Source organism: Diadema antillarum, unplaced genomic scaffold, assembly GCF_040938485.1.
Source record: "Diadema antillarum isolate AM-2024a unplaced genomic scaffold, OU_Dant_1.0 scf00000014, whole genome shotgun sequence".
Lineage (NCBI taxonomy): Eukaryota > Metazoa > Echinodermata > Echinoidea > Diadematoida > Diadematidae > Diadema > Diadema antillarum.
In genome coordinates, this window is record NW_027270903.1 from 2876637 (window position 1) to 2948725 (window position 72089).

A 72089-nucleotide genomic window follows, 5' to 3' on the forward strand; every position below is an offset into this window, starting at 1 on the left:
TATTGAATGAAAATGAGAATTAGAATATGAGGTGATGATGTCATGATGATGTTAAAGGCGTTATTTGCCTTTTGCAGATGAACCCCCCCCCCCCCAGATTGAGTGTTTCAAAGTAGTTCTAAAATGTGAGTTAGGGATAGAAACAACCAATGTAAAGATTTGAATCAGTATAATTAATGTTAAGTATTGTTAAAATGTGAACAATAGTTATAACAGAAATGTTTCTAGACCAAATCGTCTACGGTTATGGTTTAGTAGGAAAATTGTATCTCCTTGTATTTTAGGCTTTATTACCATTTTTTAATTTGGTGATACAACTCACCTACACATATTTACACAATGTGATATCTTGAACACTTTTAAATCACTGCTCTCAATGGCAAACAGTACCTCTAGTGAACATAAAAAGAAAGTTTGAAATTTGTGTCCTAACCTTATTTCTTAGAGTTTTGTTTCCAACTCTTCTACAACTCGTCAAGAAATACAATGCTACTGTTCATTTCAAGGCAATTATTTTTTTTTCAAGGCTGCATTCATCACAGAATATTGTACAATGCAAGGCTTGCACTTTACCCCTCGTCTTCCTTGATCATCTTCTTGGCTGTATTTTCATGCTATAGGACAATGAAACATTTATCAACATCATGTTTGCTTTTATCGTTCATCAGAGTGATTTAGAACGAATTATGAGGTGATCATAATCATGATGTTAATCGATTCATGCCCAAACAGCTGTGGTAATTTTATATTTTGAAACAAAATCAAAAGAACAGATTATAACATCGGAGTCAAATAGCTGAAATGATAAAAGAGTTATGGTGAATTATTATTTAAGTTCGTTATTCCGAAGATTAGTGTTTTCCGAAGGTTCGTCATTTCGACGATTCCTTAATCCAAATATTCATAATTCCAAAAGTTTGTCGTTCCGAATGTGGAAAAACAAAGGTTCGTTATTCCAAAGGTTGGTTACAGAATAATTCGAAAACGAAATAAAATTCGTAATCCCGAAGGTTCGTTATCAAGATGCACCTTTTATTTATTCTCTGATTAACGAACCTCAACTTACAGGCGTTAAGGTCGTATGCTGAACGCCTGTTGTATGATACATAGCATACACTATATCATTTTTAAGCGTAGATTCATAAATTTTGGAGTGGTGATATCGTAATCCATCTTGAAGGACCGCATAACATATACTTTGAGCCGGAAAGGTGGAGGGGAGGAGACGAAGGCCTTGAAATTTTCAGCACGGAAGTGAACAAGATTGTTCTACATGTACTTATTATATGAAACATGAAAGACTCTGAATACGTATTTCATATATTGATTTAGAGATCAAACAGAAATGTGATGTATAATATACGAGTGGATAATGTGTGTTTATGGGACCAGGGAGGTCTCCCTGATGGGACCGACACCGAAGTTACTTTATATTGGATATAGATGGCGCTATTGAATTTCTCATTGAACACAACATTGCGTTGATACTAACTTGTCACTCACTCACTTCGAGTGACGAGTTTTGGTCATCCCTCAACTTTATTGGAAATAATAATATACATATAGACTGCTTTTATGACATCAACGTCCTATTCTTCCTTGTTAAGATGACAAGATAGCTGTCGTGTAATATAACAGCCACACATCCACGCGCTAACTCGTACACCGGGCGCGATGTTACATAGAATACACCGCATCAACAGGCCAAAGAGATTCTCTATACTTTGCAATATGCATGCCTTTCTGGAAGTGTTACATAATGTACTAACATAATTTCACACGTAGTCAATGATTACAACGATTCCATCTACAGCTACCAAACACTTGGTACAAGGTTGACATAAGCATGAAAAAGAAAATACCATCGCACCATTTCCTCCTTTCCTTTTTTACTGTAGGCCTACTAGTACGTTTATTATATATACGGTGTGTTAAAAGTAAGCACTGTCTGTTGTTGATCATCAGTCTGTTTGGGCCCCATGCACCTTAGTCTGGGTGCCAAAGGCTGAACCTTGTTTTACCGTCCACCCAATGTTTTTTGATGGTTTTACCCTATTTCGGGGGTGCTGAATCCGAATCTGGATGATGCAACTATTGCATCCTTGAGGGTTTTGAGATATTCAAGATGGCCGCCAAAATGGCCGCCAAAACCGGAAATTCCCATATATTTCCTTCTAAATGGTGAGAAATTGAAAACAATCGATGATTTTACCCTATTTCGAGGGTGCTGAATCCAAATCTGTATAGTGCAACTCTTGCATCGTTGAGGATTTTGAGATATTCAAGATGGCCGCCAAAATGGCCGCCAAGACCGGAAATTCTCATGTAATTCCTTCTAAATGGTGAGAAATTGAAAACAAATGATGGTTTTACCCTATTTCGAGTGTGCTGAATCCAAATCTGGATGATGCAACTCTTGCATCCTTGAGGATTTTGAGATATTTAAGATGGCCGCCAAAATGGCCGCCAAGACCGGAAATTCCCATGTATTTCCTTCTAAATGGAGAGAAATTTAAAAAAAAGATAGTTCTACGCTATTTCAACGGTGCTAAATCCGAATCTGGATGATGCAACTCTTGCATCGTTAAGGGTTCTGAGATATTCAAGATGGCCACCAAAATGGCCGCCAAAACCGAAAATTCTCATGTATTTCCTTCTAAATGGTGAGAAATTGAAAACTATTGCTGGTTTTACCCTAGTTCGAGGGTGCTGGCTCAGAATCTTGATAAAACTCTTGTATTCTGAAGGGTTTTGAGATAATAAAGATGGCCACCAAAATGACCGCCAGAAAGGGAAACTCACAATGAGACCCCCTTTTTCCTTCTAAATGGTGTAAAGTTGAAAACAATTGATGGTCTTACCCTATTTTGAGTTTGCTGAATTTGAAGCTGCAGGATACAGCTCTTGCATCCCTAATTATTTTGAGCCCCTGATGTTAAAGATGGTGTAATGATGTAAAATTGAAAACAATTGGTGGTTTTACCCTATTTTGAGGGTGCTGAATCCGAACCTGGTTAATGCAACTCTTGTGTTTTGGAGGGTTTTGAGAATTCCAAGATGACCGCCAAAATAACTGTTAATATTGGAATTTTTTAGACCCTATTCAGCACCCTCGACATTTTGTTGTTGCAATTTTTGCATTCTTTATAGGGTTTTGAGATGTCCAAGATGACCGCCAAAATAATTAGCAGAAATTGAAATCCTAATATTAATATTTTTTTCTAAATGGTGAAAATTTGAAAATAAATTGATGGTCTTACCCCATTTCGAGGGTGCTGAAGGTTTTGAGATATTTACAATGTCCTGTATAAACGGAAATTCCATAATATTTTCCCATAAATTGTGAAATATTACGCCATAACTTGAAGCGAGGGATTAAACCCAAGGTGAAAAGCAATAATCCGTATTCTTGAATTCTACTCGGTTGAGCAAATTTGTCAAATCAGCCAACAACTAATGGAATCCAAAATGATTGTCACAATGGTATTGTAATACTGAGATATTCCGATATGTCTCAAACGGAACTTTAACACGTAATGGAAAAAAAAAAACTTTATGCACAATTGATATAAAGTAATGCCTGTGGTAGCCAATAAGGGCTCCACAGACTGATGTGAAGCTAATCTTTTTTGGCTATAAGAGTAATATCATATTATGGCCTGCTGGCATTTGGTGTTGAAATTTGTCTTGTATTATTATGAGTCTCGCCGCGTACTCTTATGAAACTTGTGGCATAATCTGATTACGTCACTAAAAATGGTTGCATCCATGACCACTACAGTAGATATCAATGTATCAGGGCAATTTCAAAAGCACTCTGCGTGATTATGATATTCGTAAGTACTGGACTATCAACTATTACCTTACATGTTGTCGTTTGTTTGTTTGTTGTTGTTGTTGTTTTTTTTTTTTTTACCGCGCGTTCCCTGTGATTTTTCCATCCTCTCGTGTGTGTATGTGATATTGTCTCTTGGGCGACAAGACCCTGTATCTGAAATTTTGGTGAAAATGATTTTTTTTTAATAAACAGTCAGATAATCAGTTAATGATGTCCTGTCCAAACCTTAGCTGTCTTACCCCAAAAATGAAGCTACCATGGCATGTCAAAGGGAAGGTTCTCTCATTTGTGATAGTGCTTTGGCTGCCATGTTTGTTTGCTTTTAGTTTTAATTTTTGTTTTTCTCTCCTGAACATGTGACATTTTGTAGATGCGAGATTTCTCGCCCCATATATATATATATACATATATATACAGTACATATATATATATATATATATATATATACAGTACATAAATTATATATATATATATATATATAATATTACATCATATTGAAGAAAAATATGAAGCATAACTATAAAAATGTCCAACTCGTGTCTACAACAATGTCATCAAGACCACCAATATAAACCAATATAAACCAATGTGAGTGTTCATGGATGAAACGATTAGAACTGTTCATAGATTAAGACAGGTAATGTTGGGAATCTCAGTAAACTTCTCTACATCACTATCACAATATGATCGAGATGGGCACGTCTTGTCCACTGATTGTTAGTGTTCAAAACATATCCATGATATGTAGATGAAAGTGTAATCTTTCAAAATATTCAACCGCATCTGTAGTCTTGCAGGATTCATTGCTGGCACACAGCTGTATCGTTCCAACTCCAAGACATCCGGTAGAGCTGGTTTCACTGTAAAGCAAGTTCAAACTGGGATAAAAGAACTACAATATGCGTTCGTGTATCAGCAGAGTATAGTTGGGTTTAGATTTTGCCATTGAGGAAAACCTGAAATAGGGTAAAACCAACAATTGTTATCAATTTTTCATGGCGAGCATTTTGGCGGCTATCTTGAATATCTCCAAACTCTCAATGATGCAATGGTTGCATCGTCCAGATTCGCATTCAGCACAGTGATCGAAATAGGGTAGAATCATCAATAAAATTGTTCTCAATTTCGAACTATTAAAATTGAAATACGTGGAAATTTCCGATTTTGGCGGCCATTTTGGAATAGGATAAAACCATCAATTGTTCTCAATTTTGAACCATTGAGAATGAAATACGTGGGAATTTCCGATTTTGGCGGCCGTTTTGGCGGCCATCTTGAATATCTCAAAATCTTCAAGGATGCAGGAGTTGCATCATCCAGATTCGGATTCAGCACCCTCCAAACAGGGTGAACCATCAATTGTTTTCAATTTCTCACCACTTAGAAGGAAATACATAGGAATTTCCGGTTTGGGCGGCCATTTTGGTGGCCATCTTGAATATCTCAAAACCCTCAAGGATCAAGAGTTGCATCATCCAGATTCGGATTCCGCACCCTCCAAACAGGGTAAAACCATCAATTGTTTTCAATTTCTCATCATTTAGAAGGAAATTCATCAGAATTTCTAGTTTTAATCGGCGGCCATTTTGGCGGCCATCTTGGCGGCCATCTTGAATATCTCGAAACCCTCAAGGATGCAAGAGTTGCATCATCCAGAATCGAATTCAGCACCCTTGAAATAGGGTAAATGAATCAATAGCTTTCACTTACTCACCATTTAGAAGGAAATACATGGGAATTTCCGCATTGGGCGGTCAGTTTGGCGGCCATCTTGAATATCTCAAAACCCTCAAGGATGCAAGAGTTGCATCATCCAGATTCGGATTCAGCACCCTCAAAACAGGGTAAAATCATCAATTGTTTTCAATTTCTCATCAATTGGAAGGAAATACATCAGAATTTCTAGTTTTAATTGGCGGCCATTTCGGCGGCCATTTTGGCGGCCATCTCGAATATCTCAAAACCTTCAAGGATGCAAGAGTTGCATCATCCAGAATCGAATTCAGCACCCTTGAAATATGGTAGATGAATCAATAGCTTTCATTTACTCACCTTTTAGAAGGAAATACGTGGGAATTTCCGGTCTTGGCGGCCATTTTGGCGGCCATCTTGAATATCTCAAAATCCTCAAGAATGCAAGAGTTGCATCATTTAGATTTGGATTCAGCACCCTCGAAATAAGGTAAGACCATCAATTGTTTTCAATTTCTCACCTTTTAGAAGGAAATGCATGGGAATTTCCGGTTTCGGCGGCCATTTTGGCGGCCATCTTGAATATCTCAAAATCCTCAAGGATGCAAGAGTTGCATCATCCAGATTCGGATTCAGCACCCCCGAAATAGGGTAAAACCATCAAAAAAACATTGGGTGGACGGTAAAACAAGGTTAGGCCCAAAATGTGGCTTTGGCACCCAGACTACCTGGAATGGCAAGCATTGCTTATAAGGGTGGTCGTCTGTTGTTGTTGGTTTGTTTTTTTATCCCCCTCGTATTATACTTTTGATAGTACAGTAATTGCTTGGACATTATGAGGGACAGTGTTGCCAGTGGTGACTGGTATTAAAGAGTTGAAATTCATATTTTGATACATTATAGGCATCTTCATACTCTTTCTGTTTTGCACACATGCATACAGCTATCATTGGAGTATGGAAACATACCGAGATCAAATCAAAGCAAATCAGAAATTCTTTTTTTAGCAGTGTACGGATGTTAGACGTCCCCCGGGAAATTATGCTTGTTTATTAACAATAGTATATATGCGACCTATAGTCTTTTTGAGAAAGCTTGCTGAATTTTACAAAATGAGATCTAAAAATGACACTAAGTAAGGATGCATGTGTGACTCGAGGAGCTATCTTTTTCTCACCAACAGGTATAAGTTATTATCAAATGATGGTGGTGACATTATTTGCTCCTATTTTCTCCAAGGACTTATACGGCAATAGGGTTATGGTTGTGATAGAGCTTTAGGTTTACCGTTTAGTTTGATGTGGGGATTAGGATTAGGGCTTGGGTTATGTTTGTGGGTATGCTTGGCTTTATAGCGTACAGAGATTTCATTGGAGCAAATGTCGGTAACTTCATCCGTTGTTTTATAGAGTGATATTGAACCAACATCCATTCACTAAATATTACCAGTGGTACCTTGTTGAATCCATTATTCTTTCTTCTTCTTCTTCTTCTTCTTTGTCAAGTATATACACAGGCTCATATGAATAGGTCTATACAGAATGGATGATGATCTCAACACATCGACCATGATCAAGACCTTAGGTCAAATTGTTGCGCCTTGACCTCGGTCAGATCGGAACGTCTCTGACTTTTATTGTACGAAGAAGTCACATGGTCATGATCAGTGGTCTCAAAATCCAGACTCCCTTTTTAAAGGGGCTGCAACCTGTTAGTTTCATTAGGCCTACGCCTCATCAGTGAAAGTTTTGTGGATCAAAAGGATATTTATTTTTTGTTTCGTAAGAGAAACAACAAACGAAAATAACACATGTATTATTGGGTATGGAATATATGCCAGATATAAATATATACCGGTAGTTTTCTTTGTCTGTTGTGAACATCACTGGCCGTCGGCAATCACCACTGATCACTGATGTCTCATTATAGTATAGGCCTACTTAGTAATCTTTTTTCAGCTTCCCTCTGTCGTCGCACTTAGAATGGAATTATATTCAATGCTAGGAGGAGCCTACTACTAGCATTAAGTAGGCCTACTTTTTTGCTTTATAGTACGATACAGTACTGTTATAGTCACACAACCCATATCTACTACTCAGTACTTGAGAAAGTTGAACACGAATAGTGGTAATTAATCGCCAGATGTTTTACGGACACCATAGATAAGTTGTGTTTCCATTCCCACCAGTGCAGTAGTGGACGCGCACAGCTGGCGTAGTTCTTATCCGCACACCCGTCGCCACGATTCGCCGCCGGGTACCTGCCCGTAGCCGCCAGCAAGCTGTACGTTTCGATACACATACGAGATCGAGCTAGAGACGGACGTTTTATACACTGGCGTTATGGCAAAGGCGATTACTGTATAACCCTGTATGGGGGTTGGACAACTCGACCGCGGGATAAGTCGTCCCTGGACAAGTCGTCCCTACCCCTGGACAGCTCGACCGGGTCGAGTTGTCCAGGGTCAGGTTTGCGATTGGACAACTCGACCCAACTTTATTTGTGCCAGATTTTTGCAGAATGAAACACATTTTAGTCATTAAAATGGCATAGGTTAGTGGAATGATGTATGAAAAAATGTTTTATCGCATTTTTAAGGCAATTCCTATTTATTTTCTGATGCTGCGAAGCAATATTTCACGGTATCTTCCCTGCTCTGAGAATCTCGGTGACTGAGCTTTTTCTTGTGACGACAGCCTGTATGGTAAGGTGACATTTGTTGAGAAATTTCCATTAAATGCTTATAACCAGCAATAAAATATAGTATTTTACATAGTTATACGTGTTTTCTATCCTTAGTGACATTTTCATGAGCAGAGGAATCATTTCAGTATGAAAAATGAAACAAATGTCTACAGTATGTCGATTCGTCTTCGTTCGTACTTGTTCGGTTTCCATATCGTGGGACGCGCGCTGCTAGCTAGCTGCTAGCTGAGAGGCTAGGCTGAGCGTGGCGCTCGCTCGCTCCCTGGCCACCAGACCCCCTCCCACCGATACCAGCCCAACTTGTGACGACATCCTGTTTGGTAAGGTGAAATTTGTTGAGAAATTTCCCTAAGATGCTCATAACCAACAATAAAATATAGTATTTCATATAGGTGCATGTGTTTTCTATCCTTGGTGACATTTTATGGGCAAAGGAATAATTTCAGTAAGAAAAATGAAACAAATATATCTATGTCGAATCGTCTTCGTTCGATATTTTTCCACACCGCGGCACGCTGCTGAGAGTGGCTCACGCTACCACCGATACCAGCAGAACGGGATACCGGCCCGCGGGCCCCGCGGGCCGTAGGGCTGGCAGTCGTGGTGCTCGCTCGATGGGTGGAGCGAGCTGTGTCGCTGCGTAGCTACGAAGTCGACCGTGATCTTTTCTTCGACATTTGGACTAAATTCCAGTCAATGAAACTATTTCATACCTTTCTCTTAACTTTGAACGATGTTATACTGACTAAATGGTTTGAAAAGTGTCTGGAATTCACCGGCACTGTATTGATTCATAAGTAAGTCATCAACAACATGACGACCAGTCTTATCTTGCAATCCCAAATTCTCTGTACTACCACACTACCCACAAGCTAGTATGGAGAACCCGACTCCATATTGATACACTTATTGTTTTACTGTACTGTCAACAAATAATGGGGAAAAAATATAGTGACAAATAAAGGAAATAAAATTTCTCACTCTTTTTCTTTTACTTTTTTGTGGTTGGTTTGTTTATGTTTTTGCCAAAAAAAAGGAGAGTTGTTCTGCATGTCCTGCATGAAATTCATAAAAAAAAGAAAAAAAAAACGGGTGTAGGACCTACTGTAAAAGTGGATATTTTCGCGCGACTAATTTTTCGCGTTTGGCCGGGTCAGAAGAGTTTCGCCTGTTTTTAATTCCGCGGAATCCAGACATCATGCACAATAACATATGGCAAGCAAAAATATTTGCATGCTTTTATTTTCGCGCTAGTTTCTGGTTGCGCGAAATGCACGAAAATTTCAACACCACGAAAATTTCCACGTTTACAAATATTGTCTGAAAACTCTTTTCTTTTTCTTTTTTTCTATGCACTTCTCTCCCGGTCTTTGCCGAAGATATTTTGAAAAAAAGAAAATGCCTACCGGTAAATACTTACACTTGAACACTTGTAACTTATATTTACTGGTGATTTCTGACAGTACTTTTCTGAAGTTGATGATATGATCTGAACTAACCCTTTTTAAGAAAAAAAAAAAAAAGGGATGAAAGGGGGGGGGGGGGCATCCCAGGCCTGCGTAGAACATCATTCTAATACCCTGGACAGAGTTGTGTTAGAAAAACAGAAATGTATAATTCTTAATTTCATTTTGTTACGTATGCATCATACAGGTTACAATGTCTCTCTCTGTCAAACTCAAAGGTATTTTTTTTTCTTAAAATAGAATGATGGCCATAATAAAAAAAAAATCTGTATGGTACGGTATATACTTAAACATCTGTCTTTGCCAAAGATATAACTTGCGAAAACTGTTTGACGTTACAGACACTTCACTACACATTAGTTACAGTGTAACATTATCCTAAATTCCTAAGGCCACGTTAAAGTCCATCAAACCATCCAGATCTCTCTAAACCTTAGTTTCATCACAGAAAACAATGTCACACCTTTGTAGCAGCACGTACCCCGTTAGTTTGACAGTAAGTCACTGGCCGAGAGAGGGAGCCATTTCAATCGGTAGTATAGTCATGTTACTCTCTCCGGACGCTCCCTGATGGCAAAAAGAAACAAAAGAGCTCATTTTCGCTGACCAGTCCTTTGACCACGGTTACGTAAAAAGGTACACGTAGGCTTATCCCATAATACTTGCCACGTAGCCCCTTTTTCCTAACATTAACCGTGGACAAAGCTCTTTTTCTCACTCTGGCTCCTTAACCTCCAAAGGAGATGGACATACAGTAGACCATAGCTCTCCTGCGTCCAATACAAAAAGGAGATGCAATATTACTTTCCAGAGTCACGTCCTTTCCTTATTGAGACGGTTTTGATAAATTCTCTAAGTTCATACATGTCTATTTTACACCACATCGGTGAGGTGCTTGGTTCCAGCAACATTGATTTGAAATAGTTTTGGAACAATTATTACGGAAGAGGAGTTGCCTTCCTGTCACACTTGCGGATGCTGCATGAGGCTATTGCATCAGAGCTCGTCTCGCATCTCCTCTCATTGTCAACCCTGTCATCAATGACTGAGGATGAACTTCATCCATTTCCAGCTCACGACGAATTAGCGCAAATGTGAATCTCCAAGCTGGGATCGCATCATTGACAATCGCATTAGTGTCAGCGCTAAGTGATGTGAGTGCCAGGCGACGACCAGGCGGCGAACACCCGTTCCAAACAGTGTACACGTCAGCATCTCGACCCGGAGCTCATCGTGGCAGTGCGCACTGCAGTTCGCGATCGCGATCGAGATCCTCTTGGAGAGTGACGTGGCCATATTTCACCCTTGACGCGACCTGGGACTCTGCTCGGACTGTCACGGTGGTTCTATGAATAAAGGGAGAGTAAAATAGTCCTATTTGGACAAGTCAGCCATTTACGAAAGGGGAAGGGTACATTAAGGGAAACAAAAAGAATACTACCTTGGTCAAGTCAGCACATTGCTGCTACTAACTTTTGTTTTGTCTCGATTCCACACAAAGACATAACATGGAAAATAACTCCTGACCAATCACACCACTATCCCTTCTTACATAACTTATGTTACTTCTTGTCTGGAGTGAGAAATAAAGAGTTGTATAGCATCTACACTTCTGACCAATCATAAAGAAGGTCATTCTTACATAACTTATGTTATTCATTGTCTGAAAATCTATTCAAAGAAACACAAAAGAAAATTACTTTTAACCAATCATCTCTCTGTCTGGACCAGCAATGTATATCTCTATTTCCTGCTAGCCTCCTACCCTAAGGGTTAAGACCACCCAACCTTTGAGATGTTTGTCCCTGGACAGGGGATTTATCTTACATTAAGCTCCTGGGACTGCCACCTGTTGTGGTCTGGAGATGGGGATGTACTATACAGTGCTATACATTTAAATGTGAAATGGACACTACTGTACGCATGGGGTATTTCCCACAAAATAATTGGGCTGACGTGACTATTGTGTGCATCTCACAATTATCATAATCACTATTGCTATTGACTGACTGTGCACAAATTGGAAAAGAATTTCACCGCTCTGTCGGTATGGCTTCCTGATTTTGAGGCCATCAAAAGTGTGCTGTTACCATGACACCACACTTTCCTCTTTAAGAATGCATCTTGCACTTCAAATATCATCTTTTTTATGTGTCCTTTTTTCCTGTCATTTCAATAAAAAAAATGAAGAATTAAGTCTTATTTGCTAGTCCTTTACTGCATTTAAAGGGTTATGATTTGTTGTTGCCATGACAACACAGTTTCTACCACTGATTAAAATGTGTCTTTCTCTTTCTACCACTGATTAAAATGTGTCTTTCTCTTCTTCTGGCTAATGCAAACAGGACTCCACAGCTATGGGATGTTCAGTTGCAGGCGCAAGGTTAGCAGTGCATAAAAAAGGGACCCCCCCCCCCCCCCATGGATTCCTTGTGCATTTTTGTTGTTGTTGGTCTAATCAGCAATGGCCAACACAATTCTAATTATTGTCATAATTAGATATTTCTATATGGTAACATAGCATACAAAACTGTGTTAACCCCATTCATTTTATTCCAAGAAAGTGTTTCTATGGAGCTGACAGTAACAAACTGACAACCGATGATCATGGCATAAAAGGTGAATGCACCAAACTTTTTAGGTGACACTGATTAAATAGATGATGACTCGATCCCTTCACGCAGCAAATCGTCAGTGTAAACCATTAGGGTCAGGGTAAATAAAAAAATGCATAACATGGACAGATTGATGCAAAAGGACTCGTACAATCAGAGACACTTCCTCTACTTTTTTTCAATGACTTTGATCTTTAGTTTTGTCATGGATTCCTTGTGCATTTTTTTGTTGTTGTTGGTGGTCTCATCAACAATGGTCAACACAATTCTATATCAGGGATCCCTGTATAATTTTGTCAGGTAACTGGACAAACAGGTTACAGTTGGACTTTTTTTGTGATAGGTAACATAATAAATTGTATTAACCTTCCCCACCACCACCTCATCTCTCTTTCCAGGCTCTCTCTCTTGTATCTCTATCTCCCCTTCAAATCCTCCACTTACAGATTAAAATAGTTTTTGAATACCAATTCTGTGAGTTATAACTATGTCATTTTGGATGTCAGGTAGTCAAATCACATTCATTTGCAATCTTTACACTATGGATACATGATTGAGTTTTTTTTTTTTTTTACTGTAATGTTCTGATTGTTCGACCGTTTCCCTCCTTGTGTGTGTGTGTGAGTGTGTATGCAATATGAACTTTAATGAGGAAAAAGATAGTAAAGTCAATGAGCCTGGTATGTTTGACATTTTTATGGGGGGGGGGGGGGGAGGGGGGGGGGGCAACATGACTGTTATATATTCTGATGATTGAAATGATCACATGATATTTCTTTGCTGCTAAAAGACATTATGTGGTACACACACACACATGTGCATGCACAAATGAAAAAAAAAAAAAATACCGTGACATCATAACTTGACCAAAAATTTACCATCTATTTTCAGCCTTCTTAGTTAGTTTTTTAAGAATACTGATCGTCTTTTAATCAGATTGTGTTATGTTATCAATTGTATGTGAAAACAAACAACCATATATGCCCTATGGGTTAGAAATGTGAAATTGCTCATGTTATAAAAATGCTTGTGTGTTTGTCCTATAGGCATCATAAAATGAAATGTTTTCCTAGTTCTACAGCATACTCCTACGTACACACTTTGTTTTTTCAGTGTAGCAAAAAAAAAAAAAAAAAAAGAGAGAGAGAAGAAAAAAAACAACTGCTGTTCAAAAACTGCTTAAATCCAATTGTGGAGAGCCAGTGGAGTAAAATGGAGTCAAATGGGCCTGAGCTTTCAATCCTAGCAGAATCTCTGTCAGAGGCAAAACGACAAACAGGCAGGGAAAGCAATCATATAATAGGACTTCACCCATAAAGAACAGTCAGAGACTCGCTAGGGACACAGAACAAGGAAAACAAAAGGGGAGGGTAGGAAGTCATGGGCAAGGAGCCCAACAGGTATAGGGAGGGGGATTAGAGTGGGAGGTTGACAGACAAAAGGCTGAGGAGGGTCAGTGATGATCCAGATCTGAGGACCAAAGGGGGAAACCTTGAAGGAACAGGATGAATAAGGAGGCAAAATCAAACAAGATAAAGAACAACAGAGGATAAAGAAAGGAAAAGAGTGAAAAGCATGGGGGGGGGGGGGGGGCTGAGCAAGCAGTGAGCCTTAATAAGGTGTACCAAGAGGAGGCAACAAAATGAAAGTGAGTGTCAACCAACCAATGCAAGTTCTCAATCATATCAAAGGCAATAATAATAATAATAATAATAATAACAATAATAATAATGATGATAATGATAATATTAATAATGAAAATGATAATAATAATAATAATAACAAAATAATAACAATAATAATAATAGGGACCTAATAATAAGAGTAATAATGATATTGATGAAAGAAATAAAAATGATAATTAAAAAAAATATGTATAAATATGAAAAAGGGAGGAAATACACAAAATCCCTGGGAGAGAAAATGCATTTTAGGTTGAAGCTGGCATAAATACGCATAGAACCACATTCAATTTCATTTCATGAATCCGGACTATCTGTGCAGATCAGACATCTCCCCTTTTGCTTTATATTCCACAATTTCTATCAAACTTTAGTGACCACTTCATTCTGAAAGGAGTTTGCCTGTGTTGCAACAATTTTTCCAATCAGGTCGTACAAGACAACAGCAATGTATTAGTTGAAAATGTGACAAGCATTATTTGAGTTTGTGTCTTTATCAAGATAATGCCGTTTCTTGAAGGTGTGGTGAAGGCTAATGAATTCATGATAATGTAAAGCTACATAGTACATGTATGTTCTTTTAAAAAATTAATTATGAATGTATTTTAATCTGTATTCATAGTTTTTAGGCAAATATCTCAAACTTTGGTACACATGATGACTGTGATATGAAAAAGTCCATGACACATCTTTGCAGTGTCCTGAATTGGTTGCTATGGTAATGGCATAGCAAAAATAAAGGATGAAGCATGATTATTAAACCTTATCACAGGATACCAGTAATTTTCATGAATTTTGCCACTATTGTTGGCCTCGATAAGAGAATGCAAGACACTAGGTTTCCTTGACATGGTCATGGCCTGTTGCATTATAACTCAGAGAAAACCTCCCAGAGAGAAGGAAACTAGATGGAGACAGGAGTACCTGTATACAAGGTAATCACCTTCATACAGTAATACCACATTTTGAGGTTTCATTTTGAGCAGAAATACTACCTGAAGCAAGAGGAATCATTCTGAAGGTTACAGCTCGTTATTCGAAAGGTTCGTTATTCCGAAGGCTCTTTAGTCCTAAGATTCGTTATTCTGAAGGTTCTTCATTCCAAATTTCATTTTCGGATTAACAAATCTCGGGAATAACGAACCTTCGGAATAATGCCACAAATGTTAAGACTAACGAACCCTTTTTCATTTTCGGATTAAAGAACCTCTAGGTATAGGGAATTTGCGAATTAAACGAACAGCACCCCATTCTGAAGCTGGTACTAAAAAAATTAGAGTACATGTAGTTTGATCCACAAGACTTTGTAAAGGATGGTCCATCGGTCAGTCCATTGCAAAGTCTTGTGGATCAAACTACCCTCATTTTTTTAGTAGTACTTGTACATTGTAAACCTAAATCTTGGCAGGTGTAGCCGCTAAATCACAGGCAGATATGCGCGACACCTTTTCCTCCCTATTAATTGATAACTGCAAACTTTATGAAAATCATGCATCTAAAGTTGTGGATTGAAATATATTCTCTCAATTGGCAATTCAGTTGTATGTTTACAATCAGTAGGCCTATATTTTAATGTGTAGTTGTGCAAGACACTTTTGTGTGAGTGTCAAAAGATGTCTTGCCACTGTAACAACATTTTTGTACAAATCATTAAAAATTGTAGAATTCTCAAACTACTACACTGTAGTATGCTGGTTTTCAAGAGATTCAAGCAAAAATTGACTCAATATAAAGTTGTGCAAGATATATTAGTATACAAATGCATTCGAAGGTGTTTGCCATGACAATTGTAAGCCCTACATGATGGCCCAGGAAATTACAAAAAGGCTTACAGATCACACTTCTCCAGTTTTTAAGTGATGACATAAGTTTAATAGCACACATTGGTCATGTTAGGCTCAATGTAAAGCTGTGTATACCCTTAGGCTGCGTTAACATAGAAGAATTCAGTATTCGTTATTCCCTATGCGTCGTCAAGTCGACCCAGTACACCATCACCCGCACCATCCGAATGTCTTCCTCCTACACAACCATCCCAGCAATCTTATTAAAGGACAAGTTCACCTTCATAGACATGTGGGTTGAGAGAATGCAGCAATATTAGTAGAACACATCAATGAGAGTTTGAGGATAAATCGGACAATCCGTTCAAAAGTTATGAATTTTTGAAGTTTATGCTCAGTCACGGCTGGATGAGAAGACTACTGTAGCTTGTGATGTTATATGAGTACAACTATATAAAGAAAGTATAAAGAAAATTCAAGATATTCTCACTTTTCTCACATAATAAAAGAACACTCGACTTCTCTCTTTCAGAAGTCAGGGGGAATAATATTACCCCTAACATAAGTCAGTAACAAGTCAAGAAAATGTGCACTTTATTTAAAAAGTCAAGTTTTGTGAAATTCTCTTTTTATTTTCCTTATATCGTTGTACGCATGTGACATCATACACTGTAGTAGTCTTCTCATCCAGCAGTGATTGCACAGATATTTTAAAAATTCATAACTTTTGAACGGATTGTCGGATTTTCCCCAAACTTTCACTGATGTGTTCTACTAACATTGTTGCCTTCACTTAATCCACATGTATATGAAGGTGAACTTGTCCTTTAACAATTTCTAAACTGCATCAGAATGTCAGTCTATATGATTATTTTTGCTAAAGGGCTAATCGAGACCAAAGTTGTTACCATTTCAAAATCGAAAGACGGTATACGCTGCTCAAAAATCGAACAAGCGCGATTCCCACTATGCTTTACTATTCTGTGCTATTCGGCATATTCAAATAGTGCCCTCTTACCCGTGTTAGAAAATCATATCGTTCGATTCAAGCTATTCGCGTGCCCTCGAAAACGCGTACCGTACTATACCCGAATAGTATACTTCTATGTGAACGCAGCCTTATAGGCCAAATTGCATTTGGCCAAATTGCATTTGGGGGGGGGGGGGGGCTTTATGCACTGCTAGCCACCTTGCACCTGCAACCAAATATCCCAGCTGTGGAGTCCTGTTTACATTATAACATTTTAATCAGCACTGGGGAGAAAGTGTGTTGCCATGGCAATAGCAAATTATAACCCTTTAAGTGCGGTAATGGACTAACAAATTAGACTTAATTTGCCATTTTTTTCAATTAGAAATTACCAGATATATGGAACACATAAAAAAATTGATATTCAAAGTGCAAGATACATTTTTAAAGAGTAAAGTGTGGTGTCATGGTAACAGCACATTTCTGATGGCCTCAAAATGAGGAATGCCATGCAGGGTCATGAAATTCTTTTCCAATTTGTGCACATTCAATCTGTAGATATAGTAAGTGTTATGATATTTTTTTGAGGTCAAATAGGCACCAGTACTTCAAGAGGGGGTATAAATCATTTTGACAATGACATTTCTGGTTTTCGTTTACACTCCTGTCTTTAAAGGGCTATTCAGCAAAATTTGAGGTTGTTCTATCTAGATACCAGATAAGTAGATTGATGAGCTCACATCAAACTGGGACATATAAAATAAGACAAGGTGGAATTTAAAATGCACCTTTGTTTATGCCCTGATAAATGAAATGTGATGAAAATTAGTCATGTCCAGACCCAAAATATGTTGTGAAGAAAGGTGTGACATTGTTTTCTGTGATGAAACTAAGGTTTAGAGAGATCTGGATGGTTTGATGGACTTTAACGTGGCCTTAGGAATTTAGGATAATGTTACACCGTAACCGATGTGTAGTGAACTGTCTGTAACGTCAAACAGTTTTCGCAGTTTATATCTTTGACAAAGACAGAATTTTAAGTACCGTACCATACAGAATTTTTTTTTATTATGACCATAATTCTATTTTAAGAAAAAAAAAGTACCTGTGAGTTTGACAGACAGAGACAATGTAACCTGTATCATGCATACGTAACAAAATCAAATTAAGATATACATTTCTGTTTTTCTGACACAACTCTGCCCAGGGCATTAGAATGATGTTCTATGCAGGCCTGGGATGCCCCCCCCCCCCCCCCCACCCATCCCCCTTTTTTTTTCTTAAAAAGGATTAGTTCAGATCATATCATCAACTTCAGAAAAGTACTGTCCGAAATCACCGGTAAATATAAGTTACAAGTGTTCAAGTGTAAGTTACAAGAATTTTTTTTTTTCTTCAAAATAGTATCTTTGGCAAAGACCGAGAGAAGTGCGTAGAAGAAAAAAAAAAAATAGAGGATTACATATTTGAAGTTTTCAGACAAGCTAAGACAGCCAGTACTTCATGTACTCCCTGTTCTTTTCTTTTTCTTTTCTTTTTTTTTAATGAATGCAAGACATGCAGGGCAATCCTTTTTTTTTTTGGCAAAAACAGAAATAAACAAACCAACCACAAAAAAAAAGTAAAAGAAAAAGAGTGAGAAATCTTATTTCCTTTTTTGTCACTATCTTTTTCCCCCATTATTTGTTGACAGTACAGTAGTACAGTACTGGTCCCCACTGTATCAATACGGAGTCAGGTTCTCCATAGCTTGTGGGTAGTGGTGTGGTACGTAGTACAGAGAATTTGGGCTTGCAAGACAAAGACTGTAGCCTGGTCGTCATGTTGTTGATGGCTTACTTATGAATCAATACAGTGACGGTAAAATTTCAGACACTTTTCAAACCATTTAGTCAGTATAACATCGTTCAAAGTTAAGAGAAAGGTATGAAATAGTTTCATTGACTGGAATTTAGTCCAAATGTCGAAGAAAAGATCACGGTCGACTTCGTAGCTACGCAGCGACACAGCTCGCTCCACCCATCGAGCGAGCACCACGACTGCCAGCCCTACGGCCCGCGGGGCCCGCGGGCCGGTATCCCGTTCTGCTGGTATCGGTAGTAGCGTGAGCCACTCTCAGCAGCGTGCCGCGGTGTGGACACCTATCGAACGAAGACGATTCGACATAGATATATTTGTTTCATTTTTCTTACTGAAATTATTCCTTTGCCCATAAAATGTCACCAAGGATAGAAAACACATGCACCTATATGAAATACTATATTTTATTGTTGGTTATGAGCATCTTATGGAAATTTCTCAACAAATTTCACCTTACCAAACAGGATGTCGTCACAAGTTGGGCTGGTATCGGTGGGAGGGGGTCTGGTGGCCAGGGAGCGAGCGAGCGCCACGCTCAGCCTAGCCTCTCAGCTAGCAGCTAGCTAGCAGCGCGCGTCCCACGATATGGAAACCGAACAAGTACGAACGAAGACGAATCGACATACTGTAGACATTTGTTTCATTTTTCATACTGAAATGATTCCTCTGCTCATGAAAATGTCACTAAGGATAGAAAACACGTATAACTATGTAAAATACTATATTTTCTTGCTGGTTATAAGCATTTAATGGAAATTTCTCAACAAATGTCACCTTACCCTACAGGCTGTCGTCACAAGAAAAAGCTCCGTCACCGAGATTCTCAGAGCAGGGAAGATACCGTGAAATATTGCTTCGCAGCATCAGAAAATAAATAGGAATTGCCTTAAAAATGCGATAAAACATTTTTTCATACATCATTCCACTAACCTATGCCATTTTAATGACTAAAATGTGTTTCATTCTGCAAAATTCTGGCACAAATAAAGTTGGGTCGAGTTGTCCAATCGCAAACCTGACCCTGGACAACTCGACCCGGTCGAGCTGTCCAGGGGTAGGGACGACTTGTCCAGGGACGACTTATCCCGCGGTCGAGTTGTCCAGGAACCTTACTGTATATCAGGCACAGCTACTTCTGTGGGTGGGTCTCAAAAACTGCTCAGTTACTCCCCTACGCTACGGAGAAATGTAAAATCCCGTTATTCCACCACAGAGTAATATCTTTCTCTTCGCATCGCCAAGGACTTTCAGGACATTTCCTTGCACTGTATTTGCTTCCGCCGTCATTCTGTCATGTAACGTTAGATGCTCTACTAACGTAGCTGCAGCTGACATTACGGTGAGTTTTTACATCGTACGTGGGATAGGGTCTAGGGCGACAACTATTGTTTGTGTTGTGATTCATCGTGAATGTATGGTAGTTGCCCTTCTTTTATTCAGCCTTATAACAATAGTGCCACTGTTGTAGTTTCTCTCATGCACGGTTTTCCAAGTCTGTGATCTACAGAGCACCCGTCGGATCCAGTTTCTAGCTGTCAATCTTATCATCGTGATTACGATGATGTCTAACGTTAGATCTTCGACCAAAAATAATTTTCCTAGTTAGCTGAGCTGTGTAACTTTCGTTAGACTCTTTGCTGACGCCTTGGCTTCGCTTCATACGTTCAACTCGTCATCACTTCTGCTAGTTAAACTGCAGAAGATTGTTCATGGGGTTATTGGACAGGCAAGGCTGGCCTCTCCTACACTACAGTTTAGGCCTACAGTAAATTTTGACTGACGTGCAAGAAGAATTTTGTGAGTGATGGTAAGGTTTTCATTATGCCTTTCATTATTTCCATTCTCATCTAACCGAATCTGAAATGTATATTATGACTGAACTGCTGAATAATAATGACTGTATGATTGTGGTAGAGCATATCAATAAAACCATAACACACTTCACACATCAACTGATCGAGTACAATCCAAATGTGTGTTAGGCCAAGCTAGGAAGCATTTGCATATGGCCACGGATGTAACTAGAAGAATTCACACTTACTGTATAAAGTCAAACTTTGTGTCTATCATATGTGCTTAAAAATGAAGTTCTATTGCCTGAAATATGAATGAATGACAAGCATGGCTTAATCAGGAACTTCTAAAGAAAATCAGGAAATTTGCGCACTCACACACGCACATGGCATGCCCTGGATGGCTGCAAGCAGATCAAGTGCCAAGAGTGTTTAATACCTAGTTGTATTTTCCATTTGTTGGGAGTAAGAAATTAAGCTAACTTATATTTCCTTTGTCTGTTTGTATGCATTTTGGTTTATCTTCTCAGATTATGAATGAGGATTCACCTTGCATATAAGTCATCGTAGTCGGCAGCTTGTAGTGGCATTGATTTCATATTTCCATCGTGCGTGAAAAGGAAATATGTGAGGTGAGGTGGTAAAGTCTGCTCCTGTGTGGAAAGGTAGCTCCTTCTAACCAGATGGTCATCACAATTTGAGTGTAATCATGTTGGACTTTGACGAACTCGAGGCCGATGGTGGAGGTGGTGGTGGTGGTGGTGCAAACAATGATGTCATGATTCACCGAGCGGACAGTTTCTATGGCAACCATGCACTTCGCACCATGGATGATCTCAGACAAGTTGGAAAACTGTGTGACGTTGTGTTAGATGTTGAAGGTAAGCATTTGTCTCCTGCATATTGATAGACTGTTATAGCAGGGCTGCACACTAACTCATTTTTTTTTCTACTGGTCCAACCTGTCTGTCGGACCAGTAGGAACCCATTTTATGCACTTTTTATTGGTCCATTCCTCAAGAAGTTCCTGGTCCAACAGTGATTTTTACTTGTCCTGGACAGTCAGACCAGCGTGTGTGCAGCGTTGGTTAAAGTAGTAGACCTTGTTTTCCAACACTGTAAATCATTCTCAACATACTGGTAATTTTTTTTTTTTTTTAAAGGGGGATGGCATCATATGTCGCAAACATGTACCAATAAGTCAAGTTGTGTCCCAACGTAACTGGGTCATTCTTCGCTAAGTGTATATTTCTGTGTCCCATCAATTTAAAGGTATTATGTACAAAAATGAAAGGTCATTTCATTACTTTCTGTTCTGTTTACGATGACTTACATTCATGTAATGAAGATAGCATACCAAAAAGAGGGATGAATTGTTTATCCTGACCTATTATTTTAATTATCCCGTATCCCTACCACTGAAAACCCCTTGTCCCACTGATACTACAAATACCGGTAAATATCCTTATGTCGCATTTCAAGATGGAAGCATGTTCAAACATTTTAAATGCCTTTTCATTTCCATTTAGAACGTACTATTAAATAATCAGCATTATACCAATATCAAATGATTTAAGAAAAAAAATGAAATAAATAATTCAAAATTGTGTGTCCCACCATTTTGCGTCATCTCCGTCACAAACATTTAGGGCGCCATTAACAAAAATAAGTATCGATTTTAGTGCTACATGACAGTTACATGCTGAAGTTGATGAACTCACCTGGTTTTCCCCCATTTTAATCAAGAAAGTTATAATTTTTTTGAAATTTGTGACAAAAGCCAGTTCGTACCTTTATTCAGCGCCATCTCCGAACGCTGGAGATTACATATCAAATCAAAATAATTCATAATTTTGGTGGCATGACGGGAGAGAAGATCATACCCTCTTCCAGTACACACGGTTCTAGAAGGCAGGTGAATGGATTAGGAAGATGGTATGAGGCCATTAATTGTTAAACCCGTCATCTCCGTCACAAAAAGTGACGGAGATGATGTTGATGGAATTTGCTTTTTAGTACAAAATAGCAATAAAGTGATATTGAAAATGCATGATGTCAATCATATTGGAAGTCCTTCAACCACTGCTATTTTCTTTTGCTCAGTTGCATTATATCTATCCTTAAATTTGTTTATGCCATATTAGATTACCAAATATCATCTCCATCACGTATTCTCTGTCACGTGACATTTTTCATATATATTTACAATGTATTACTGCAGCACTAAAAATTGAAGTTATTCTAAATGAGGAAACACCACATGGGCAATTCCGCGGTTAGTAACGTTACATTTGAACAAATTTAGATATTTGTTTTTACTACTAAATTACCATTTATTCATTTCAAGCCAAAATTATGTCAAAAACATGTTCATCATTCCCAGGTTTATGATACAGAAAAGAATGAATACAATCCAAGAAATAATAGCATTGCTATGGCAACTTTAAGGGCTGGTTAGTAACGTTACGAAAAAAGGACATGACAAAAAAATCAATGTCTTGTAACAAAAAGTGTGCAAAAATTCAAGTTACTTCAAACAAAGTGTTGCATTAATTTCAATTATTGCATCATGACAAATGTTCACACAATGTTTTTTAGCAGTTCGACCAATAATTTCTTAGCTGGCCCCCAAAAGCATGGTTAGTAACGTTACGGTTAGTAACGTTACATTTGTCCGGAGTAATTCCACAGGTCATTTCACCCTTTTGTAATTGACAAAATGTCACATGACTTCTGGAGTATTTAAATGTATTTATCTTTTACCCTTTAGCAAAACTTTGAGGAAAAAATTTCAAAGGAACCCACTGTAATTTGCATTTAAGTGAATTTCAGCATCCCCAGTCCCACATGTACATTTTAAATGATGGTTTTAGATCTCGCAAAATCAATCAATACGAAAGATAAAATCTACTGAATTTGAAAGACCTTAGTGATTGGTGAACATCCATGGCATTAGTTGATACCTAGATTAAAGAGTAAGATAAAGAGGCACATTTCTTTTATCCATGTCATGTCCACCTAACTGCGGAATTGCCCACATAAAGATTGCGCCCGTATTAAATGAAGTCAACATTCATCGTGATTTTCCCACTTTATGAAAGATTTTCCATTCCCGAGACACTTTTTCTTTCAATAATTTGTAATGCCGAAAATATACACTTAGCGAAGAATGACCCAACTACGTTATGGTTTGGTAGAAGTTAATAGTAAGTCTTGTAAGGTACACATACATTGTAGACTAGCTCATGTGTAACGTGTACCAGAAACCTCGAAACTCCTTCAGAATTAAAACAAAAAACAAAACAAAAATATAAAGAGAGAGATTTGCATTTTGCCGTGGCTGGGAAGATTTGAGCGTGACTTTCTTTATTGCTGCCATTCATACATGAACAAAATTTGCGAACTACACCAAACCCAATCAGTTAAAGTCAGTATCACAAGTGTTCTGACATTGTGGTGATATAGACTCTGCTTACCAATGAGTTAGTGCTAGCTGTAAGGGCGGTGTGCCCATGAACAATGCCATACACATTAAGAAATGCACACTTTCCGTCTTTGCCGTCATAAATCCATCAAACATGAACACTGGCAGAGACTTAATATTTCCTCTTTATTAAAAGTTCCTCAATGGTTTCTGTCATGAAATATGAAAATGAAAGTTAAGTGAAACCCCCCCCCAAAAAAAAAAAAAAAAAATAATAATAATATGCTCCCTGCACATTTTATAGAAATTTTAAGCAGTGAGTAATTCAACAATCTAATACAATGTAAGTCTATTATAAGTCTAAAGTGTATCATAGTGCCAGACTGGCTGTAAAGAATGGGGTGTATACTGGCCTAATGATGGAACCTAATTTGTACTCTGAATTTTGTCTTCCCAGCGTAGAAGGTGCATTATGTACTAATTTCTTTTATTCTAATGCACATTTAAAGACACTGTAGTGTGTAAATGAGACTTTAAATGGTAGTCTTTGAATTTTCTGCCTCATCTCTTTGTGTCAAAACCATAATAGAAAATGCTTTTGTATGGAATCAGTAGACTGTGGAATTGTCAATTTTCCCTTTAAATTTTGGACACTGTGACAGAACAATGACGACAACAACACTCCACCCCTTCACCTCTGCAGGGACCAAGATTCCCGCCCATCGAATTGTCCTGGCGTCCTTCTGCCGCTACTTTTCTTTGGAAATGAGTACCGGTACCACATGGGTTGTGTCTGTAAGGTACAGTATGCCCAGATCTCTCAGAGGTACCCCCCCCCCCCCCCCCCCCCCCCCCCACCACTGCTGTCCGGTAGTGAAAGCTATCCCTTTCTAGAATAAACACTTTTTTAAAACTCCACCCCTTCACCTCTGCAGGGACCAAGATTCCCGCCCATCGAATTGTCCTGGCGTCCTTCTGCCGCTACTTTTATGCCATGTTCACTGGAGAGATGAAGGAGGCCACCCTTCCTGTGGTCACCATGAAAGAGGTCAACCCAAGGGCCATGGAGCAACTCATAGACTATGCATATTCAGGTAAGGTTTTCCTTTATACAGTGCACTCCCATTATAACGAACATGGTTGAAACAAAATTCCTGTTACAATGAAGTAAAAATTCAAGCTGCAGCATTATCTGCTGTATGCATTTTTATTGTTTATTTGTTCGGTTATAACAAAATTTCGATATAACGAAAGAAAACTGCCGCACCTGAGGACTTCGTTATGATGGGAGTCCACTGTACAAAGTAATTATATTCAAGCCAGCATCTTGATGAAATTTAATTCTGTCGACTCATTTTTGAACATATCCATGCTTTGGTGTGGTCTATACATTAGTTGTATTCATTAGGTCAAGGGAGCTGAAAGTGCAAAGTATGTGTATGTCATGCTCATACTTTGTTTGAAAGACAAGAGTCCTGTTGTATTCCAGACTGTTCTGCCTGTAAATTGTAAAATCAGCCATTGTCATGTACTGTTAGGCTACTTTTGTTGTTAAAGTCAGTATGAACATGAATGGATATTTAACTTTGCAAGATTCAGATGTAAGCAAGTACTACTGTTGTAAAGTGGTGCCATTTGTAGGCGAATAAGGTAAGCTTTAAATGCATTACTACCAACAAGTCAGGACAAATGGCACATCATAATCTTAGGGCTCCTTTGTCTTGCATTCCTTTAAAAAAAGCAAACAGACAACCATAAAGCAAATGAAACAATAAAGAAAAACAGTACAAACTGAGAAACCAGTCTGTTGCAGTTAAGTAGGCAAACAAACATTACATATCCAGGGGTCGCACTTAACTTTTTTTTTAACTAGCCAGGCGGACTACTTAGAATCAATTTTGACACTGAAGCAATATTTTGGCTAGCCAGACGGACTAGTAACTTCAGAATTTTATGATTTTTAGCTAGTCCGACGTGATTTTGGGTGGCCCATGGCCAGCGGACCATCGCCAATTTCGAACCCTGCATATCACGTTTGCCAGCATTGAATTGTCAGATGAAGTGAATGCCAACTTCATGTCACACGTGAGTGATGATGTGATTATTGTTTGTATTGTGTTTTTTTGCAGGAGAGCTGATGATCCACATAGACACAGTACAGGCCTTACTGAACACGGCATCCATGTTGCAACTCTCAGACGTCCAGGCGTCGTGTTCAGAGTTCTTGAAGAAGCAACTCCATCCAGCAAACTGCCTAGGTACGGTACTGTATTTATGCCAGCTGAGTGATTGTTGTATGTTGAGTTCTTATTCATTTTATCTCTGAATTTCTCATATTACTGTAATTAACCTTCAGCTGTTTGACTTAAAGACAGCACGCGTCAAGGAGCTCATAGAGACCACATACTGCATTGATTCTTTGTGATACATTTGTACAAGTTACATGGTTTTATGTCGTGCATTGTGAAATATCATGTGAAGTGGAACTGAATGATTTGGATAAGATCATACTGGAGTGACACTTTCATGGCTGGTAGATGAGTAGATTCAAGGGTTGATTAATTTGATTTGATATTAGCTTTTCATGAAAGAAACTGGTTGACAATCCAAGCACAATCAATTTACATATGATATATTATCAGAAGTCCAAATAGTTGTGGTAATTATAGTTCTGGTGATTATAATTTGTGTGATTTCCTGAAAATGTATTATACCACAAATGTGTCTTTCATTCTTCAACTATAAATGCGGCATTCATTTACAAGTACTGCTGGAATAATATTGATGATGATCGGATTACAAATCAGATCAGTAGTTGTGTTCAGGAAACCGGCAGGTCATCATAAATGTAAAGGAAATTGAGGAAATAGAGAGTGAATATCAACGATTGTGTTGTTGCACAGGTATCCGAAATTTTGCTGATGCACACACATGCACTGACTTGAAGTTGGTGTCTGGACGGTATGCCGAGACACATTTTGATGAGGTGGCACATGAAGAAGAGTTTCTCCAGTTAACAAAGTCCCAGTTAGCAGACCTACTGCGATGTGAGGACCTTAATGTCCAAAGCGAAGAGGAAGTCTACAATGCAATAATCAGGTAAGAAAATTGGAAACATTTGTAGACGTAATTTCAGTTAATTTGTCTCCAAACTCTTGCAAGAGATTTACGAGATGGTGGGGCACATCATGGATATTTCTGTCCTGTTTAAACCTGAAAGATGTACAAGGAAAGTAGGAGAGGGAAGATATAGACTAACAATTACTCTGAAATACTGTTTGCATGAACTGAACTGGGCCCCGTTTTATCAAAACATAATATCGATTTTAAATTTCCTTAGCACACAGGCTGCCATAGACTTACAGTTGATATCAACTATATAATCAATTTTAACTCTTCATAAAACAGGGCCCTGACCTGTCAGTAAATCTGCCATAAATGTGATGTGCCCACTTGGGCACATGTTTGTTGAGTGCATGGCATATATCACAGTGGAATATATATCGTGCATTCATATACATGCGCACACATGGAACACCGCAGTAATGGTGGATTTTGCTGAATGTATGATATGGTGGTGTAATATGTATCATGCATTTACATGTACGCATGTGCACATGGGACACCAAAATAATAGCGGATTTTGCCGCCAGATCGGATCGGTCCCTACTGTAAATTTAAAAAAAAAAGTATTCATGAGGTTTCCAAAGTTGACACACTTTTACTTCCAGACTGAAATTTATGGTACCAGTATATGAAATGATGTTTTGTTTTTCTCTTTTTTTCTCCCCTTTGTCTTATGTCCCGGTGTAATGGACACCTAGATGGGTGTATCATGACAAAGCCAATCGCAGGGCAGACATCGCCGAGCTCCTGCAGGAAACGCGGATGCCGCTGTTGTCTCCCCGCTTCCTGGTCGACATCGTGGAGGCAGAGGAGCTCATCAAGCAGGACATGAAATGCCGAGACCTCCTGGATGAAGCCAAGAACTACCACATGCTCCCAGAGAGGCGGACCGGCATGAGGCCAACACAGATCACACCGAGGAAGTCTACAGTCGGTGAGTTGGTTGGTTGCTTGCTTTGCTTCCTTATTCAAGGAAGGAATTTTTTTCTGCACTTTTTCCATGCAATACCTCATATTTTGCAATAGAATATTGAATACTGTAAAACGAGAAATGTTCGCGTGCATTTTAATTTCGCGAATTTCGCGAGCGCCAAGATTCGCGAAATTAAAATGCACGCGAAATTTCTTATCTACATTATATGCATTGAACGCAAGAGGCAATTCGCGAAAATTTCTTGCCGCGAAAAAGGCAGTCGGCTCCAATTCGCGAAAATTTCGTGCCGCGAATATATCATGTTTTACAGTAAGTGCAGACAAAGAGAAACTGACCAGGAATATGGAATCCTGTTGTCTTTCCTCATTGTATCCCGCGAACAGAGTTCGGAGGATACTATGGATTTGGTCTCGTTTTCATTTATATTACAAAATATTGACATAGAATTAATGAACGGTAGGAACTGGCAAAGTACAGTCAAACCTGTCTTAGCAGCCACTTGTCTATTGCGGCAACCTGCGGAATACAGCCACTAAGAACAATTACCCCCCTGGGCAAAAGCCATGTTAAATACCCTGTTTGTAGTGGCCACCTGTCTACAATGGCCACCTTTTTTTTTTTCATCTCCCCTGGTGGATGCTAGGCAGGTTTTACTGAAAATAAGTGATATTCCATAATTATGTCAAAGCAAAGATATACAAGATTTAATTTATGCTTGCATTATGGAAAAATAATAGATATCAGTACATGATTTGACAACCAGAAAATGCAAATACTGCGATGTCAAGCATTTGTTGAAGAATTGGCTGGCCGTATTTGATAATGATGTACATTAGGGCTTTAGGAATCATACGTGCTGCTTGAAGTTGAAATGTGTAGTTAGATCCATGTGACGCTGGTGAGTGCAAGGATGCACTCAGGCATACACAGTACAATAGCAATTATCTGACTGTCTCAGCACTGCTTGTGGCGAGTCAACTGTGTATATCCTGAATGTGTGAGAGTTGTTCAGATTATTGAAAAAGGGTAGTGCTTTGCAGACTGTATGAAATGAATGTGGGGCCTGATAGTTGAATTTTATAGAATTAAAGTTTTCAATGGAAAAGTATGTCCATGTATTATGTGAGGATTTTATCATAAAGCATGTGATGTCTTGCATCTTAGTCAGGCAGTGCTAACTGGTGTAATGTTATGTTCATATTCGTTTTGGCAGGTTCCATTTACTGTGTTGGAGGGATGGACTGCACAGGCCACTCCCTCAGCCATGTGGAAAGACTCAATCTGGGCAATGGGAGGGTGACCATTGAAGCCAGCATGAACACCCCCCGCAGCGGAGTGGGAGTTGCTGCCCTGGATGGGAAACTCTATGCAATAGGTAGGAGGTAGGGGGTGACAAGATGATAAGGCAAAGCCCCTGTGATGACTGGTCCACTTCTATCTGAATTCATAGATGACTATTGGTCCTACTAAAGACCCTATCCGATGCTCTTTACCCTTGTCAGGATGACACTGAACACAACTATCAAAATGTTGAATGAGACAGTTCTTTGTAGGATTGATACCAACACCAAAAAGACTTAAATCACAAATCAGCAGAGCTAGAGCCTGTCACATGGAAAGATGTTGAGAATGCGTGATGAGGCAAACTTTCCATTTGATCACTGCCACACACTGAGTATCCCTGTATTGCGTGTGTGTGGTTTGTTATCAGTTAGTTTCAACTGCATTCTGTCATATTTGAGATCAACGAAGTCATCATGAAAGGAGCCAAGAGACTATTTACAGGCTCTGAAGGTGCTGTTTGATTCACATGGTTTGATTCTCAAAGAAGTGAAGACCACCAGAATGTACTCTCGACATGGAGAGTCAGAAAATTTTTTAAATAGAAAATTTATGCTTGTGTAATAAAGCATATTTTCTATGTACAGTGTTTTCATCATGTCATATATTTCATTTTTACTGTGCACAAGTTTTCTTACCCACTACTCAAGAGGTTTTTATGTGTATCACCTTGACCTTTTATCCAATGCATGAAAAAGACAGTGTTAATAAAAGGGATTTTTGTCTGATGTCACAGAAATTGTGAATTACTTTGTTTAGAATAACTTGAGGCCCATGAAGCATGTAATGTGTATTTCGTGTGCTGCATGCTTTATTAACATTATTAAACTCTTTACTTATGTATAGTCAACAAAATGTTAACTGGTTGATTAGAAATACTTTATATTTGTGTGTGTGTGTGTAATTAGGTGGCTATGATGGCGGCACTTACTTGAGTACTGTTGAGATGTTTGACCCCTCGACCCGAATGTGGCACAGAGTTGGCTCCATGCAGCAGGTCCGCCGTTATCACTCTGTGGCTATCCTCGATAGACAGCTGTTTGCAATCGGCGGCTATGATGGTGTATCAGTACTCGACACAGTAGAGGCCTATGACCCCCGCACAAACCGCTGGAGTAAGTAGTCTATACATTCTCTTATTCAGCAAAATGATTCTCATCTGCATTTACAGAGGGATGTATTCATGAATCTTATGGATGAAGCGATCACTGTTTAAACACAGATTAAATGACAAGGTGTTTATACACCTTCTTCTTCAAAATACTCCTCAGTGTTCCATCTGGATCCAAACAGGGAGGAAACTGACACTGTCTTTGTAATTACATTGTGCTCCATTATGTTGAATTTATAGAATGATAATGTATGCTCTCTCTTGCAGTCAGGCAGATTTTATCATCCGTGTGCTGTAGCACAAGTTATTAGTCACATGATAATTACACACCATATACACTGTAACTTGCCTACCACAGAAGGACAGAACAGACTTGCCCCATTTTTACCAATCTTACATTCACTTTAAATCAGCCATGGTACTTGAATGGAAGAGGAGGGTTGCTACATACACCATTAGTTCTGGGGAATGTATCTTCATTGAATGTTTTAACATTGTCTTGGCCATTTGTCATGGTGCACAGTCAGTCAGTGATTTGACTAAGACGCGTAGCTTAAAACACTGCCCTTTCCTGTCCCTTGGCAGAGTGCAGCTCAAATTTATCCCTCAATTGTGGACGAGATGGGCGATGAGTTAGCTCAGTCTGTAGCACGTTTGCCTCATGATCGTAAGGACCCCAGTTCAATTCCCGAGTCCCTCTGAGCAATGTTGTGTGTAATCATACCATCCCCTCCAGTAAGAGGCAAGACACTCTGTCCCTCGGATAGGACATAACATGGAGGTCCTGTGTGTGAGAGAGTCACAACTCATGCACATGAAAGATCCCGCTTCATTTATTCATTGCAAAGAGCAGGGTGTTTAACTCGGTGAAGTAGTCCCGCCTTACATCCACCTGGACCCCATGGAAGATCAGCTATTGCAGCTGAATGTGGGCTATCCAGCCATCTTCTCAGATGGAAAAGAAAAAACAAACAAACAAAAAAACAAACAAAAGACAGCTGCATTCATCTTTTCATGTTTGCTACAACAACTGTGTATTTTCAGGAAGGATAGCCAGTATGGACGGCAACCGTCGCCACGCTGGGGTCGCTGCGGTCCATGATTGCTTGTATGCAGTCGGGGGAAGTGACGGTTCCATCTATCTCAAGAGCTGCGAGAAGTATGACCAGAGGATGAACAGGGTGAGGGAACGAGGAGGTGTTATAAAGTATAAATGTATAAGGGCTCGACACTAACCTCTTTCTTTGGTGGTCCATTCAGGCCACTTTAAAATCTGAAATTTGGGAAGCTCAAAAAAAAAATAAAGAAATGTAATGACCCAAGATAAAAGGAAACGTAACATTCCACTTTGAATGTCAGTTGCCCATTCAGGCCATCAAGAGATAAATGTTTGGGAAGTTTGGTGGACCAAACATCAATTTTTAGTGGCTCCATGCCACGAAACCACTGCTAATGTCAATTCTGCATTTACCATTTGGTAGCTAGTATATACCTCTCCTCCATAGATTATAAAGATTCTGTAAGTTTTGTTTTTGTCTGTCATTAACTTTATAGGAATGCATGTTTTGGCTTGCTTATGATAGCTGTTCAATCCAAACTGAAGACTGCTGCATGTAAGATAGTCTAGGGGATTAATGTTTTTCCATTTGATTCCTACACAACCAAGTAAATTTGGTTTACCATAGCCTTCCCCTATCTTTTTAACCCTAATCAGGCTGGGCTTTTTTGGCTATGCTATATCGGGGGGGGGGGGGGGGGGGGGGGGGAGGGATTCCGCCCCCCCTTCAGATCTCGCCTATGGAACGCGTGATCGCGCCGAAAATCGGCACACGTGACGCCCGCGACGTATACTATCAAAATGTATGGTTGCTTTCTCCGAAAAATTATTCTTATATTTTATATTAATTAATTATTGTAATTTATGCATAAAATCAGTTTGGGGCTCTAAATCACTTATTAATGCTCTAATTAAGCTAATTTCTTTTTAAAAATGTTTCTTGTATCATTCTCCTGAGACATAGGATAAAAAAAAAATCTGCATCGAAATTAATTTCTGATGTATTTGATTGTTTTTTGCATTTCTTATGTATTTCGTTGTTTTTCGAACTTTTGTTTTTGTTTGTTTTTTGGCCAAAATTTTTCACAGACATTTTTTGAAGCTTTATTATGCTAAAATAAATTAATTTCGTCCATTCTAAGTCAAGATATGAATTTTTATGTGAATTAATTGAAAAAACACACTTTGCATTGGATTTGTACACAAAATCACGTTTTGGAGCAATTTTGGGGTTGACAAATTTTTTTCGAACGAGCGTCGCGTCAAAACGGTACGCGCGGGCGCAACAATTGTGGTCTCAAAAGTTGCGCGATACTTGAAAGAAAAAAGTCATGAAACATCGCGGCGGGAGCTTATCGTGCTGCGAAGATATTGCGCGAAACGTCGAGGGGAGGCGGATTCCGCCCCCCCCCCCCAGCCTGATTAGGGTTAACCCGTTGAGGACGGTTTGATATTGCTACAACACGCATTTCCCATAGACGCTTGCCAGAGTATACTCGGGACTCGTCCTCAACGGGTTAACAATGAGGCGGAGAATTTAGCATAGGATTTAGTTACTTTTGATGCATTAATATCAATGCTAAGATTCGTATCAGTTGACATCAGTGCAACAGTTTTCATCAGTTGTTATCAATGTGCTGCTGCAATTCAAATATCTGATGAAGAATTAACCATTCCATTGCTGTACCATTAGAACATGTGTCAATGGATTGCTGAAGAACCAACCAGGTAGTTGCTACTCATAATCTTGTGAGTACTATATCATCCCCTGAAGCTACTAAAACAGCACCTGTTGGCAGTACACGACTGTGTAGGTGGCTCTCAGGCCCACTATCTCAAAAAGCAGCAGATGCTGTACACTTTTGGGTTGCCTATGGTAGTAATAGAACTAAACTTAGTGAAGAGTCTTCTTCCATATTACTTTCAATATTTCTATTGCTAAATATCATTTGTTCTCTCTCTGATGATTTGTGATTACAGTGGCTTCCAGCTGCCAGCATGAACTCCAAGAGGGGTGGTGTCGGTGTAGGATCAGTAGGGGGCAGGCTTTACGCCTCTGGAGGCTACAACGGCCAATCAAATCTGAACACTGTAGAGAGGTACTACCCAGATGCAGACAGGTAAAGATTACATCAGGTGTTATTCGAAGTCAGCTGTGAGCTCTGTAAAATAAATTGTATTGCGTATTACAGCATTCAGTATGCAGTAAACATTAACAGCCACAAAGAGTATAAACACTTTGCATTACAAGAATAAAAAGGATAAAAATAATACAGCAAGACTTCTCACTTTGCAAAAGATTTGATAATGTCTCTGTCTTACATTGTAGTTTATGAAACATGTGTCTTCTTAGATTTTTCTTTCTGCTTGCATGAATGATAGTAGATAGTTGAAATCTATATTTTCAATATCCATTTTTCTTGTGCTCAAGGTAGAATTTAGTAGCAAGTATTGACCTGCACACAGACACTGACCCTTTCAATCGATCTAAAGTAATAAGCACCTAAGCTGCAGCTAAGAACATCAAGTAAAGAATAAGATAGATATTCATATAAACCTAAATTTTATGAGGGTATTAAAGATAATAAAAAGTTTTGGTACCTCAAAATTTTCCTTGAATTTCCTTATCTTAGTTTGTGTTTCAGGTTAAAGTACCTTTCATATAACTAACACTGTGAGACTTACTCGCCCCAAAGTGCTCTCATGTCTTAGTAATCATGCAATTAACTGCGACCAGCAGCCCCATACGCATAGCGACCAGCAGTCCCATACACATAGTGTAATCGGGCTTCGCATTGTAGCATTCAGGATCATGACAGATTTAGTATCGCAGGATAAATGTCAACTTAAAATTCCAAAAATTCTTCAATTTGAAGACTTACCAATTAAGGTGAAGTATTGAAAACAGGCTTCGGGCAACGTTTGGTTCTGCCTATAGTCCCTTTCTGTTCGAATTGATGACTGAATGTGACTCGGTCAAGAGGACCTTGGGAGAGCTACATACACTGAATACTACAGCCAGTGCATGCGAACACATCACATGCGCACAAATTTCAAATCCATCAACGGATAACATGTTTGTGTGCGCATGCGCTGGCCGTAGTAGTCAGTGTATGTAGCTCTCCCAAGGTCCTCTCGACCGAGTCACATTCAGTCATCAATTCGAAAAGAAAGGGACTATTGGCAGAACCAAACGTTGTTCGAAGCCTGTTTTCAATACTTAAAATTAATTGGTAAGTCTTCAAATCGAAGAAATTTTTGGATTTTAAGTTGACATTTACCCGCGATACTAATTCTGTCATGATCCTGAATGCTACAATGCGAAGCCCCATTACACTATGCGTATGGGGCTGCTGGTCGCAGTTAGCTATGCGTACAATGGGCTGCACGCTGCTGGTCGCAGTCAGTGGTTTCGTACAATATTTATCGACGCCGTACGGCGACGGCTCTGGTACGAAACCATTATTGCATGATTATTAAGACATGAGAGCACTTTTGGGCGAGTAATTCTCACAGACAACATACTTTAACGTGAAACACAAACCAAGACAAGGAAATTCAGAGAAACTTTTGAGGTACCAAAACTTTTTATTATCTTTAAAGACAATTGTGATTATATACCACCTTCATATCCACACTGCATTTAGGGGCATTGTGTTTTAATGTATTTAAGAAACGTTGGTAAAATGTTCTATCCTTTATAGGTAAAGTGCCCATAAAGGTTTTATGAGATGTCATTTCCATTGTGATAAGAGTGAACCATGCCTGCTACTGCTGTTTCTTTTTTTAGCTCACCAGAGCCAAAGGCTCAAGTAAGCTATTGCGATCGCTCTTCGTCCGGCGTCCGGCGTGCGTAAACTTTTTATATTTTCATCTTCTTCTTGAGAACCCCAAGATCGATTTTTACCAAGCTTGGCAGGTAGCTTCCCTAGGGGGAATAGGATCTCAATTTGTTCAAATGGGCACCATGCGCCACCTGGGGGCCCCCCAGTGGGGCCCAACCCCCCCCCCCCCCCCCCCCGAAAAAAAAAAATAATAATAATAAATAAAAATAATAATAATAAAATAAAATAAAAATTAAGGATTCTTTAAAAATCTTCTTCTCTAGAACCAGAAGTGATAGAGCTAAGTTAATACTTTGAGTTGGTACATTGATGATTGTAGTTTCAAGTTTGTTCATGGCAGAATCAGGGGTGCCCCCCCTTGGGACCCAGGGGAGGGGGGGGGGGGTGGGGAAGGGTCCTAATGGGGCCCAAATTGCACATTTTGATCTTTTTCTTGAAAATGCCATGATGAATCATCCCTAGGGGGAAAGAATCTCATACCCATCATATGGGCACCATGCCCCACCTAGAGGGCCCCAGGGGGGCCTAGATTGGGGCCAAATTGTAAATTTTCATCTTTTTCTTGAGAACCCCATGATGAATTTCCACCAAACTTGGCAGGTAGCATTCCTAGGGGGATAGAATCTCAATTCCATCAAATGGGCACCATGCCCCATCTGGGGGTCCCACAGGGGGGCCCAACTCATCCCCCATTCCCCATGGGGGTAGTTCTCAAAGCTATCCCCATGACAAGTTTCCAATGTTCTCAGGTAAGAGTCTACTAGAATGCATGGAAGGTGAACTTGCGATACTCAGGTGAGTGCGAGACCCCCGGGTCTCTTGTTTTCTGTAATATCGCATATTTAAATACCAATGTGATGGTACTAGGTATTAGTCACTTGAAAGGGTGCACTGAACATCCCAAATTATGAAAGAAATGATTTGCAGTACAAGCAAGACTCACAATTCACAATCAAATTAATGTAACCCATTTGATTGACCAGAGGCTGACACCCTAATGATGAAGTAAATTGATCATTTCTGCTCTATACCTCCTCCCAGATGGGCATTCCTGGCCCCCATGTCGGAATGTCGGAGTGGCCACGGAGTTGCGGTCATGGGGTCCACCATGTACGCCCTGGGGGGACACGATGGGGTGCACTACCTGAACACCGTTGAGTCCTTTGAGTCCCACTCGGGGGAGTGGCACAGTCTGGGACCCATGGGAACCAGCCGGGCCGTGGCAGGAATAGCAATCCTCAACAACGTCCCCTGCTCCACTCTGTGAGAATTCGTGTCAGCCCTTCATCCTCTGTGTGTGAGGAGTTTTGGTTATGTCCTGAGAATGTGTGTCATCTGCTGGGGTGTGAATTGATTCTAGTGACTTTGTTTTTATTGTGCCTGTGTGTCCCAAGGAAGAAAAATGAGGGCATTATCCTTTGGGGTACTTATTGTGTGCTGCCCTTCCTGAAAAGGAAATATGGAAAATTATTTCTGAAATATTGTTGAACATCTGTCTCATCTCTCTCTCCCTTCACAGCCTTAACTCTTTATGTGCCACGTTCGCACACCCAACTCAGTCGACAGCATGCCAAGTTTGTATGTTCTGCTCAAACGCACAGACCCGCCTAAACCGATAGATAAATCTCCAAATGCCACAGTGCAATGAAAGCGTTTCTCGCATTTCTATTCCTATCACATGTAGCTTGCATTTATGTGGTGGTTGACTATAAAGGGGTGTTCCCTCCTGGAATTGCGAGTAAATTCCAAGTTCCTGTCACTGCTTTGTGTGCAAAAGTCATACCTCTACTATAATGTAGCTACTGGTCATTTGAAAGAAAGAAAAAAACAGCTCATAGAGTTATCACACAATTTACATCGAAGCAAAGCTTTACATTTTTCTCTACGACTTTGCTCATTACATGTCCAGGGCAATACAAATTAATAAAAGTTACATAGATTTGAAAAACAGAATGTTTTCCAAAGCATGACTACGTTGCTGTCTCCATATAATGTGGCACACAGGGGATTTACCCCATGGCACGTAAAGAGTTAAATAGGGATGAGAAAATGAAACAATGTATGCAACTGGGATAAGTTGAGATTTAACCAAGTTATTAAACTGAAGGAGAGTTTATTGGTTGAAATGACACCAGGCATTCATCAAGATTAGGTCAGTATTCTGTATTCAATCTGCATACCAAAGTTACTATGCATTGTTTTTTTTTTGCAAGTACATGTACTATTTAACAATAGTTAAAGTTAGTCAAATACCAGTCGGCGATTGTGTAAATAGGGTCATGTGATAGCAGACCATTCTTAAAGGAGACATGCAGATGATTTTCAGACTTTTACATTTGAACAACTATAAATTACCGGTAGTTATACTGAGTACAGAGTTTCAGAATTTATAGTGATTGGGATGAGGAATTAGAATGTTTTCAAAATTTATAACAAATTGCAATGAACAAGGATGATGACACGGCAGCTTCACCATAAGAATGCATAAGTTGGGGCTCAAGGAAGAACAAAAGAAGAAGGCATGCATAGATTCTGCACTGGTGAACTTGTTGAGCAAGCGGTTTCGTAATGTAATTACACTGCTACATTTCTGAAATATGTGAGGCTCCTATGTCGTCAACACTGTTCATTGTAAATTGTTTAACCTGTTGAGGACGAGACCTGAATATACTTGGGCTGGTGTCTATGGGAAATGCATATTGTAGCGAAATCAGTCCGTCCTCAACGGGTTAAGACTTTTCAGAGTATTAGTTTCTCTGCTCGAGGACCACAATAAATTCCACAAATCTATGCATGGATGTAGCGATTTCTGCACTACATGATGTGAAATTATGAAAATCGTCTGGAATGCCCCTTTAATGTTCTTCAATAAGTAGAACATACTAGGGATGTTCCCCCATGGGACAACATTTTGTACAAGCCTATGGCAGACAAATCGTAGTCAATAAACTTAATTGTGTATTCATTACAGCGGTCAAATCTTAGTGTCAAAAACTATTTGACACCCACGGAAAAGTGATTTATGGCAGCTGTGCATGATAAGATGAGGAAATACAGATTTAGTAAGCACTCCCTGCATGAGGTGGAAAGACACTTAAATTGCATTTGTGTGCTACTGGCCATGTTGGTGATGTTGCCAAGATACAAGTGTAACTATGACAAAATATTCAGATTGACTGTATTATTTACTCTCAACGTACTTTGACTAGATAAACCAAGCTACTAGATGAGTTTTGCAGTTTGGAGTAAACAAAATGTTCTAACCCGAGAGTTTAATTTGTTCTTCTTTTTTTTTTCCAGGGAGGCTAGTGGCTCCTTAATGTGTTCTTGGGACTTTGAAACCTTTGGCTGGGTCATTCTGAGGATTTTAGACCCTAGCTTGTGAACAGATTTGATATCATTTTTGTTGCTTTCATGAAAGGTTTGTCACACACAAGTGGAAAATTTGAATTGAAGATGTTGAAACAAATGTTGGTGAAAATTTGAAGAGATGTGACAGATGATGAAGTTTTACTTTCTGTATGTCAATCATGAAAAGATGATATCCCCTTCAAACCAACACTAATATTCTCTCTTTGTTTTATGATTTGTGGCATCATTTGCATTCTATTCCAGAGATCTGAAAATGAAATATCAGTGTCACATTTCATGAAAGAAAAATAAAAGATTGTTCAAAATTACACATCTCCTCGTGGACATCTCCATGTTTTTTTTTATTTTTGCTGTGTAAACTCATGAATAATTTGATTTATACTAAATTTGTTCAAGAAAATTTGGTGTACATTGCTCATTACTTAATGCAACTTAATTCATCATTTTTACAACATATATGACGTTTATGTTATTATAATGTCTAAGGGTGTTTGTGTGAGGATGATCTCTATTTCTTTCAGCAGTCCTTGTGAGGAACTGCAAAAACGTACTCTATATATTTTTGTATCACATATGGACGACATATTTTACAGTACTTGAGTTTCTGTTGAATCTTAATGTTATTTGGTTTAAATCAGAAATGTGAATGTGCTTCCTTAATTGAATGTATTTATATTTTTCTTGATTGATAAATTCAGACATTAGGGGAGAGAGGAGGGGCAAATGTTTGTTATTGTGTATACATGAGAGATTACTGTAAAACCAGAAATTTTTACAAGAGCCAGGATTTGTGAAATGAAAATGCATGCAAAAGTTCTAGTCTACACTATGCATTGAATGCCAGTGGCAATACGCAAAAAATGCACGCCACGAAAAAGATCATCCGCTCCAATTCGCGAAAATTTCATGCCGCAAATATTTCTGGATTTACAGTATACCACATGCCACCACTGGTGCTAAATAGCAGTGCTTGAAGTCTCTGTCTTTGCTGCTACTAATGAGTATTGTGAGTGAAGGTGAAATTTGCTATCAAAAAATCTTAAGGCTCTGTCTAGTAGGACAATATTAACATTGATTTGATTTCACTGAGTGTCAACACTTAGCTACTGATAAGTATTTGCATGATGTGCATATTTTTTGTGTTGGTATCACAGAGTGCAAAATATATGGGAAGTTTCCCCTGTGAAGTATCCCTTTAAAGTGTACTCCCATGTTCAAACGTTGAGATGAGGGAGTGTTGTCTTATCATATTTGCTCAGCAATCACTGGCATTGTAATCCATTGTAATGTGGTCAAAAAATGATGTGCTATAGATATCTATTGTGCTTTCTGTGTGGAAATATCTTTCGCTACAATACACGTGTACAAATGCAGGAGCCGTGGATGCTCATTGTGTAGGTACATGTAAGTCTTGACATAGTGAAAACAGACATAGCTCCTAGTACAACCACAACAATTGATATAGTCGCATTAAGTAGAAATGTATGAACAAAACCTGTTACCTCCTTGGATTTCAACAGCTATACATTTTGGTAAACTCAATGACAATGTACGAGAGATTTTGCTCATGCCACAAGTATTGATTTTCATGAGCATGCATACACTCCAAGCTCGACATACCATTTAGTAAATCATGGGTCTTTCATATTTTCCATGTTCATATTTTTCCTTCGTAACCAAGCATGGATGTGCTTGATCATACAGCATTAAGTAATTTGTACCTTTAAGGCATTTGTCTAAATGTTGATTACAAGTGTTAAAGGGGATGGCTAGTACCTGATCAGTGGGAACCACTGGTCAGGTATAAGCCATCACCTTTAATGCTACCTTGCTGTGTGTGTGCAAATTACCATATGACCATAAGATTTTAGAATGGGAAAACACGCTAAATTACAGCATTCTAGACTAATCAGTTTTTGCAATAGGCTGAACTGAAGTGACATTTTTCAAAGAGTTAATGTTCTTTGTTTTTTTACTTTGTGTCCTCCTGACAAATGTGATCTTTTATACAGTATAAGATTGAATGGTGTTTTTCATGGCAGCATGACTTGAACGTCAGTTCCCATTGACAACTGTTACAATTCATCCATCCATTGGGCTTTTTGATACCTGCACACACCAAATGTGCTATTCTTGATGTGATTGTGGAGTTTTGGGTGTATGGCTTCTAAAGTTAGTTCATTTCCTTTCCCCTCATACTCACTGTTTATGGAATCGTGATCCCATCGTTGTTCTTTTCTAATTTAGCAACAAACACAATTATGAGCATGTCACACTGTACAAAGTTAAATAATCATTCAGGTGTGATCATTTTCTAGAACTTGAACAAACATTCCGAATTGATTGTGTGTTGGGGCCTGGTAGTGAGAGTGATCCACATATATAAATAATAGAAATGTTCTGTTCTTTACCATACTTTCATGTCGGTTTATTATACATTTGCTTGTACATGTATCCTCTAGACTGTAACCCCATGTATTGTATGAAACATGTTTTAACTTCATATTGCCACCATCTTGTCTCTCCCTCTCTGCTACAGCTCAGCTTGTAAAAGTACAGTATCGACATAAAGAATTCTCTCTTGTAGGCAGAAACATACAAAACACAAAACACTGCATTTTACAAATACAAAGTGTAATATTAAATGGGACAGTCAAATACCGGTTAGTGACTGGCTAAACAGAGTCGAGTGATGGAGGTACATTCGTTATGTTCTTCCATGGGCGAACATTCTTGGTAATGTTCTCCCATGGGAAAACATTTCCACGTAACAAATGACAGAAGGCCTAGGACCGCGCGCTCACAGTGAATTTGGCTCTGCGCGAGCGAGCTATGTACTGCGTAGTGCTAGCTGCACATGCATGCAATGCTGGTACATGGCGGCCATGGCTGCAAAGTTCGTACACTGAATCTCTACGATCGTTGGTGGTTGACGTTGACGTATTTGACTAACCCATATAATATAACAGATGATGACTTTTGTTGTCGGGAACATGTACCAAACGTTCCACCCTCGGGGTTTGAAATGCTATTTCGGGAGGCTATAAGTCCCTCGACTTCGTCTCGGGACTTGTAACCTCCCTCAATAGCATTTCAAACCCTTCGGGTGGAATATTCGGTATGTTCCCTTCCCCGCCAGTCATCATCTATATATTGTCTCTCTCTTACTGTTAGTTGTATATTGGAATTTCAACCAAGTTTGAGCCAAGATGTTTGGCTGTAGAGTAGTGTGTGTCAATACCCCCAGAAATCACATTTAGATGCTACAGTAAGAAATGAAAGAACATCTTGAACTTTCCGGTATTTGCATTTCCCAGTCATCTAAGGATAAATGAGTGTACTGTGTTGTGTCTTTTCACTACCTTGATGAAATTCATGGTACAACATGTATGAAGCATGTACATGTACACATAGTAAACGACATGTTTGTGTGGGTCATAGGCCTATTCTTTATCATGGGGCTTCTGTATTCAAAAGCCATACACTGCATGTTTGATATTATTGTGAGAAGTCATACAAGAATAGATGTCACTACCTGAGGAGGAACTGCCCAGCTCAATAAAGCTTCTTTGTTACCCACAGTACAGTTTGCTGTTTTTATCTGTTGATCATTAGTGCAGAACGGTCAGCTTTGTACATGTATTATACATGTATTCTCTACAGAATGCTCCTTAATAAATTGACAAAATCGAATAAAAAAGAAATAAGGAATATTCTTAAGTTGAAGCTATTTCTTTTTTCTAGTTCAAATAGATTTGACATAGGCAAGGTTGACTGTGCATTTTGAGGAAGAGAGGTTTGCAGTAATGCTACATGTATGTGGTCCTTGACAGGACTGGCGGAAGAAGATCGCAGAAAGAGGAGAGTGGAGGGAAGCGACCAAGGAAGAGATCTTAGTGACAGTTGAGGGGCAGTCTAGTGGAGACGGGAGAATAGGACACGTGGAGAGTTGAGTACATGTAGAATGGAAGAACAAAGTGAGAATTGTGTTTGAAAGGGTTCAGTGGCCATTGGGAGGAGAAAGATATACGGAAAGGAGATGAAAAAGTTGGAAAATTGTTGCCAAGATGTCTTCCTTAAACTCTTCCTGGTCACTTCCCTCCTCCACTCTCCTTTTTCTAGGGTCTTCTTTCGCCAGTCCTTTCAAAATTTTCAGGAGAGTTATCTTACAATACCTCTAACATAATTACAGTCATGGGCATGGTTTTCGAGATGATTTGAGACGACCTGATGTACTTACCACTTGGTATCTTTTCCCTTTAAGGACCATATGTAGCATTACTGCAAACCTCTCTTCCTCAAAATGCACAGTCAACCTTGCCTATGTCAAATCTATTTCGACTAAAGAAATGGATCTTCAACTTAAGAGAAAATTTTGACTTGTGAGGGATTGAAATCAATAGAATTTAAAGCGAAGAGGACTTGACAAGGCCTTCAACTTCGGCGATTGACTTATGTGAGGTTGACTTAAACAAGGTCGACTGTATACTGTTTTGTACACTGAATGTATGTTTCACATGGTAGTCAGTTTAATGTCTCCCCTCTCTCTCTCTCTCTGCAGATTCAGTGCACACATACCACAGAGCTAAACAAAACACAATCTACTATTCCAGCAGGCATACAGATTGATTGTGGTATTTTAATGTTAAACTTGATTCAAATTCATACAGGTTACACATTCAACTACATATCAATTAGCAGGTTTTACTTTTTTTTACTTTTCATTTTTCACTTACAGCAACTGACTTAAGATTGTACAAGCATTTAAGTAGACCACATGGGTCGAAACCTTTGCCAACAGGCTACCTACGAGCACTTTTGGAAATAAAACAATTCCTTTAAAATTGCTTTCTGTTTGACAGTTTAGGCACGATACAGTGCATATCAATAGTAAGACATAAATCTCTCCCTGAAACATACAAATAAATCAACGAGACATGATTGGTGGACATGAAGAGATTTACCAACTTCAGCGTATTCACATCTAAGATGTGCACGGCATTGAGAAACACAAGAAAAGAGAAATGTTTTGTAAATAGACTAGAGACACCTAACATTCCAAGATGTATGGACAATCTGCAATCTGAACTTTTTTTCCTAGATGACATACTTTGGGATCATAAGATACTTTGCCATTACAGACGTTGTTGCATGTATATTTGCTTTCTACCCATTTGTAGACAACTTTATATGGTACACTTAATTTTGCTAACGAGCATATGATCGGTGAACCATCATCCATGCACTGAGAGACTGAGAGATTTTGCTTCATGCGCATCACTGTGCCATGAGATGTGTTAAAGCAGATGGGCACACATCATCAATGCCTTCTTGCAAAGTGACTTTCGTCTGCCACTGTACATGTACACCTAGAGCATGAAATATTCACAACTCTTCAAAGTATCTACTGCCATAAATTTACCACAAAAATACATATAAATGTGCATGTGTGTGTGTGTGTCTTATATTTGTCATATGCAGTGATACATTGTACACATGGATGAACAGAATCACAATGGCACACCAAGTCTTATGTCCCACGTTTTGAGATTGTATCAAGTCTTGGGTTTTGTGCGGTGTATAAAGGATTACAAACAAAATACCCAATTCCTATGTTTTTCACTGAGTGTTACCGGGTTCCAGTGTAGGGCAATGTTGATATGGAATCTTTCTGAGATTGAGGCTCTCTAGAGAGGCCAGCTCTATTCGTATATACTGCCGTGAGTAGGGAGCGTCCAGTCCAAGACCTCCTCCGGCTTGAACCACAAAGCGATCTCCTTCTTGGCTGTTTCGACACTGTCTGAGCCGTGGCAGATGTTACGGCCCAGATCGATGGAATAATCCCCACGGATGGAGCCTGGTTTAGACTTGAGCTGTGCAAATAACAAAAAAGTGATCACCAAATGTAACAAGAGATGCTCATGAAAACTGTAAGTACCAACTCCAATTTGCTTCCTGTAATTCAGAATTCATTTCAAGTTCAGGTGAGCCACATTTTTTTTTAAAATAATATCCCATTAAAACAGATCCATAGGTTACTTCATGAATACAGTGTACACACATGTAAGACCACAGATGTTTCTACCACACTAAGCCCCACATGTGGGTGTGAAACTTGTCTTTTTAGCATGCCTCCATCATATGTAAAGAATTCAGACAGTGTTTAATATGGTTGTAGAAATTTTGTAAGCATGAGTATTATTTTGTAAACTCACATTTACACCAACTTTAATCTTTTTGTCATTGAATATTCAGTGTATTTGTAGTCACTAAGTGCCTTTCTATGTATTCCACAATGGAGGGGAAGCATCTGCGCACCATAGCCAAAGAATAAGTCACCTTCTCCTACACACATATGACCTATGCAGATAAATTGATAGATTGTATGCTATACAATACACTTGATTTGTCAACTACAGTCCTGACCCCTGGGTACCTGGGATTAACCGGGACTTGCATCCAAGTTGTTGGGGATTTTAGCAAGTTTTTTTTTCGAATTTTTCTTCAAAATGGTGAAATGTACTGTACGCATGCACATCCCATTCATGTCCAGACTCCAGAGTTGAAAATTTTGCATCTTGTAAAATTTACTAATTATAGCACCCGACTTGCGAAATTTGCAAAAAATAACAACCTCAAAAAATATATAGCGTTACTGTATAAAATACAATTGTACTTTCCTTTCTATTCTTGAAGGAAGATAGGCATGAAAGACATAATTTTGAGCATTTTTTGCCCAAATGTGGGTTAAAGTGAAAGAGTCTAGAATGAGATGTATGGTTGACATGACTTAATAGTTGATGGCACAATTTTTAGACACCTCTTCAGATTATACATGTTATGTATACAATGCAATACGAGATATTCCAGATGTATAGTAAAATACAGCCATGTAGGTATCCTCTGCCAACAAATAGAAAAAAAAAGAGTGGGGACAAGGTTGACCATAAATGTTACTTGTACCATTAGTTCAGCATTTACAGACTCCTATTAACTGTTTATTATTAATTCATAGTTGTTGTTGTTGTTTCCTGGGAGGTATGAGAAAATGATTGCTGGACGGGTAAGCATGCATGAAACGGGCCATGGGGTGGGGGTGGGGGGAGACTTTGTAGGAACAAATGTTTGTCATATTATACCCCTCACACGTTTACCTTGAACTCTTGATAAGATTAACACAGGACATAAGGGAGACACAAGACTGGACTCCAAGCATAGCTAAAATAGTGGATGGCTTGATGCTATTATAATTTGTAGCAAAAATGAGCTGTTTACACACCACCAGGGAACATGTCCTGTCAAGGGATAAAATCAGAGGTGTATCCAGCAGGGCAATATAAACTCCAAACTAAAAGGCAGCAAGCAGGTGCCTGCCAAAACACTCACCGGATCAGTCTCGCCAAGCATTGCACGTCCCTGCTTCACGACATCCTTTCCTTCCCACACCTAGAAGGTACAAAAGAATGTCAATAACAACATGTTACTTGTTTACGTTCAATGAAACACACACGTCATCGTGCCGAAAATCTGCTACTGATTTAACCCTGACAAGGCAAGTGCCAAATTGTGTCTTGCCCATTTGCGTAGAAGAAATTAATGTTTTTCTAACTCCCAGATTTTCATTGACCCGCCTATGACCTTCAACCTTGTGGTGACCTCCAACTCCCTAAGGGACTTTTACCATCCAAGCAAACGGAAAAAGGGATTAAAAGTTATGAACCATAATCGAAATGCGCCATAAAAACTTAACATTGGGCCCTACGAGTTAATTGATAGTCTTTCAAACTACAAAAAAAAATAAATAAATAAATAACAAATTAAATAATGAAATACTGAACAGGTTTTATTAAAGGAAATCAAAACCCAAAGAGCAATGTGAATTGAGTGTAAGCAGCAGTATTAGTAAGACACATCAGTGAGTGTTTCGAAAATCGAACTATCAATGCAAAATTTATTAATCTTTACGGTTTTGGTATTGTAATGACGGAATAGCATGACTCATAAGGAGACTATTAAGAGTTCAAGAGAATTCCACACAAATTCATTTTTTCATGAAAATTACACTCCATCAATTTGATTCTTTGTACTGACATTTGTTAAGGGTAGTACTAGTGAAGTGAAGTTGAGTAGTAGTGAAGTGGTCTTTCATTACGCTAAGAAAGTGAAATCATGTTGAATTTTTTTTTTCTTTATATTGTTGTCCACACATGTAATAAACTCATGTAGTCTTCTTATCCAGTGGTTCCAACACCAAAACTTTTAAAATTCATAAGTTTTGCATCGATTGTCAAATTTTTCTCAAACTTTCCCTGATGTGCTCATTGAAGTACTAATGTTGCTGCTTTCACTTGATCCAAATTTCTCTTTGGGTTTTGTTTCCTTCAAAATCCTGGGGAATACAATAGACGAAGATAATAAAAGAAAAAAAATGAAAGCAAGACAATATGACTACTTTCTTTCTGGTGATTGAGTTTGGCTTACCATGGCAAAGACTGGTCCACTGGAGATGAACTTGATAAGACCAGGGAAGAATGGCTTTTCCTTCAGATCTCCATAGTGTTGGTTCAAGAGAGTCTCCTCTGCCTGTTATAAGTGGAACATGGAAAATTTTCATTTTTTTTGTCTCTTTTTTTTTTTGGGGGGGGGGGGGGGAGGGTGGGTGGTTAGGGAAGGCTGGAAAGTTGTTGCTTTATCATTTACCAAGGATTACCACAGATCTTTGTTTTGTCTTGTTTTTTAATCAGAGAACTTGAGTAGGCATTAAATGACATTATCTCAGCAGATTTGCATAAATGGTCTATATCTATAGATCTATGAAAAAGTGTGCGTTCAAGCGCTCAAAGGTGAACCAAAGTGAACCGAACCAAATCCAACCGTACCATACTGTGCTACAATGTGTTTAAGCACTCTGTTGAGAAAGCATACATCAGCAGTCATGAGCTATTAGTTACAGGGGGTCACACATTTTGTAGCAAGGGGGTCACCGGTCATTAGACAAAAAAACCTGTCTATCCAGAGGAGTCTTTCATCATTTCTTTTTTTAAAACTTTTCTGGCCCTTGAAGCCACAGGTAGGAGGGGATTCTATGAATCGGCGTAGTCTCTGCGGAACAAATCTCAACGACCGGGAAGAGTAAAATAGCTCGTTTGCAGCAGGCTTTGTACAGAGTGATTATTTGTGGCAAGGGCCATTTTATTCATTGATGAAAAGGCCCAATCAGGTGTCACTGCCCATAACACTTGCGAGTAACTCCTGCTTGTGTTCTAAAGTGGGACTACGAAGTAAGCACACATGATGTTCATTTAATAGCTGTTTTATTATTAATAAAAGTGTCCCTGCCAGAAATAAATTTAAATTTACATGTAGGCACCCTGCCACATATTGGGTAGAAACTATTTTACTCTTGAGTCCTACAGACCGATCTTTCATAAGTTTCATTCAACTGCCTTCCCAGCTTTCAGAAGTAGCTCGTACTAGCTGCCTGCCGGAATTTGGTTCCTGGTGTATGAATTTGTATGATGTAAATGTATCCTGTACCAGGCTGTAGTGTAAACTCACTTGAACTGACCAGCCTTAAATTACTTTTACTTGCACCTCTGAGTTTCACATACTTTTTGATATTATTCTATTAATATATTATTAGCATATTGTTACCCAAACGTAACTCTCGTATATCTCGGCTGGTAGAATTGATCAGTATCACAATCCAGTTGTTAGTAGGCTCTAATGTTACGTGTTAGAGCAGAGAGGCCGGGCCTACCTGCCCTGCACACATACCCCACCCCACAGCTGATCTTTCACAATGAATGTTCTGGCAGATGATGTTGCTCTTGTTGCAACGTCAGCAAATGAGCTGAACAGCATGCTCCCGATAGTGTATGAATACTCCACTAAGTGGAGATACACTATCAATGCTGCCAAGAGTGCCGTCACCGTCACTGGTCCAGGTCCTCAGATAACACACCTGTGGCGGCTTGGATCAGATAGCATACCACAGGTAGACAAACACCCCCACCTTGGTATTATCTGTTCTACTTAGTAACCATGACCCAAGTCCGAAGATGATCTCCAAGGCCAACAAGACTCTGTATGCACTTACAGGACTAGGCACCTTCCGCATGGGACTCACACCAACTGTCGTAGCATCCCTGTGGGAGCGCTTCTGCCTACCGCGTATGACCTACGGATCTGAGGTAACGTACCTCACAAAGGCAGCTATGAATCGCCTAGACAAGGCCCAGGAGACCTTGTTCAAAACCCTGCTAGGACTTCCTCGATCTGCAGCCAACGAATCTGTGCACATATTGACCAGGCTTCCCAATGTTTCAGACAAGATAGCCATACTCCGGCTCAGGCTGCTCGGGAAGCTGATTACACTAACACCCAACAGGGTCGAGTACCGTCTGTTTCAGCACATGCTGTGCCATCACCCAGGCTCCAAAACAACCAAAGCCTTCAAGACCCTTCTTCAGCAGTACAATCTTCCACCCTTAGAAGATGTCATGAACATGCCCACCACTTTCCATCAGTGGAAGAGGATCACTAGTGCAGCAGTCATGGGTCACAGAGAAGACAAATCCAAAGAGGCAATGGCCACCAAGTCCACACTTTACCCTCTCAGTTCCTTGGACCCCTCTCAGGTTACTAGAACTTACTACCAGGTACCCTCCTCCCCGCCAGACTCGACTCGCATTCGCTTCGACAGGCAGTACCAGTTAAGTGTCAGCTGCTTTGTGGAGTCTATCCCACTAAGTAGTAAGTAACATCCATCTAACTTTGGTTGGGAAGCTACAGAATACTAACATTAGATGCCCCTGTCAGATGCCCAAAGATGAGACCATCACACATCTCCTTGGGGAATGCGTGTTGTACACTGGAGAGGGAGATATAACTCGCACACCTACCACTCTAGAGAGATTACGGAAATTGCTCTCCCGGACACCCCAAGATAAGCAAGCCACACTCACAGCTGCCAGCCTGAGTCATACTCACCGGAACAAGTGACCCCAATATTTCCCGGGAAGAATCTTCAATTCTCCACATCAACTTCCTTCGCTTCCTGGCTGTATTGCATGTGATCCGCTCATTGCTCATGACTATGACATTATAACCTCTTCATACCTGCTGCTTGATCCGTTGCTTTCATCTTGTCTTCCTCATCTCTCCTGCTCTATTTAATTATTGTGTTGATTCTTGTCTCTTGTCTCCGGCTTGACCTAGTGTCTACATGTATGTCATGATCTGATGACCACATTAGTAGGAGTATTAGTACAATGTAGGCTAACCCCGGGACGCTCCGTATACACAGTTACACACTGTAGGAGCGTCCTGAGTCAATAGAGTGCTATATCGGTAAGCTTGAAAAACATACACAGTCTGTCACAGATTTTCGCACCTCCATAAGTTTCGAATATCACGAGGAAAAAACGTACTTTTACAGTATACATAAGATTCTTATCTAATTAATACCCTTCGTTCACCTTGTTCTTGTTCACACTGGTCCAATGATCTTGAAAAAACGTTTTTTTTCACGGCCATATACGGGTCCGTAGTCCTAGCTCCCCATCCCATTCACCATTTTCGAAATCAGTATGCAGTACACTGCGCACGTAAATATTCATGTGCTGGCGGAGTCGCAATGCGTTTAGCCTTCTGACAAGGCCTGCGCGCGCGCACCCACCCAGAAAGCAACGCAATATACAGCGAGAGGGTTTGCCAACAGTATGATAAGGCCTTGCCACAAAGCTACACGACTTGACGGGCAGCGCATGCGCACAAATCTCAAATCCATTGACTGTATAAGATGTAGTTCTCCCGAGTTCCTCTCGACCGAGTCGCATTTAACTCATCAAACCGAGCAGAAAGGGACTATTGCCAGAACCAAAAGTTGAACGCAGTCAGTCTTCAACATTATATCTTCACCTGTAAGTGTTCGTATTGCAGAATTTTTGCGATTTCATATTGATTTTTAGGCGCTATACTTCGCCTGTCATGATCATGTCTGCTACAATGCGCAGCCCCAACACTGCGTGTTGGGGCTGGTCGCAGTTAAATGTAGGCCTAACGGTTAGGTGACAATCAGTGTTTTACTAAATTTCTGCGAATCTAACGCAGTTCTCAAGGACTGGAGGAAGTCAACAAAAGAAGAAGAAAAATGGGCATAAATTTCAATGATAATCTTCAACTTTACTGGGTGGGCGTGCGTCATCATCGCATAAATAGGTAGACTCTGGATCTTTTACTTAGTAAATTCAAATACTGGTATATATTTCCTCGGAATTGAATGAGCTGTAAAAGGGATTAAATTTAATTTACTTCTACAAGCTAACTAGCCAGACTCTAACGTTATCGCGTTAGTATTCAAGACCATTGGCATTTTAAAAATAACATGTGAACATTGCATACATCGTTGTACCTATGTGATGAACATCATGGTGAACAGATACGGATGTACCAAATTAGGATTGCTAATTTACCTTCATGAATTTTGCAGCAACCATCTTATATCCGCGCTGTTCAAAACGCTTGACGATATCTGCGATGAGTCCCCTCTGGACTCCATCAGGCTTTACCATGATGAAAGTACGCTCTGCCGCCATTGTGTCGTTTATCAATGCAGAAAATGCAGAAAATACAGAGAGCAGAGTGCAGACCATGTGGGATACACGAAGCGTTAGTTGCAAGAGAGACTTATCTGATCGCTGACCTCTCTATTTAGCTCTACGGACAGTGTGTAACTGTTCACATACTAGTAAGCCTATTCATTTACCGGCGCGGCACACACACCAAATACAAAGCAAAGCACTGTGAGTTGAAATTTTCGTGCATTATCTGTGCAGTAAAGGTGTGTGCCATGTGCATATTGATGCGCATACGCGGAGCGGACGAGCTAGCTACGGAAAAGTCGCACAATGACGAGCGCACAATCACGTTCGTAAAAGCTGGCACCCACGCGGAGCAAACACACACTAATTTTCGTACCACGTGTACACTGGCAGCCAGACACCTCTATACATCTCACCGTGGGGTGGGGGTGTGGGGTGGGGGTAACAAAGGGGGAGCTACGATATACTCACGGGGTCACATGAGGAAGCTTTTTACAATCTAGAATTGAAATTCAGCGATGTGGTCCCAAAAGTAAGGGAAAACAATGTCAGGAGGATCGAGAGCATTAAAAGTATTTAAAAAAAATATGAAAGAATGTTAATTTGTATTGATTCATAATACCTTCAACATCACTTTTGCGATGAAACGAATACTAGAAGCAGTCCATATATCTTTAAATATTTTTCTTCCGATCACTTGGATATGCCTACAATATATGTATATATATATATATATATATATATGTATGTATGTATATATATGAGATTAAAACCTAACTGGCGAGGAAATTAAGCGCATGTTTTAGAAGCAAGACACCAAACAGGTTAGTCATCGCATTCTTCATCAGCGACCAGGATGCGATGTGATGTTAGATTAAATTCTGGTTGTGGTCTCATCTGTCAATCATTGCTAAAGTAGGCCTACTACTATGATTGTGAATACACCCTCCCAGAGAACGAGCATAGTGCATGTTTCCTCGCCATGTCTTTTGTTAGTCACACTAAATATCACAGAAACATGCAAGTTATGCTGAGGGGAAGGTGCATTCAGGACAATGTCTTTTGTCAGTACAACAGCAGCAGTACTTCAGCAATGATTGACAAGATGTCACGACCAGAATCTTGGTTTGCAAGGTGTGCGTGTGTGTGTGTGTGTTGTTGTTTTTTTTTTTTTGGGGGGGGGGGGGCGTATGCAAGTAATCTTAAGAAAAATATAAGAAAAATTATTCAAAAATATATGGATTAAGTGTTTCTAGATATTTGTTTCACTGCAAAATTGGTGTTGAGGGTATCATAAATCAACACAAATTGACATGCATTTGTATGTCATTAAAAAAAAATCCTGACAGAAGGATATTGGGTATTGATGTCATGTGCTTTGTGGTCCGGTCGCGATAGATAAAATATGCGTGCATTTATATCTATACAGTAAGGAGTATAGGGACCTATGTACTTACAAAGGCGTTTCATTCACCTCTCAAGTTACACGAAAGTTTTTATCAGTGATACATTGTTCTAAACTCTTGAATAATAAATGCAGACACTACATTCGGCTTGTGCTTTTTAGTAGGCTCCTATAGTTTCTTCAAATTATAACACATTTATTTGCTTTTATTTGTTTATTGACTGTCCTGTTTTGTGTGGAAGTTCTATTTCAATGAAATCAAATGGAATGTAAAATTGTGTGAGGTGTAGAATACAGAACACAATGAATAGGCCTAACTAAACAATAATAATAATAAAGTAAAGTTACCCACTGGACTAGTGGGTGGGGTGATGGGGCTATCATTAGGCCTATACATTCTTTAGCACGTTGCAAAAAACTGGAACTGTGCACATTTTGGGGGTGCCTATACGAACCGGACGCACCCGCTTGTAGGGCCTGCAGTAATCATACATGGCCGGCGGAATCGGGGGCCAAATCTCGCCCCCCCCCCCACTTTTTTTTTTTTTTTTTTTGCACATTTACTTAGCTAGCCTAAGGTATCATCACTTTGGCCCCTCTCTCTTTTTTTTTTTTTTACTCCAGAAGTGCATAAGTGGACCCGAAAGAACTCCAGCACCAAAATAATTTCCCACTTTTTGGCAACCCAGGGTGCAACCAATAATAATTCAACAAAATGGCTCATTTTCATTTGGTACCACAGGGTACCATTTATGTCATCAGATATAAAAATGTCAGCGTGGTAAGGCTTTGTTTTAGTGCTGAAGACCTTTCATTTATTTATTTATTTATTTATTTATTTTTGCTGCCTGCTTGTTAGATCATGAAACCTGGAAGTGCCCCCTCCCCCCCCCCTTTCTTCTTTTTTTTTTTTTTAAGTGGGGCCGGCGCGCCGTCATAGCCCCCTCCTCATCATGGTAAGGAGATCCCATTTTTTTTTTTTTTTTTTTTTTTTAAAGATGTGGATGCTGAGCTGGAGGCGAGGGCGTCGAAGACGGTCGAGGGGTACATACGGGGTGGGTAGACCGGGGGGTGGTGGAGGTGGGGGTGGTGATGATGGGGGTGCAGGTGGGGTCCGCGTCCGGTCCGGGTGCGATGGTAGTGGGGGTGGGGCAGGTGAATTGCCAGAGATAAACGCACACGTGTAGCTGACGTACGCCTCACCGCACCGCCCGCCTAGTGCCGCTAGCGCCTATCACTGACACACAGGTAGGGCATTATTCTCTTGCATCTGCATGCGCTATACATTCCCTGCATACGGAGAACTGCAACATGGCGTGAGTTGTTGTCGTATTATCTTGAATATACACTTTACCTCGGATATTTGCATGTTTGTACAATGTTATTCTTTTCTATTCCTTTATCCAGGTCTAACAAAGTAACCTTCAAGATCACCTTAACGTCGGATCCGAAATTACCGTTCAAAGTGTGAGTAGATAAACATATGTTCTCTAGTCTACAAAATGTGGTCCCACACATTGATGCAGCTATTATGTTGCTGGTTTGGTTTGTGTGACCCTGTCTGTGGGGTGTGCTGTCCATGTCCTGCTGTGGATGCGTGCATGGCTGGATGTGTAGGTGGCCAGGCCAGGAATCAGGATTCAAATAAATAATGTTGATGGACGTGTAACACCGACTGTGCAGCAAAAAACAAAAACAAAAACAAGAACAAAAAAAACCCAACAACAACAACAACGGCGAAATCGCAATATCGGTCCCCTCCTCTCGATCCGAGCTCTCGTTCTGTGTGTGCGTCTCCACTAGCACTAGCCAATGTGCAAAAAATTTAAAGTCTCCTACATGGGAGAATGGAGGTTGAATAAACTTGAAAGAAGCTTGTCCCCATATCTATCGATATGGGCCCATGGCATGCCCCAGCTATACGATGAAATGAATGGCGGTGAATGGAATGTGGACCTATTTCGTTATCATATCATGCCCAAAAAACATTGTCATACAATACGTCAATAGTTAATGTGCATGATCAACAAAAAAAGCTGCATAATTTGAGTGGGCATGGGTTGTTTGCAGAATTTGTGCCTGGAGTAGTATTAAAGAAAGCATAAAAAGGCTTATTATAAAAAGTCATTAAAGGACAAGTTCACCTTCACAGACATGTGGGTTGAGTGAATGCAGCAATATTAGTAGCTAGACCACATCAGTGAGAGTTTGAGCAAAATTGGACAATCCGTTAAAAAGTTATGAATTTTTGAAGTTTCTGCTCAGTCACGGCTGGATGAAAAGACTACTATAGCTTGTGATGTCACATGAGTACAACGACATAAAGAAAGAATAAAGAAAATTCAACATATTTCCATTTTTCTCGCATAACAAAAGAACACTCGACTTCTCTCTTTCAGAAGGCAGGGGGAATAATATTACCCTTAACATACATCAGTAGCAAGTCGAAGGAATGTGCACTTTATTCAAAAAGTAAAGTTTTGTGAAATTCTCCTTTTATTTTCCTTATATACAGTAAACCTCGGATAAGTCGACGTCGAGTGAGTCGAAAATCACTTAACTCGAAGCAAAATAAAAAGTCCCGATTTTTCCCTATGCATTTTCTCTAAGAAATATTTGGATAAGCCGAAGTACGAGAGTCGAATTTCGGCTGTGTCGAAGTAAAACATTCAGTCCCTTTTGTACAAAATACACGTAGTTTACATCACTTGAGCCGAAGAAGATTTGTCTGGCATTCTCGTGACATTTAGAGAAGAACAAAAAAATCGGCATGTCGCAGAACCCCGTCCCTGGCCTGCATGCTGCAGGTAAGCATGCACACTCACCGTACCGGTATGCACGCATGTCGAATACGTACACATGTATACATGTAGGGTATACACACAGCACATCGATCCATATACTTTATCCATACACACAGCACATCCATACTTTATCCATGTCAAGCCAGAACTCCTTGGTCAACCAATCGCTGCTTTAATATTTTAGTGACAGGCCAAGTGGGCGGAGCTTGTTTGTGCGTGCCCGGCTGGCTGTATAAGTTTTGTTCAGTGGAGGTGGGATGGGCCTGGGAGAGTGTTTGTCTCAGGGTAGGTTGACAGAGATGGCTACCTACATTGTATGTTGCACCATAGACATAGCATATGCACATTGCCACATTAGCGCAGACATTCTCAGAACTACGTTTAACTACTAGTATTGATACAAATTCCATGTTCAATTTAGAACAAAATAAGAACATTATCTTCAAGAACAGACAAATTTGAATGCAAACACACACACGCACGCACACACACACACACACACACACGTGCATGCAAATGTACTATAATACATGTACATAACTGTGAGTCGAAAAAAAAATCGACTCTCGCGAGAGTCGAATTTCACTTAAGTCGACGCATTTTTGCCAGTCCCGAGAGCTTCGACTCATGCGAGGTTTACTGTAGTTGTATGCATTTGACATCATACACTGTAGTAGTCTTCTTTTCCAGCAGTGACAGCGCAGATACTTAAAATATTCGTAACTTTTGAACGGATTGTCCAATTTTCCTCAAACTTTCACTGATGTGTTCCACTAATATTGCTGCATTCTTTCAATCCTTATGTATATGAAGGTGGACTTGTCCTTTTAAATGATTGATCATGAATAATAATTCAAATTCTTATTAAGAGAGTCTGTACACACAAGCCACAAGCCCATGATTCCACAACAACGCTATCCAAAATTTGATGGCCTGCTTTGTGTAGAAATCAATGTATTTTTGCGCACGTTCATACCTTGGTACGGGTGCACGGTGCTGATGCCGATTATTTTAATATTAAAATATATTAAGGTGGAACAAAGTAAAGATTTACAATTACATTATTTTTCTAAACCTCTTCTTTAGTACATTTATTTTGTGGTTACAAAGCACTTCCATTATAATGAGCATGATTTTAACAACATCCCGGTTACAATGAAGTAAAAATTCAGGCCATAACATTATTTAATAGTAATACCTGCTCTGCCATGCCTTTGGGTTTTTATTGTTTATTTGTTTGGTTGTGAAATTTTGATGTAACAAAAAAAAAATTCATTACAGGTCCAGAGAACTTTGTATAACAGGAGTCCACTGTGCACACTATCACTAGCTCTAGTCTAGGGTCAGAGTCTTTGTGATAAAAATTCTGTGCTCAGTACTTCCCTCTTCTTTGGCTGTTGAAAGTGCATGTATTGTACAGTGCACTCCCATTACAACGAACACGATTATAACAAAATTTCGTTATAACGAAGTAAATCTTCTGGTCTCAAAATTATCACCATTAAAGTCTATGGTACAAAATTCGCTTATAAAGAACAGGGTAATAGCGAAATTTCCGTTATAACGAAGTCTTTTCCGAGCGCCACAGACAAAGGAAAACAAAAGGAATGTGCTCTGTTATAACGAAATGCGAATTGCTTTCGAAAATTCGTAGCGGAACAAAAGCATTTATAGCGTCTCTGCATAGGTGAACGCTTGACACCACTGTGTGTTCGCTGCTTGTGTCACGCACAGTTTCTGAGGGGAACTTGCGTTTATTATTGTAATACAGTTATCCCTTCACATTTCACATAGCTTTCCAGTGTATGATGAGTATTCAGCAAACATAATATGATATGTATACGTGGTTCCTTGTTTTCGTTATATATCGTATTTGTTCGTTTATAACAAAATTTCATTATAACGAAAGAAAACTGCCGGTCCCGAGCATTTCGTTATAACGGGAGTGCACTGTAGTTGCTTGTAGTTACATGTATCAAGTTATTTGTTACTTCACTAAACAGAGTTTTGTTTAATTTTTGTGCTGCTTTTGTAGTATACAGACGTGTTTAAATGTACCATTATTTTCCTCTCTTTGGTGTGATAGACTGAGTGTACCAGAGGCTACTCCTTTTACTGCTGTTCTCAAATTTGCAGCAGAAGAGGTGAGTGGAGAAATTACATCATTGCGTTGTTATTTTCATTTTGAGGTACACGTATGTGTCATTTAGTTGCGAATATTTACGCCTAATACCTACTATGATTTATACTTATATCTTGTTTTCCTTTAAAGAAAATTCAAATTAATAAAGGAGAAAAAAAAACAAAATACATGAATGTAGATAAAATAAATCACATCAGGAATGAATAAAATAAATCAGAAATAATAAATAAAATACTGTAAATCACTTCATCAGGATGATTAGTGTACAGTTTGTATGTGCAAGACTCTATTCTGAATTATTCAAAACCTTACAATGTAATGTGTGCACACAGATGATTAGTGTATGTGCAAGACTCTATTCTGAATTATTCAAAACCTTACAATGTAATGTGTGCACACAGAGTGTCCAAGTAGAGGATTTCTAAAGCTAGTGTCACAGAGTTTAGTTGGCAGAAAAAAAAAAAGTATTGCAGTTGCCAGCAGTATGAACTGCATATATGATAACATGTACATTTGTATTTCTCATCTCCTTTACATTTAAAAAAGAATGGAACTACCGCATATTTCTACTTTTCATATTTCTCCTTTCTTTTCAACAGTTCAGAGTTCCTCCGGCCACTAGTGCGATCATCACAAATGGTAAGATTTTAAGAACCAATCATCTTTGCCATGTACTAAGGGGATGATATGGGGGAAGGGGATTATGTTTTTTTTTTTTTCTCAATGTCAGTTTGATTCAGGGCATTGAGTCATAATTCCATGCAGATCTTTACTGCTCACATCCTGTTATGTGACTCTAAGCACTCTCAAGCCTTGACTATTCAAGCATTCAGGTTTGTAATACAGTGCTTGAAGGGATGGGGGTAGTATTGTTTGAGATGGAGAATTGTTTAAATATGTAGTATACAGTATATCTCATTCATAAGTGTTGTTTGTGGAGAACATGGAGGAAGCTGATATTATAGGTTAAGCAAGAAAAAACAACAATAAATTCGCACACACACTACCGGTAGCCTGTTTGCTTCATGTCTTTCAGTAGCAATGAAGTGTCAGAGCTAATTTTGTCAAACCACAATTTACAATAAGCTATAGTCATTGACCTGTATGTTTTCAATCACATCTTTCTTTCTTTTTTGAATCTTTGAAAAGAAAACAAAGGAGGAAATTGGAATATTCTGGCAAGTGCATCAGTTTGTAAACATCAATCTTTCTAGCGTAATTGAATTACTGGTTACTCAATGTAGTGTACCATCCCATTTCAGTAAACATTTCCACAACTCTCAACTGATAATGTGTGCATTCTAAAATTGTGTTACGTTGACGGTTTCAGATGGCATTGGAATCAATCCAGCGCAGAGTGCAGGCAATGTGTTTCTCAAGCATGGATCAGAGCTGAGACTTATACCAAGGGACAGAGTTGGAACAAAGCTATGATGGATGTTCTGCAATATTCTAGCATGCCGGTTTAACTTTGAACTGACAAGGACTCTTGACAATAGGTCATATTATTCTTATTTTTATCATATTATGCATATAGATATATATACATTGTAAAAACAAAACAAAAATAAACATAGTCATGGTTACAACCTGTTTATCAGTTATTGCATGCCCTCAGTGTCCGTAATACATGTATATGAGTGTGAGAGTAATTAGTGTGAATGGAGTAACAGTTGTGTCAAATGATGCCATCATTCCAAGTATTGAAGTGGCACATGTTGCATACAGTGATACAAGATACTCACATGCTAAATGAAGTCACTGTGTTTGTTTGTTTGTTTTTTCTTGTTCTTTTTTTTTCTATGGAGAATGCTGAATCTGCACTTCCAATATTCATTTTATTGTGGTTCAAATAATTTAATTTTTTTTAAATGTTTATTTTTTAGACTTTGAAGGAATAGAAGGTAATGAAATAGAAATTATTCATGCTATACTATGTACTTGGACTTTTTTTTTTGTCTGGAGGCCAGCCCAAGTACAAGCGTGTATATACACTTGCAAAAAGAAAAGAACATGGTATGCTTGACTGCCCGTGGATGATGAACATGCACACATCCATACATGTACGTATTGTGTCTGCCCTTGAGGAGTTAGACTGCTAGAATGCCAGTTGTGCTATTCTTGTAATCATTACTTCACACATGTCATGTTGTCGTACCTTTTAATTGAATGAAGATCCGATTTTAAATAGAGTATATTAACCCTCAAGGTGTCCTCTCAACTCAAAAGAAAAGGAATTATTCTAAGAATTTTACAACACTCCTGGTACAGATCTTGGAGTGATTCATTGTTTATTATTCATAAACATGAATATTAAATCAGTTAAGAGAATTGTTAATGTTTATGCAATCTTTAATGAAAGTGCTTTGTCAGTTGTAAGCGAAGCACAATGGAATCAATTAACAGGATATTAACAGTGGTAGCAGGGAACCTTGATGTAACGAGACCTAAAAACCATGACAACTACCTGTATCGTATTTTCTCACTGCAATACAATGGTTAACACAAAGAAATGCAAGGAGTTGGGGCCTGTAAAATCACCTTGTTCTAAGAGGATTTTGTTATACAGTCAAACCTGTTGTAACAAAGTCCTTGGGGCTTGCTGTTTTTCTTATATCAAAATTTGTCTGTTATATCAAAATTTTGTTTAAAAAACGTGGAGAGGAGGATGTTGCGGACTTAATTTTTACCTTGTTGTAACCGGAATTTTGTTATAACTGTGTTCGTAATAACGGGAGTGCACTGTACATGCTCTGTGAACTGCAGGAAGTGTGTGCTCAAGAAAAGATCTGCCAAATCTAATGAAACTTATTCAAGGGTGAGCAGCTGTCTGTGAAAGATACATAGTTAATACCCAGGTACAGTAGCTGATGACATTTCTTTGTCCTTTTTCATTTGATACAATGTACATATCTTCTGATTGCCGAGGATGAAAGCAGCCAAAATGCGCTAAAGGTACACAAATGGTATTTAATCTAGGCATATAGAATCAGAGATCACTTAGTAGTTGACAGATGTTGACCATGTGTAGCTAATTCCATTCAAGATTTTCAGCAATTTCATAACGAGGCATTTCTGTTATCATACAACCCTAATTGAACTGGTTTTGTAAAAATTGTTGTTGGTGTTTCTGGTGTACAAAATGTAACTGTCCATTCATTGAAAGTTGTCTTGTGTACATCACTTACATGTGTACATTGTATTTGGTTTACTGTCCTGATGCAATCTTAGAAAAGAAAAAAAAAAGTGCCGTAGGGGTTTACAACCCCCTTCATTTTTCTCCCCCCAAAATTGGGGTACACTTTACATGTACAACATGTATTGTAAACTTGTACGGTGCAAAGTGAAGAAAGCAATGTGCTACTGCCAGTATGTAGTAAAAGATGTCAGGCCAGGGTATGCGTATCATCTGCAAGTAACTTTAGATATCCAACGACCCTTAGGCTGCGTTCACATAGAAGTATACTATTTGGGTATACGGTGCGCGTTTTCGAGCATAGAATAGTATAGCATAGTGGGAATCGCGCTTGTTCGATCTTCGAACAGCGTATACCATCTTTTGTTTATGAAATGATGACAATTTTGGTCTGGATTTGCCCTTTAGCAAAAATAAGCATGTAGACTGACATTCTGATGCAGTTTAGAAATTGTTGATAAGATTGCTGGGATGATTGTGTAGGAGGAAGAAATCGTCACTGCATGGGATGGGAAGTTGATGGTGCGGATGACGGCGAATAGCGAATAAAGAATAGCGAATACCGTGTACCGAATACCGTATACTTTTATGTGAACGCAGCCTTATCCACACTGACATACATGTAAATACATACAATCAACTCTCGCACAAGTCAAGTCAATTGGGACGGAAGAATAAATTTCAGCTTTAGTCATGCTGCCCACTAGGCCCGTCAGGCTACATTATGTGTATATTGTAGGCATATCATAGACAGAAAATTGGGTAGAATATTATCTATACCACACAACCTTTCTGTTCACTCGTGCCGACTTTCTGTGTCAGGTCAACTCCTATCTCTTTCAACTGCCCCTCAAGGGACAGTAGCCATCAGAAACAAATACATGTACAGTCAACCTTGCCTATTTAAAGTCCGAATCTATTTGGACTGAAGAAAGAGCTTCGACTTAGAGAATATTCTACTTATGAGGGATTAAAACCAGAAGAATATATAAAGGACTTGAAAAGATCTTCCACTTAAACGAACATTCGACTTGTTCAAGGTCTACTTTAGCAAGGTTGACTATACAGGGCATTCAAAATTGCGCAAATCTTCTGTTCTTATGGTACCATATTGTGTATTAAGAATGCTATCTAGGATTTATGTCATAGGGCTTTCGAGGCACTCAAAAGATTTCTGATCATTCAAATCCATTGTCTTGCCACTGCACAAATGATTTTATGCCAGAAGCAGAACACCATGTAACAATTTCTTGGATTCTTATTTCATGTGTAGTGAATCATGCAAGTAAATATATTCTAGTTCAGTGAAAAAAAAAAATGGTTTCCCTTCTTAGCAGAAAATGCAAGATCAAAATGATATAAAATACACCCAAACATTCACATTCTTAAAATTTAATACCGGTTCTCCTGTGCATTCATTTATCACTTGGGCCTTTGGATTTTGCACTCTAGAGTTAGCATATGTGCTTTTGGGTTACCGTGTGAGTGTGTGTGTGGGGGGGGTTTGCAGGTGTAAATGATATTATAAAATAAATGTGATATTATAAAATAAATGTGCAACTACAATTGTATTTTATGTTTGTATTTCACAGAATGTGTTTCACAAATGTAGTTGCTGGCATGCAGTTTAAGTAAAAGACATTAATTTTGATAACATTCAAGTCTTAAGACACTAAACTTGGCATTCTTAGATAATCAATCACAGCAGCACTGAGACAATGACATTGAATCAGAAAATTGTTTATTGTAAGTACAATACACATAACTACCTCTTTTTTCATGTTACATGACCAAAAAAAAAAAAAATCTATCACAAAGAAAAATACCCCAAAAATATTTTCGTGAGACCATACAATATAGTGGCTGCTGAATGAATTTTGATGGGTGTCTGGTTTCGATTGGGTTTAAAAACAAACTAGACTTACCGGACCTCTACGTCGAATGTGATGTTTTATTCAACAAAGATGCTCGTTTTCATTTCCCTCAAAGTCATACAGTGCACTCCCGTTAGAACGAAATGCTCGGGACCTGCAGTTTTCTTTCGTTATAACGAAATTTCGTTATAACCGAACAAATACAATATACAACGAAAACAAGGAAGCCAAGCATATATGATATTTTGTTTGTTGAATACTCGTCATACACTGAAAATAAAACAAATAGTTATTCAATTTCAGATTATTGTATTACAATAACGCAAGTTCCCCTCGAAACTGCGCGTGACACACCAAGCGAACACACAGTGATGTGACGCATTGTGACGCCCATGCAGTGACGCAGCTATAAATGCTTGTTCCGCTACGTATTTTCGAAAGCGATCCTCGGTTCGTTATAACGGAGCACATTTCTTTTGTTTTTCTTTGTCAGTGGTGTTCGGAAAAGACTTTGTTATAACAAAAATTTCGTTATAACCGTGTTCGTTATAGGCAAATTTTGTAACATGGACTTTAATGGCGATAATTTGGGGACCAGAAGTTTTACTTCGTTATAACGAAATTTCGTTATAACCGTGTTCGTTGTAACGGGAGTGCACTGTATTAAACTAAAAGCAAAACTGCTTGTATGAATTTTGCCAAAAAGACAGGAAAAATGATAGGAAATTCTGACTGAGATCAACAATGTTCTTCACAGATACCGGTACATGTATACTGTCTATCCTTCATTTTCCTTCAGACAATCAATAATCTCTGTTTCCATCCAAATCATCTTATTTCTGGAGTCATACACAAAAGACCATTTCCAACCTCATCTCGATATACAAATGTTTGCCACAGCAAATGACTTATAGTATATGTATGAGGGTGAAATCAGTTTGCCACATGACAAGGATATTTTAAAAATGCACACAAATGCCAAGGTTGATAACTCACTGGGACTGCAATCGATTTTCTCAAACTTTGCCCAACATTACCCAGAAGTTTCACCAAACTACATACTACATTCAACATTTGCATTTTTACATGTACAGTGCCACTTCCTCAGGGTAACTTTTTCTTTCAAGCCCAAATTGAGGCTCATGCTGAACTTTTCCAGACTTGAAATGACAACCACATTGAGTAATGAACCCACATCTGAATAATATAACAATTTTGTGTGTATTGAATCAGTTTCAGAGAGTTCATTTTACAACACTCCTCCAAATATATGCAATGAATTGGCAAAGCAGCTCTTTTCCACAATTCTGTGTCACATACTCGGTGTCATCAGAGCATTCTCTTTGTGCCATTGCCTGGCATCACACACAATTCTGTGGAAAAATGTGTACCGGTATTACATTTCAATAGTGCTAGGAGTCTGTTGATATGCCTGTTTATTAGCAGAAGTTGAAACGCAATGAAATAAAATTCCCTGTCAAAATCTCTATGGTGATATTTACGCCGTGATGGACATAACCTTTGCAGTCATAATCTTACACAATTTGCAAAATTGGCTCCTTTCAATTAAGCTAAGTAGGAAAGTGTCAGTCAGTATTACTTACACATTGTGATATCATTTACACAATATGCAAGCAAGGGTGATGCTTCGGCAAAGGTAAAGTTTAGTGATACCTTAATCTTTTGCTGAAGACTCTTCCCATTATTCCTTGAAAGAAAGAAAAAAAAAAATTTTCTTGAAATTTCACAAAGGTTTACTGATCTCCTCACATGACAAGTAACTCACGGTGAAAGTAAAGATTTTATGAAATGGGGGAGAAGGTCCATTCACTACAGGTATAAATTTGGAAGTTTTCATGTCTCACTCAAAAGTCAGCATGTTCACTAACATTGCTGACTTTCGCAAACACTTATTTAATGCCAGATTTGCTCATGGTAGCAGCTAGGATGTGACCTTTGCCCTCTACATGCCAGCGTGCCCCTTTGTACGTGGCCTGCAAGTCATCATTGGTCAACAGATGCGGCTGGATTCGTTCGAATATCTTCTTCTTGGGATTCATCTGAGAAGGGAAGTCGCCCACTGTGAAGAAAAACAAGAGCAATGAAATTTTGTCTTATAGATGCTATGTACATTCACACACATGTCGGAGAATAAGATCTGGATGGTAGCCTGAACATTAAAGTTTCAAAATTCTGTGTTCAAAACACAACACAACAGAAAACAAAACATAACAAATTTCATCCCCTCCTGTGGTATCCCCCGCCCCCCCCCCCCCCCAAAAAAAAGACTTTAAACCGCTGTCCACACATGGATATAATCACTTCTAAAAAAGTACTAGTAAGGGGTCTAGGGCAATTACACCCTAGGCAATTGCCCTGGACCTTACCCTGACCCTAACCCTTATCCTAATCCTAACCCTAACCCTAACCCAAACTCTAACCCTAAACCTAATCTTTACTCTTACCTTATCACTAACCAGTATTTAGGGGGTAATTGCCCTGATATGCTGGTAAGCTCTCAGGCTTTCACAAGAGTGCATGGTCACTGGGGCACGAGTACTATCTCCTGCTTCTAGTCCTCTGCAAGTGAGCATATGTGATTTGCCTTCATGTGTACGCAGTTTTGATGCATATGAGCTTAAAATGTCGTTCCAACAACTGTTTGTTCATATTTGAAGGCTCACAAGTGAATTACCACGAATGAATATTCGAAAGAAAATGTTGAATGTCTGGACAGATAAAGGGATGGACAACCTGAAACATATCGCCTCCAGAACACTTTGGTGTTGAGCAGATGATCTTACGTCAAGTGAGAGTTGAATCGCAATCAAAATCTCAGTACCATTTGCCTTTTTTGCGTCCACATAGTGAAAAGTTGTCTTTTACCACTGATTACAGTAACAACTTCAAATGGGGTCCAAACGTCACTTTTGCCATGTGCAGAAACTGTCCTGTTTTTCATCACAATAAAATGCACTGCTCACACTTATTCTACAAAGCAGTTGGCCATGTGGGTTTGTCATCTCTTCATCACCACGACATTCATCTACCTATACAGGTTTAATGCTCCCAAAAGAGGAAACTCACATTCGAATCCCTCGCAGCCGACTCTGTCTCCTGGCACAGTCCCTGCGGGCGGCTGTAGAATCTCCACTTTGTCCGGGGAGGAGGCACACATGACCATCGCCTGGCTGAGGATTCCACGCATTTTGGCTGGCTTCAGATTACAGCATAGAACAACCATCCGGTCTTGCATCTGTGATTTACAGTTGAAGTAAGACAGTAAATAGTAAGATGAAGGAAAAGAAACAAACAAGCAAGAAAAATAAAACAAGCTTAGTCACTACATCCCATACATGAAAATTTTATTACCTTTGTCTCACAACATCCATGCATACTAAAGTCCTAAATATATACAAAACTTGCTACAAAGGGGCAATCCCCATAAGCTTACCAACCAAATCTCTTCTTTCAGTGCTGGGTGGCATGACAGACCCATTGTGACTGTCACATCCATCTTCTTACCATAAAGGCAAAAGTAACACACAGTGACAGATCAAACAAACACATTTTGATTTAGAACAGTGATATTGTTTAATTAGCGGTATCACATTTTGGAAACATATTAATGCTTATTTTTTCTGTTTTGGGGGGTTTCTCCAGCATGACCGGCTAGCATATCACATTCACACAGATATGAAAAGCAGCTTACTTTAGAGGATCCATCTAGCTACTAATTTTCTGAAGCAGGCATAAGCTCAAAGCTGTCTCAATCCTACGAGGTGTTCCATTGAAGTGACTCATTGGTGCAATGTGCTTATAGCCATGTTCATAAAGGAACAATACTGAGCCTAGAGCAATCTGAAACAGGCAATAACTTCAAAAGGCATTGTACATGTACACTGTCTTTATAGAGCGACAAGCATGTTATGTTTTCCTGTGGCACAAAATATGCAGCATGCCTAAATAAACAAGGAAAAGTAGAAATTACGCGGTGCGTAACATATGTCCCCGCCGGAAGTAGCATTTTGTAACAAAATGTGCAATATAGGTAAAAAATCAAGGTCAAAGGTCAAAGAAGTCAAAGGTCAAAATTCTGTGTAGAAGTTTTGAAGCCCTCACCTAGTGCCATCACATAAAGCAAACGGAATCGAAATCGGGTTAGAAATGGCGAAGGAGTAGCATTCTGTAGCAAAATGCACAATATAGGTCAAAAATCAAGGTCAAAGGTCAAAGAAGTCAAAGGTCAAAATTCTGTGTAGAAGTTTTGAAGCCCTCAACTAGTGCCATCATATAAAGCAAACAGAATCGAAATCGGGTTAAAAATGGCGAAGGAGTAGCATTTCGTAGCAAAATGTACAATATAGGTCAAAAATCAAGGTCAAAGGTCAAAGAAGTCAAAGGTCAAAATTCTGTGTAGAAGTTTTGAAGCCCTCACCTAGTGCCATCACATAAAGCAAACGGAATCGAAATCGGGTTAGAAATGGCGAAGGAGTAGCATTTTGTAGCAAAATGTACAATATAGGTCAAAAAATCAAGGTCAAAGGTCAAAGAAGTCAAAGGTCAAAATTCTGTGTAGAAGTTTTGAAGCCCTCACCTAGTGCCATCACATAAAGCAAACGGAATCGAAATCGGGTTAGAAATGGCGAAGGAGTAGCATTTTGTAGCAAAATGTACAATATAGGTCAAAGGTCAAGGTCAAAGGTCACGACTGAAATTCTGTGTAGAAGTTTCAAAGCTCCCATGTAGTGCTATCATATAAAGCAAACAGAATCAAAATTGGCTCATAAATGACAGAGAAGTAGCAAATTGAAGATTTTGATCACACACGGACGCACACACGGACACACGGACGGACGGACAGACGGACGGACGGACACACGGACACACACACGTACGGAGCCCGTTTCATAGTCCCCTGCTCGAACTCGTTCGGCGGGGACAACAAACCTTGTGTCATATCATTCAAGTACTAGTACTAATGAACTCTGGATTGCACATCAGAAATTAACCACAATTTTAGACATATAAATGGGATCTGATTAGTTCCAGATGTGTATAAAGCATATTTTCATAAGCTGTGCTGTCTATACATGATAGTCCTACCTCTTCAATAGGAATGTGCTTGACCAGCCCTGAGACTACTGTTCTCGGTTGTGCCTCCCCGAGTTCGACCTCTTCCACATACAGAGAATCTGCATCAGGGTGCTTCTTCACGTTGACGATCTTCCCAATGCGAAGGTCGAGGTTACGGAAGTCAACATCATCACTGGCTGCTGCCTCCTGCTTACCATCCTTCTTGGGCTCCTTTGCTGATTTTTCTGGATGACATACAGAAGCACGAGGGGAACATTAATGATGGTCCCTTCAGAAACAACTTTAGATGACCCCCCCAATGAATACTTTTCATTCTTGTCACAATGTACTTTTGCTTCCTTCAAAAACACGGAACATGTCACTGACACTGGTTGATGAGCAATTGCAATGTCTAAGATAAGGATAAAATCGTGACTTGGATTTCATTCGATGACATCACAGTTCCAAACTGTGCATTTACTTATAGGGTATGGTCTTTTATCAAAACAATACATTAGTTTGCAGCGGTAAAACAACAGCAAAAGATAAGTGAAACCTCAAGCCCACACGACATTCTCATGATTTCTAACAGTCAGTTAATTTTCTTTTTAAGAAATCTACTTTCTGACTCTAACAAAGATGAATATGATGCATTCTGTGCTGACATAGTTGTAAATATATTTATGTAAACATTCAAAGGTGTATCAGCTTGCTACATGCCCTACTTTAGAATTTAGTTCTGTTCTCATCTTAGTTGCCTTCAGAGAAAGCCAGACAGCCAACACACTACAATACAGTATGAGGATATTACATTCAAAATCTACAATCTTACTTACAATCTACAATTCAGAAATTATGCCACTCTCTGATGTGGTCTTGGACAGAGAAAATTAATGCATACATATGATGTAGGCAGCATGCATTACCTTTCTTTTGCTTTTTGCCTTCTTTTTTGCCCTTTCCCTCTGCTGCTGGTGTAGGTTCTGATTTGCTCTCAACCACAGGAGCAGGAGGCTGAGCAGGAGGTTGAGCAGGTGAAGCCAGAACAGTAGCAGCAGGTTTCTGTGCCGAGCTTGGCAGGGGCACCTGCGTCACTGCAAACCGCAAGAAAATGAAATTGCCATGATAATATGAATTAACCACCAATTTAACACATGCTGCCGCTGAGTTAAGTGTGTCCCTTTCACAGATATTTTCGTTGTATCACTGTTGGAAATTCATAAGCTACAGAATACAATCTTTCAAAAAGACACACTCTACAGCTCTAACAAACAGGTCACATGAGGTGCATAATACGATATTTTACAAGAATATATTGCTATGTGAATATCATTTTGAACAGTGACTATACTGACAAAAGGCTCTGACATGTACAATAACAATATCACAACAGTACTGAAGCTGAAATATTCACATTTTGACTTACAGCTCAATGTAATGATCAAGTTCTCACGATATCCCTGAGATTCTAGAGGGCAAGTGATGGAAGGAATACAAATTTATGACTGGAAATGCTTTTGTGAAACTGTCACTAGGCAAGTGCTCTTGAATACTGTCTTTAAATGATGTCTACTCACATCCGTTTCTGATCTCGGCAGAAATGAGTTGGTCTTTCAGCTGTTTAACATCTTCCTTGAGTCGAGCGTTCTCTTGAACAAGTCGTTGCTCTTCACGGCTTGCTAAAACAGAATCACAAAGACACGCCATGACATTAGCACTCTACAGATGGAAAAGACCAACATGGATTACTCTCAACAAATCATATACTGTATACACCGAATATTTCACGAGGTTTTTATTTTCGCGAGTCAGGTGCTATTTCGCGAAATTAAAGACACACGAAAAAATTAACTCTGATCTCGATATGATTATGACATATTGGTATGCACATTTCTCTATTAAATTCAGTACTCCATGATCGCGAGTTTCACCACTCGCAAAATCGTCGGGAAGTCCCGATTCGCAAAAATTTAGACCCGCCAAATATATGGCGTAAACAGTATGGTATGTACTAGCGTAATATGATACATTTTTTTGAAGTCAGAAAAAGGAATGCAAGTAATCATCCTCCCCTTTAGAAAAAAAAAAGGGTAAAAAACTACTCTCACATTCTCTTAGTCAATTTTCGTGCACAAATATTGATTGGGTAATCACAAAAATATAATGTAGCAACAGGGTGATAATGCTTACATAAGATACCCTGTTCTATATGTTGAAAAACAATATTTCCGTAACAACAGCTTGACAATTTATGAATTAAATATGTGTATGCACTTGCCTTTATTAGGCATTGAAGCTGAGGTTAACAAAATTAGACTGGCATTAATGTACTGGAAAGCAAGCACCCAGGCAAATACTGATCTAACTGAGGCACAATTGAATCATGCAACTAGAAAGTAAGGAAGCTTTTGAACAGAATATATATCGTCTCGAGCATGTACAATGTCTGAAGGGTAAGTAATTCAAAGAACGGTACCCGTAATGCACACTCTCATTATGGGCCAGGACTACACAATCACTACACGAAATCTCTTCCTTTATTCTCACTGACTTGACAATACAGTTTTGGATTTTGTTTGTCACACTCCTTCCTTTGAATCTGGGCGGATTTCTTTACTGGCAAACAAATACACTTTCTAGAGAAGACTAAGATCAGCTGACCAATGGAATCAGTCATGCATACATTACTCACCAAGTGCGAAGGAAATGTGATACAGTGCATGAAGGGGCAATAATAAATGGAATAAGGAAAAACAATTTCAGGGGGCTTGGCAGCACTAAATAACATACCGACAGTCCTTCGCAGAGCCTGCACTTCTTGCTGCAGCCTCAGGATGATTTCATCAGCCAGCTGTGCCCGCTGTTCAAGGCGCTGGATCACTGCACTGGATGCTGCCATTACACGAGGAGTCGCCAACAATCTAGCTACAAACCTGCATGAAAATCACCAGTTTGGGGACGGGGTGGGGGTAGGGAGTAAAAATTAGGGCCAAACATTTATGAAATGGAAATCACATCAGCTCCATTATGAGATACCTGTATTCTTAAAACATTCATCATTTTGCAACTTGTTAGTGATCACTTCAATAATAGACAATGCCGAGTACAGGGGGCAGATTGGAGTTGTTGGATTGGCACACTGCATGCACGGGAGGTCTAAGCACCTAGCAGAAGGTAGAACCATGGGCAGTGTGAATATCAAACTGGAAGAAGAAGGCACTGGCTGAGGCCATGAGGAAGTGAACAGCATGCACCAAGATACAGTGTACATCTATGTACAGTTGTAATGTCTGAAGTGCCTGACTATGGGAAAACAAACTAGCATAGCAGTGGCTTAGCAGACTTAAATTACAGTAAGCCAACCAGTATTTGTCCACCTGCCAGAATCCTTCCACTGATAACAAGCCAGCAAATCCTCAATTGTCACAACACAGGCATATCACATTTCTCACCTGGCATCGTCATTCGCAACAGGACGCTCCCTTAATCACCTATCCACCAAAACTCCCAAATTTCACCATCGAAAATGCGAAATCAGGCCCAATTTTTAAAAGCGTTCGGGAGTGCTGTCTAGTGTTAGATATCAGGGTCACCAAAAAAGCACTAAAAATTGAGAAATGTGCCATTCTGTTGCAAGACTTTTTGCATATCGCAAGCTCAGAGTATGATGGTATCCGCAAAAATGCAAAAAAAACCCCCACCAAAATCTCCGTACATGCTGGTGCAAGTTTTATGCAGAGGGGTTGAATGCAAGTGCCATCTTGTCAGAATTCGTCCACCAACAGGCGCCGCAATGTCCCCGATGCAACCTTGCGCCAACAAGGTATGCCGCAGCGCATTTTTCAGCTGCCCTGAACACACATAGCGCCCGGCCAATATGCTGGTCGGGGCGTGGATGGATTCTAGTCGGTTATCATCCCATAGGCCCATAGCCACAGCAACATATCTTTGGATTTTCTGAAATTCCATGATGTATCAAATAAAACCAATTTGCAATGAAAAAAGTTTATATTAGATCTCAATTTAACATTCGTTGATAGATATGATTTATGAATGATTTTGTATATCATTTTAGTTGAAAAATATTGCAGAAAAGTTTTTGTGGCCAAATTCTGCACTCTCGTCATTATACAGTGGTTTATACTCTAGATGAACTTACTTGTTGTATCTTGAAAAGTATGCATGAACTGAAATCAAATTTATACTATAAGTAGAACAAGGCTGTGAAAGATAATTAAACTTTAAAGTGTCTTTGAATTCGGTGGCCGTGTGGGATAAAGTGCCTTGCCATAATTTAAAGGACACCACCACTACTACTGAGAGGCACGTAGCGTACTGCACTGCCACTGCCACTGGACTAAAGGTCTCGT

The 72089-nt window shown here is 39.2% G+C and overlaps 4 protein-coding genes across 4 annotated transcripts in view; 2 read left to right on the plus strand and 2 right to left on the minus strand.

Moving 5' to 3' along the window:
• The first annotated feature begins 19898 nt into the window (after positions 1 to 19898).
• LOC139722826 (kelch-like protein 12) lies at positions 19899 to 36876 on the plus strand. The gene is made up of 11 exons (XM_071634124.1): positions 19899 to 19952; positions 20937 to 21287; positions 24766 to 24924; positions 25960 to 26088; positions 26734 to 26929; positions 27655 to 27890; positions 29104 to 29265; positions 30140 to 30346; positions 31387 to 31523; positions 33380 to 33519; positions 36286 to 36876. Exons 2-11 carry the CDS (start codon positions 21116 to 21118, stop codon positions 36509 to 36511), a joined length of 1764 nt encoding a protein of 587 aa, XP_071490225.1. The 5' UTR covers positions 19899 to 19952; positions 20937 to 21115; the 3' UTR covers positions 36512 to 36876.
• A 6363-nt stretch (positions 36877 to 43239) lies between these two features.
• LOC139723337 (nucleoside diphosphate kinase B-like) lies at positions 43240 to 51320 on the minus strand. The gene is made up of 4 exons (XM_071634597.1): positions 51093 to 51320; positions 47098 to 47199; positions 46003 to 46062; positions 43240 to 44489 (listed from the first exon to the last, which is right to left on the minus strand). Exons 1-4 carry the CDS (start codon positions 51270 to 51272, stop codon positions 44319 to 44321), a joined length of 513 nt encoding a protein of 170 aa, XP_071490698.1. The 5' UTR covers positions 51273 to 51320; the 3' UTR covers positions 43240 to 44318.
• Positions 51321 to 51444: 124 nt separating this feature from the next.
• LOC139722836 (ubiquitin-fold modifier 1) lies at positions 51445 to 59325 on the plus strand (the record flags this gene model as incomplete). The annotated part of the gene is made up of 5 exons (XM_071634132.1): positions 51445 to 51460; positions 54045 to 54093; positions 57517 to 57574; positions 58173 to 58212; positions 58904 to 59325. Coding segments are annotated over 5 exons (267 nt in total), but the record flags the coding sequence as incomplete, so codon positions are not given.
• A 5228-nt stretch (positions 59326 to 64553) lies between these two features.
• Positions 64554 to 72089, minus strand: part of LOC139722850 (aminoacyl tRNA synthase complex-interacting multifunctional protein 1-like) — an 8686-nt gene continuing 1150 nt past the window's right edge. Inside the window, exons 2-8 of the mRNA XM_071634137.1 lie at positions 70510 to 70652; positions 69297 to 69398; positions 68722 to 68813; positions 68646 to 68690; positions 67750 to 67947; positions 65731 to 65899; positions 64554 to 64723 (exon numbers count right to left, since the gene is read on the minus strand). Of these exons, the coding sequence (XP_071490238.1) occupies positions 64554 to 64723; positions 65731 to 65899; positions 67750 to 67947; positions 68646 to 68690; positions 68722 to 68813; positions 69297 to 69398; positions 70510 to 70652 (919 nt within the window). The remainder of the gene's footprint in view (positions 64724 to 65730; positions 65900 to 67749; positions 67948 to 68645; positions 68691 to 68721; positions 68814 to 69296; positions 69399 to 70509; positions 70653 to 72089) is intronic.

Coding starts and splice junctions, on each gene's coding strand:
- LOC139722826 (XM_071634124.1), top strand. CDS start 21,116: ATGTTGGACTTTGACGAACTCGAGGCCGATGGTGGAGGTGGTGGTGGT. Junction 24,925..25,959: donor CATAGACTATGCATATTCAG/GTAAGGTTTTCC, acceptor GTTTTTTTGCAG/GAGAGCTGATGATCCACATA. Junction 33,520..36,285: donor TACTACCCAGATGCAGACAG/GTAAAGATTACA, acceptor ACCTCCTCCCAG/ATGGGCATTCCTGGCCCCCA.
- LOC139723337 (XM_071634597.1), bottom strand. CDS start 51,272: ATGGTCTGCACTCTGCTCTCTGTATTTTCTGCATTTTCTGCATTGATA. Junction 47,200..51,092: donor TTGCTGCAAAATTCATGAAG/GTAAATTAGCAA, acceptor CACTTATAACAG/GCAGAGGAGACTCTCTTGAA. Junction 44,490..46,002: donor TGCTTGGCGAGACTGATCCG/GTGAGTGTTTTG, acceptor TTATTTGCACAG/CTCAAGTCTAAACCAGGCTC.